This window comes from Microtus pennsylvanicus, chromosome 21, assembly GCF_037038515.1.
Source record: "Microtus pennsylvanicus isolate mMicPen1 chromosome 21, mMicPen1.hap1, whole genome shotgun sequence".
Lineage (NCBI taxonomy): Eukaryota > Metazoa > Chordata > Mammalia > Rodentia > Cricetidae > Microtus > Microtus pennsylvanicus.
The window spans coordinates 7,830,859-7,902,947 of NC_134599.1; the positions used below are offsets into that span (position 1 = coordinate 7,830,859).

The 72,089-nt window shown below is 44.4% G+C and overlaps 1 protein-coding gene across 1 annotated transcript; it reads left to right on the forward strand.

Moving 5' to 3' along the window:
* The first annotated feature begins 29,377 nt into the window (after positions 1-29,377).
* Npy (neuropeptide Y) lies at positions 29,378-35,639 on the forward strand. The gene is made up of 4 exons (XM_075955119.1): positions 29,378-29,510; positions 30,297-30,484; positions 33,563-33,643; positions 35,446-35,639. The coding sequence occupies exons 2-4, from the start codon at positions 30,297-30,299 to the stop codon at positions 35,468-35,470; spliced, it is 294 nt and encodes a 97-aa protein (XP_075811234.1). The 5' UTR covers positions 29,378-29,510; the 3' UTR covers positions 35,471-35,639.
* Positions 35,640-72,089: the final 36,450 nt, after the last annotated feature.

The following is a 72,089-nucleotide window of genomic DNA, read 5'->3' on the forward strand; positions in this document are numbered from 1 at the left end:
GTGCGGTGGCAGGTAGAAGCGGGGTGCCAAGCTGAAGGGAATGAGAGTTAATGAGGACAAAAGGCAGGAAAAAGAATCCTGGGAAATTGGGTTTCCGAGAAAGCTCCCCAGTAGTTAGGACCCAATTTTGAGGCCCGGAACACATTTCCTGGAAATCTCGGGAGATGATAGGTCAGCGGCTTTCCGTTGGGCTTTAAAGTCAGTGACTTTCGCAAGCCGCCTGGATTGTCACCAAGCACCCCCCAAGGTTGTAGTTATAGATTTTTGTTGCTTTAAGGAATAGGTCCTTGATTCTTAATATCAGTCCTCTTTATTCATCACTGGGATTTTCCGCTTGTTTGTTTCATGTGTTTGCTCCCTGGGGAAGTCCAAGAGCTGATGACAATTTCTGCTTTTTATGTGTTCATTCCTTCCTTCCCTGAGCAAATGGGGGGAGGAAAAGTTCCAAGGCCATCTGGAGGGAGGGTCAAGAGCCAAAGGGATCTGTTCATAGGTGCAGGCGCGTCTTGTCCAGAAGTTGCCATTTTGGAGGGACAGCAAGAGATAGGACAATGGGTCAATCTTAAGTCACCGTAAGACGACATTGGGTCTTGTCCCCCACATATAGCTAAGTCAACCTTCTAGCACTTCATGACTGCACTCAGCAGACTCTAATGGTGTCTACTCTGCCCAAGTCTTCCCCCCTGAATCTCTCCTGTTACGACTTTACGACACTGTGACAACATTGCAGCCCTTGGTACCGTTATGTCCTTTGGCCTCCATAGTGCAGAAGCTTTCTCCCACACTTTCTAAGCTCCCCGCAACTGGCTCCCATCCCAAGTAGTTCTTCTTCTGGTAGAGCCTGAAGCATCTTTGAGAGCACCTGCTTGCATTCCTGTGGTAGCAAGCTACAGAAACAGATACTGGGAAGCTGAAGTAAAAAAATAATATTTAGTTTAAAACCTCTGAGGTACCAGGGAGTTAACAGAGACACAAGCTATGCAGATCTCAGAAGAGCAGTTTCAGAGTTGAGGTAGCAGAACTCAGAAACCCCACTCTCCAGGACCCTGATGGGTGTCTGACTTCATTCTTACAAATGCGGGCTGTATACCCTTTAGTTTCCTGATTCAGGATCCTGGGAAGAAGGCTATCAATCCACCTTAGGCCAGATGGACTGTCCATCATTATTGCAGGACAGTTGAGCGATGCAGTGAGGCTGGGAGAACCTCTATGCATGCAAGGATGCAGCCAGGGGGAGTGCAAGAGCTGCCCCTCCAGGATATGTCGCTTGGAAAGCATCGGGAAAAGTGAAAGCTGAGAACTAAGGTCCAGCTTGGCCACTCTGCTCTACAAGGAAGTCCTCCTCCTCTTCAGGGAGTGTTGGGTGAGAACTTAAATGAGCCTGTGGTCAGACACATTCATTTGGCGGTCTGTTCCTTTAAAAGGCACTGTCCTTGGAGGATCATGGGAGAAGACAGCTCTGCACCCACCAGCAAGCTCAGATGCCGGTGTTTAAAACACATTGTGCATCAATTCATTCTTCAGGCTGCAACACGGCAGCCTTCTCCATGCCTGAGCTTCGTTTTACGACTTGCAATAAATAAGTCACCTCACTGCCCTGAGCTTTCATTATGCCACTGGGAAACTGTGACTAACGCCGCCTTGCTTGCTGCCAATTCTATAAGGGTAGGAAAAGGTAATGTGTGTGAATTAGTTTTTTTAAAGCCATAAAACTTCACATGTGCATATATTATTAACATACATCGTGACTAAAGGCTGGCGTGATCCTGATCGTATTACCATGTATGCTTTTAGGGGACGGGGTGCTGGAGAGATGGGTCCAGTTCAGGAGCACATATTCTAGAGGAGGACCCAAGTTCAGTTCCCCTAACCCACATCAGGAGGCTGGCACTGGCTGTAATGGCAGCTCAGCTGTGCATGCAGGCAACGCTTTGTAAAAGGAAGTCTTTCTCATGTGTTTCTCCTGGCCAGCAGGGTCAAGCTTCACCCCAACCACAAATGTCTTAGCTAGAAAGCCTCACAGCTCTGGCTTCCTTCCCTCTAGTGACTCATGCAGCAAGGGTGTGCTCCTTGGGAGCAGAGGGGGTCTGAGGCTAGCTCTTTATGAGATGGCCTTGAGCTGCAGAGAGATTCTGATTCCAGCCCCAGATCCACACCGTGTTCTTAGGAACAAGAAAGTGGCTACTTCTGATGAAAACTCCCTGTACTGCTCAAGGATGGCTAAGCCTGAACAGCAGGAATTCGCGGTTCCCTAGACACAGCCTCCTCACATAGGAGCCCGGATTCGGTGAAGAGACACCCAGGTCTCCCATCCACTCTGTGGGAAGAATCCCCAGGCATCCCTGTAGCTCATGAACTGGGCGCCAGCTGCTCAGAGTAAGAGACTCAACACAGTTGGCTTTGTTTCCCTCCCTGTCTCACTTTTCACCTTCTGGTGTGTCCCGGACCCACCTTCCAGGAATAATACTCAACGACACCTTTATCTCAGGATTGCTTTGGTGGGACCAAACTAAGACAAGGCCTGGGTTTGGCTCCCTCAAAACTGCATTATTATTTTTTCTCATAACAATTATCTGTGTTTAGTTTTTCAGATTTAGTCCTGAGCTCAGGGACAAAACCCCAAGGAAGGAAGTTGAAGCTAGTCCTCACTATAGACAACAATGAATTTATAACACACAGCAGATATAAGAGAGGCATGCCCAGCTCCTGCATCACATCCCCAGCCCACACACAGCTCTGACTCCACAGCCCTGATGGCCCTCGGTAGTCCTAAACTTCCAGAAGTTTGAATCTCTGACTTGCAATGGAACCCTCCTTAGAGAAGCTGGTCTTCCTGTCCCCAAAAGCTCCCGTGAGCTCATTCAAACAGTAGCCATTTCTCATGGACAGCTCTTGCAATAAGTTAGACCAGGGTGTGTGTCCTGCTTCCCATTTGGTGGCTTGATGAAAAGAGTAAGATTTTTCTCCTGGTTCTCTCTTCTCTCATGCACACAATACCTGTATTAGCTCCTTTTCTTGTTGTTGTGAGAAAATGCCTGATAAAACTGGCCTAAAGGATGATGAGCTTATCAGGCCTCACAGCTTGAGAGCACACTCCATCACGGTAGGAAAGTCAGGGCAGCTGAGTGAAATGCACCCACAGCCAGGAGTGAAAGATGGTGTTGGTACTCAGCTCACATTCCTCTTTCTTTCACTTTGTTCATCCTGAGTCTTGAGACCCAGGCCTGTAGAATAATGGTGCCCATGTTCAGGATGAGTCTTGAGACTCAAGCCTATCGGATGATGGCATCCATGTTCAGGGTGAGTCTCCTTCCAAGGTTAAACTTCTCCAGAAATTCATAGACTCACTCGGAGGTGTGTCTCCTAGGTGATTCCAAACCAGTCCAGTTGACAATGAAGATTAACCCTCAGAATACTTAAAAGGAAACTATATTCCTAAATGGTATCTCCTCTCATTCAGAGGAAGAATAAACATGCCAGAGAACAGTCACAATGGATCCTTTGGAAAAATTGTTGGCTGCTGCCATCTTGTTGGCTCCTTGTGGATATTAATAACTAGATTTCTTGAGCAGCTATGACTGTTTTACCTACATGTAGAGAAGATGACAAAAGATGCTCAAGACTCAGATCTCCCTCCGATGCCAGGAGTTCTCAACCCCAGCACTACTGGCATTTGGAAGAACATTACTCTTCTTGTGGGGGCTGTACTGTGCCTTGTAGGATGCTGAAAGCATCCCTGTCCTCTACACAGTGCCTTGTAAGATGTTGGGCAGCATCCCTGTCCTCTACACAGTGCCTTGTAGGATGTTGGGCAGCATCGATGTACACTCCAAGGTAGAAGGCAGTAGCCTACCTTTTTAAATTGTGAAAATTATACAAGTCTCTGACATTGTCAAATGTCCAATGGGGGTAAAAACTCCCCTTTTGGAAGCCACTGTCTCAAGGACATCTGATGGTTATTCTGATGTTGAGTGTCCAGATAAACCTTGGGTGCATTCCAGCTTTTGTCTTGTAGGGAGAAACTTCCTAAAGAGATTGTAGCTTATAAGTTAGCAGACAAGAGTCTTCAGCTGCCACAGAATTCCACTGTAAATTAATATACAGATGATCTAGTTTGCACATCTATTAGATGGGTGATTATGATTGAATTATGCATGTAAACTCCAGCACTGGGGAAGCTGAGGCAGGGGGTCAGGTCAGGTATTTGAGGAAATGAATGTATCTTGAGTGATAAACTTTTCTTTTTCTCTCTTTTTTTTTTTCTTGTTTTGTAAAATAGGTCAAAACTCATGCCAAGGAATTTTGGCTGAAAGACACCAAATACCATCAGACTGGATCTTAGGTGTGCTCTTTAAGAAAAGATACCCAGGGAAATATACAAGAAATGACTGCACACACTTCAGCTAAAATGACACACCGTCCTGACTCTCTGTGTGCTTCTATTGATCGTGATGGGTGAGTATATAAAGTTATGGATCGAAAGTAATGACTGAGATGGACGCACTCTTTGCTCCCATGTGGCTTTCTGAAGGCCAGGGAAGCCAGGAGAGAGGCAGAGATGAAGGAAGACAGGAACAGCCCTTGGTCTGATGAGGGGGTGATGGGAACCCACTGAGGTCTGTTCCATCATTAGGTAACAGAAAAGACCACAGTGACAAAGCAGGACTGAGAGAAACACAGGCAGGGAGTGTGGCAGGTGAGCTGGAACAGCGATGTCCCCTCAGACACCTCCCGAGGTGTGCACCTCAGTATACATCAACCTTCCTGCCTCTATTTCCCAGGTCATAGATAAAACCCAAACTCTCTGGCTCTCGGCAATTCTGCTGGATGACAAAGATAAGACAGAACACAGTGCTCTCTGAACAGCTAGCACGGGAAGCAGGAACCAACCACCAAGGTTCTCCAAGGAAGGCAAGTTCCTGGCTTCCAAGTCCACAGAGCTCTAATGCTGACAGCTGCTGTACCACCTCACATCTGCTTCATTGAACATCACGCTTTTCTGTATTGTGACCCAGATGGTGACAGAGTCTGTGTCTAAGATGCTGCTGCTCGCCCACTGCAGGTCCAGTGAAGAAGCACAGGCAGGACAGTGAACACAGTGTTCCACATGACATGACTGTCACCATGTCGATACAGGTAAGAATTCTCCCCAGTGCTCCAGACACTGCCCCAGATGCTCTCTCGATTTGCTGATGTTCTGTTAACCAGATTGCACATCTGCTGCCCAGATGTGACCAATAGTCTTGGGGAAGATGCTGTGCAGCCTCACAGGAGTTCAATTTAATGCACCCGGCAAAGTCCAAATGGGGCTGAGAATTATCTCAAGGCTGAAATCATTTCTTCTGGTTTGGGTCCAGATTCTTTAGCAATTGGACATAAAGGTGTAAAACGTACACAGTGATTTTCTTAAAAACTGCTCCATGTCGGAAAGGACCTGAACAGCAGCTTATCAAACACCTGACACAGGCCCCAAAGGGCTAAGTTAATCATTACAACCCAAAAGGTCACGTGACAGAGCAGTAGGGAAGCAGGAATCTTGATCCTTGCGTCCTGTTTCCTTTTATTCATTATGATAACATCTAAGATTGGGTCTCGTGGTATCCACGCTGACCTCAAACTCACTGTGTCATGGTCAGCGACCTTGAACTTCTGGTCCTCCTGTTTCCTTCTTCCAAGTGCCAGGATGGCAGGCTGAGCCACCACAGTCAGCTTTTAAGGGTTTCCTTGTTCTCCACCTTCACAAAACACAGTCGGGGAAATTTGTTATCATGGAGAGGCTGGAAGCTCCAAGCACACCGTTGGATGAAATTGTGGGGTCTAAGGGACTGATGCGTATGGAGTCTGGGGCTTCATCTATCTCCCTCAGTGACTGGGCATTGTGTTGATTCGGATATGAATTAATAAAGAAATACTTGGCTGTGACCACACACACACAACTTAAGATGCTGCCTTCTTATCAAATGCAGATACTGAATATAAAATGTATATGGTAGGGTAGAGGGTGGGGGTGAGGAACTATGATCTCACTGCTGAAGGAGGCTAAAGGGCAACCGCACGGCCCTGGGGATTTAGGAGGACACTCCTGCCTCAACACTGGAGAATAAATGGGTGCAATAAGATCAGTCATTCGATTCATCTGACTCCACCTGATATTTCTAGGTCTAGCCAATTAGATTAAGGATTAAACAAAGGGCCATTGGAATGTCCACAGGGGATCTATTATTTGCTCTCCTGTGCCATTTGAGCTGAGCCTGCAGACAGCCCAGTCAAAGATATGGGTCTCATGTGGGATCCGGTTCTCTACTGTAATGAGGTGTTAACCATGCCTTCTCTGTGTGTGGAGGCATAAAGAGTACAAATCGCTCAGGAGCTGAGCACTAATTCTGAGTTCACCGTGGTAGGAGTTAGTGAACTAAAGCACACACTTTCAAAAATTCCCAGAGAAGAATCGGACTTCCGTCTCGCAGCTCACAAAACGGAACTTTTATGTGCTTAGATAATATGAAACAGGGATATTTTCTACTCATGAAAAAGCGATGTTTAAAAAGAGTAGCCAGGAGGCAGGGCCTAGTCAGCGGCTCCTGCATGGCACAGCCCCAAAGGCTGGAGAGATGCAGGAAGGAGTGACTCAAGGATGCTGAGAAGAGGAGGCCCGGGGGAGACTCCCCGCTCACCGGAAACGCTCATGTGAGACCAGAGGCGTGAGACCAGAGGCGAATCATTCACCTAACTCTACCTGTAAGAAAGAAAGAAGAAAATGTCAAATTAGTCAGGTGTAGTGGTGCATGCCTTTAATGCCAGCATTGGCACTTGGGAGGTGGAGGCCAGCGCTCTCTGTGAGCATAATGCTAGCCTGAGCTACACAATAAGACTCTGTATTAATAAATGAATAAATAGAGGAAAGGAGTCCCAGGAAGGAGGGAAGGAGGAAGGGAGGAAAAATAACTATTGTGGATTAAAGAGAGAAATTTATTATGTTCCACAGATATTAATAGAAAAATAGTAAATACTATAAATAATGCTATGTAAATTCAGCAGCTTATATTTAATGGAATAATCCCTCTCAAATGATAAACTGCTGGAACTCACTTGTGATAAAAACAGATCAACCATGCTACATATGTGGCAAAATGAATTTGCAGTTTGAAAGCTTCCTGTAAAGAAATCCCTGAGGCCTAGTGATCTGCAGGAGTGAATTCTATCAAACACTTAATGAAGAAATGGCATTACAGCTACGCATCCTACGTCACTTTAGGACGTCAGCATTACATTCATAGCAAATTAATACTAAAACCAGGAAAGAGATAGCAACAAAATTTAGATCAGTATCCTCCACAAACACAGCCACAAATACCTTCAACAAAGTACTCCAGGAATGTTTGTTAACAAGAATCAAATATTGAAATACGATAAAAAACAAAACAAAACAAAATGGCAAGTCCATTTTATCACCAGACTACAAAGCTTGTGCATCATCATCCAACAAATTAGCTGACCAAAGAAGAAAAACACCCACATAATAATGTTAAATAATGGAGAAAAAGCCTTCTTCAACATCTCTTCATTATTAAAACTTGTAGCGAATTGCAATGCCAAGGAAATTCTTTGCTTTGACAAAAGGCACCTGCCAGAAACATGCAGCCACCATGTGGGAACCCGCCAGGAGCACTTCCAGCCTCTCCCACAACTCCAGAGAGACGAGAGTTTCCACACTGTCACCCACACACCCTCAACTATAAGTGAAGTGACAGTCATGGAAATTGACTCAGCAATAAAAAAGGAACATACGTTGAATGACAAGTCTAAGGACATTAGGTTTGTGACAGGCTCAACAGTTCCCATAGGTAGTTTCTTTTGCAGAGATTTCCAGACACTATACTTGAGAAAAAGGCTAGACATGATAGAATGGGGGAGTTCATGGAGGTGATTAGATGACTGTGTGCCTTGACTGTGACAACAGCCACACAAAGCTCTTAGGAGAATATACACAAAAAAGGAAAAGAAGGGGAAGGGAAAGAGGTGGGAGAGGGGAGGAAGAAAGGAACAGGGAAAGAAGAGGAAGAGGAGGGAAAGGGAGAGAGGAAGAAATGGTGGGGGAGTAGGAAGAATGGGGGAGGAGAAAGAGGGGGAATAGGGGAGGAGAGGAAGGGAGGAGAAAAGAAAAATTTAAAGTGTTCAACAAATTCCTTTAAGGGGCATGTCTGCCACCTCAGCCGCCCTTGCTGGAGGAGAATGGTCTATTCATCTTGGGCCGTGTCCTTGGACCATCTGTCCCCGACTCCTGCTGCAGCATCACTTCCCACCCTCCTTCGGACGCTTGTTTATCCTCCATCTTTGTTGTGTTTGCCTCTATATCTGCTCCCAGTAACTTCTCTTATATCACCCCTGACTTTGTCTCCAGCCCTGTGTTTTAAGCCTTCATTCAAACACAGAGTCACAGACCCTTTCTCCTTTGAGGGAATTGAGGCACCCAGGAGCAAGAACAGGGTATTTGGGGGAACCTTCTAGTACCCTTACAATCATTTATGTATGTACCAGTGGCCTTGCCTGTGGATAATGCTAGATGTCTGGGCACCAACAGATGTTCTGCAGGGGATACTCTAGAGAGAACTATCTTATTATGACCATAACTAATTCTTTTCAGGAAGCCCTATACCCATACTTCCCTCCAAACCAATACTGCCTGCCAAAGGGAATCCTGAGACGAACGTTGAACCAACAGTCTAAGGAAAGACACCCCTATAATATCTTTCTTGAAAACATGGTGGTGATTTCAGAGCCTTCCAGATGGGTTTTCTAATTTTGGCTCTCTGCCTACTGTTTCAAAGGTGATGCTTCTGTTTAAAACAAATTCTTAGAAGTTATGCCTGCGGGATTCGGCGGCTAGGCAGCACCCAGTAAATCATGCTGCCAGAACTGTTCCAGGGCCGTCTCGGTTAGCTGCTGCCCTGGTCAGAAAGCATGTGAGAAGAAGCGACGTGACCCAGGCCTTGAAATCTGAATGACAGAAATAACATATTTCTAATTAATTCATCGCTCAAGTGAAACAAGCCAAGAACCATATTTTTAGCTCATCCGTCACTGACATTTTAGACAATTCCTGGAGTACAAAACAGCTTAGACATATTTCTCTTGCCTACTAATAATATATTGAAATGTGCTAATAAGCATATTTGAAAGAATAGTGAGTCATAGAAATTTTCGCAATTAGGCCAGACTTTTATTTCTTGGCTCTTCGGGGGGAATAAAACTCAAGAGTGCAGATTTCCAGCCACGGCTTCCCATCAGAATCAACAGATCAGCTTTTACAAGGTCCCATATGTCATTCCATGCTCTAGAGCAGAGACATTCAAGTATCTCCAAGGAGCAGGCTTGCCAGGGTACAGTCAGGCCTGAGGCTAGTGCCACCCCCACCATCACACACACACACACACACACACACACACACACACACACACACACACACACACACCACGTACACACTCACAAACAGAGAGAGGGGGCTGAAGATGGATCAAGAGGAATTACACAGGAATGTTCCACAGGATTAAGGAGGTGCTGCTGAAGTCCACAGCCTGGTAAGGTGCTGCTGTCTCCCCGCTGACGTCAGCCTGGTGAGGTGCTGCTGTCTCCCTGTTGCCAACGCTATGACGAGTCCTACTGGGAGCCCCAGAGCAACAGACAGGCGTTAGGTGACTTGTGAGAGCTAAGCTAATCTCTTTCTGGTCTGGGTGAGCAATTTCATATTTTCTGCCCAGCAGGAGATCCATCTTCTCCAGCTCCTCTCTGCTCTTCACTCAGGAAAGAATTTTACATTACCCAAGTTAAAAGCAGGGAGGGGACAAGACAAGGCATGGAGAGATCATTCCGAATAAACCCCGAAGGCTTTATGAAGTAAGAATTTGAAAAACAAAGAGTGCTTCACTGGAGTGACTTGAAGGGGGCAGAGGGCAAAGAGTCATTATTTAATTTCAAATTGAGAGCCGTCTTCTTGCGGGAGGAAATGTGTTTCTTCACATAGAAGTGCGTCTTAAATATACCAGGATAGTTAGATCTGCCTTCTGGTGTGAGTTTAAATAACCACAGTATTAGTGTGTGTTCTGCCCTGACTTCCTCATCTCCACTCTTCCCCAGAAGCCCACGCCGAGACTTACTGAACGTGTGTTCCCATGGGGTCACCGTCAGTACAGGCATTAGAACTGTCTGCCGGAAGTCTTCACATAGAAGAACGGAGAGCTGAAAAGTTCTCAATCAAATTCTTAAAATGCATTGATGGATAGAGTGATCATAATAAAAACACATCTTTCTAGAACTGCCCAAACAATCACAAAATATTTTACAGAAAGGAAGGTTATTGTCAGCTGAACTTGAAAAGGTACTGTAAGAACTGGAGATGGGAAAGAGCGATCAGGGGATGTTAAGAATAGAAGTACACCAAGGCACTGGGTACCTCAGTCTCAACGGAAGTTATTAATGAGTTACTTAGTAATTCTGAAGTGGTTCAAAGGCATCAGCTACTCTGTGGGGAGATTGGGCAAACCAACTAAAGCAACCAGTTGTTAAGGTGCCCAGAAATGGACAAACCATGGCACACTCCCCTGGCTCCAATGCCTGAGAAGGATGCAGCACCCTCCTTCACTGTGTTCCTACAAACAGTGTGTAACCCAAGTCTAGTAGTTTCTGAGACCTCCCTATGGTCCTCCTTCAACACCCCTGAAACTTCCCTGTGGTCCTGCTTCAACACCCCCATCTTTGTGATCTCTGTGGAAAGAATCCAGACAAAACCCAGAGAGCACAGGGTATACAATAACATTGATTACATAGAAAAACAGGGCACCGTCAAGGGATGGGAGAGACCTATGACCAGAGGGACCACTATGAAGGAAGAGACCCTCATGGGGTGAGGGTGGACCATTGTGCTGAGGGGCTTTTCCTGTTCAGGTGGTTGACAGGCTTACTTGGATTAACTACTATGGGAGGGAGCAAATCTATGCCTTTGTTCTTTTGCCAGAAAGCCTCTGCTGTGCAGAAATCTCTACTTGAGCCAGAAATGCAATATTGATCCTACCCTTTTCACACATGTATGTACATGTGCAAATGCATGTGTGCGTGGAAGCCAGAGGTCCACATCAATGTATTTTTTGAGGCAAGGTCTCTCACTGAACCCGAAGCTCGCCAATAGAGGTCGGCCGACTGGTGCATCCTCAATTGTTTCAACCTCCCTCTGGGGTTCCAGACCTACACCTCCACTTTTGTTTTATACGTGGGTGGGTGCTGAGGATCTGAACTCAGCTTTCCACGCTGTGTAACAGTCACATTGTCAGCTGTCACCTCCCCTGTCCCCCCTCAGATGCCATTCTTTTGACCAAAACCAGAAAAAAATTAAAAGGAACTAAAGAAAGAAGGAGAGTCTATAGACACAGTCCGACTTCACGGTCAGAACATTGCCTTCCCTTAGCAAGTCAGCAGACCTTCTGTCCCCACCTTCATTCCTTCTGACTCATCTGTGACCGTCCTTGCAGACAGTAGTTCAATTTTAAGAATTCTGTCATTTCCCCTCCTTTACTCTCATTTTTTTTCACTTGCAAAATTACTTTGATAGGCAGGGGGAGGGTCATCCCAAAGACTTCACACTGCTGATACTGACCTAGCACAATCTTGAGAAAACATGGGGAACTCAAGTTGAAGCATTCTACAGAGTAATTACCCTATACTAGGCCAAAACGTTGAGTTTGTGAAGGAATGAAGAAGTCTAAAGAAACAGGATGCAATGCATTTGTAAAAACTAGAGTTTATAGGGTAGAAGCTGGGCTCTAGGAATTCCTCAAAGCCACCATCTGTCACTGGTCCTCAAATTGCCAACAAAAGACACACAGTGGTGAAAAGAAGAGAGTAAATGTATTCCTTGTAGCCACATCGAGAAGAGGAACAAATAAAGAGATTCGGTGACCCTAACTCAGTCTTCAGGCTACTGAAGCAAGCTTTAGACTTTGCTAGAGGAACATTTGGAGCAGGAGACAAGAGATGAGATTAGTGATGAAGCAACCTTGGTCTAGGTGTCTCCTCAGTTGCTGGCTCAGCTTTGTTCCTGCAGAGTGGAAAGATGTCCTATGGCTTGTGGGGTGAGTCGGTTCTCAAAAGAAGGTTCTGGTTCCAACTTCACACTCATGGGTAACCGTCCTCCTCTGGGCTGGGATGCTCTCTGTGTCCTGTGAAATTTTACAGTTCTGGAATCCAAAGTGATGCAAGAGGAAAGGTGAAGGACAATGACTTCTTACGGTGACTTCAGACAAAGCAGAGAAGATAAGTACAAAATGAAGACGACTTGCCAAGCTCTCACCCGGCTTCTAGCTTTGGACTTTGAGCAACAGCAGTTTCTAAAGCCCCGTTGCCCAGTATCTGATCCTAGACCAGACTCCCCACTTCCCATTTGCTATAAAGAGTGGGAAAAATGGCCAAATTTAAGTGAATTGTAGGTTGAAGCATGGTGTGTCATGATAATCCTGTGAGCTGATCACTTTCACTGGGATTCTGCAAAAGAATAGCTTTGTTTTAGGTAAAGAACGTATGGATTAGGAATAAATAGGAAGCATGCTTGCAGCTCACTTCCATTGGCCATTAAGGAGTTATATATCTACATAATATACATATGGATGTATACATGTGTGTATTCACAATTACTCATTCAGTTTTATATTCATAATTTAACATGTGCACCATACATAGATGTACACAAAAGGTCAATGACAAACACAAAACTGTGGTCCATGAGATTATAGAGTTTAGGGACTTTGTAAACATCTTACTGTCTAAGTGCACACTATGTTCACACATTAACAGGAAATGTCTGATGGCCTACTTATTCCTGTATTCCCATCATCAAGCAACACACAACATGACAAGTATGTGAATATATATGCAAATTATTTCTTTATCTATCTATATATCTATCAAAGGAAAGGAAAACTTGGGAAATTATCAATATATGGATAATATGGATATTATAATACTTTTGTAATATTTAAAATTTTTTATTATAATTATTTATTTAAAATGAAGAAATAAAAGACCTTTAAAAAAGAGAAAATTAGAAGCCTTCACATTTCAAAGCCAGAAAGATGAGAAGCACTAGACACAGCTCTCTTACCATCTGGGGACAAGGAGGCTGTTTATTGGAAATGATGTTAAAAGGACAATTCAGCCGGTGCCTGGGGGAAGCTCATAGGTATAAACCTTGTCTTGAGTTAGTTATCAGGACTCAGAGAGTTTGTTCAATTCCCTGGGCATGTTGGAATTTTGAGCTCAAAACTTTGAACGTCAACTATTTTTATTTTGACTTAAATGAAAATATTAGATTCTGTTGCAACACATTTTGAATAAATAGTGTCAGTTAAAATGATGTGATTTGGGATCCGAATTGTCTCAGGGTCTTACTGCTTGCAAGCGTGGATTTGAATAGTTACAAGGTTCCATCAGCAAAAACATTTTAGCATTTAGCCATAGCCTGTAGACGTAGAATGAATGCATGTTCTGTTTCTTCTTATATGTCGGCAGTATATTTTTATCCGGTCCTAGAGGTGAGCGTCATTATTGGGCCCAGCTTGCTTGCTAGATACTCAGATATGTTTTTGTCAGTGTTCTCAATCGAAAGGAGAGACATAAAGGAGTCTTTCAGTTTCCTTGGCTGGAAACCTTCAGGAAGAGTTTCCTTACAGAATGAGTCTGTCCAATAGGAAGGCAATTCAGGTGCTGATGCATTGCCCAGGGACACCTTGCTCCCTTTGTCCTTTTCTGTCTGAGCAGCTACTGGCAGCCCAAGCCTGTAACTGTGAGGTGCATTCAGGGTTGAGAAATTTGTGCCTAGCAAATATTGTCCACTAATTACTTGGCATTGCACTAATCTGTTTTTATTTTTTTTAAAAAAGGGATTGTGCTTATAATAATAAACATCACTTAAAAAAGAAAAGAAGAAATATTTATTCCTGGAATGGTAGTCTCTTGGGCTATGGAATGCTTAGCGGTGTCGGCCATGGATTTTCAAAGCCCCAGAGAGATTCCCAATCAGTACCTGGGAGGCAGGAGAGACTCGGATGGAGCAGAAGTGGGAACACGAGCACACTCACCCTTCATAAAGAAAAAAGAGCTGGGGGTGGCGGGAGCCAGGAGTCTGTGGACACCAGAAAAAATCCCCCCCCCCAATTTTTCCTTTTTTTTTTCTTTGTTGGAAGATAAAACTCATTTGGCTAAGGATAGTCTTTAAGTTGAAAAATTAGATTTGATTGGGAAAGGCCCCAAGGTCACTGATATTACAGTCCTTGCGCCCTCAAATGAAACTTTAAACTTCTCAGGGTCAACATCAACAGGGATCATCCCGCAACCCGCCCAGCAGGAGCTGGTGGTAACTGGGCTCCTCAAACACCCGGCCTAAAAGCCAAGTCGTGCGATTGTATGACATAGGGCTGTTTCTTCCCTCCCAGTGCCACTGAGATCCCAGAAAGATAAACGAGAAATAGGTTCGGGGAAATAGGAGAATTATTAGCGTTCTTGTTCCTATATCATTAGGCTTGCCGCAAAGTGTACTTTCTAGATAATGCTCAGACCTTAAAAACAACAACAAATGGCTGGGAGCTATTGTGCTTGTGGAAAATTATATTGAAGTCACGTAATAGGCGATTGCTCCCGTGGCCATGAGCAGAACTCGAGTTTGTTACTGTGGGTTTAAGAAGAATATTTTTTGTTTGTCACAAATTACTCTCATACAGAAATGTATTTTTGATAAGCGTAAACAGTCTGTTTTGTCCACAGGAAGGCTTTATCAGTAGAGCTAGAATTGCTGAGTGGAACTCAAAAATTACTCATACATAGAACTATTGCATTAGCGGAGCCAGGATGCAAACCCACTCACCCGGAAATTACTTCGGGTGCTGCAAGGCAGGGATGGACTTTTTCTCATTTCAGCTTTCTCTTCCATTTGGCTTTAGTGCCCATAGCTTTGTAAAGCTTTGTTAATTTACTTTCAAATCCCCCACATGCAGCCACTCCAGGTTCTTTCTGGCCTTGTCTTTCTGCACCCACTTAAGTCTCTCCAGGTGGGTTTTATGGTAAATTACAATTGCAAACAGGTTGTAGGGCCTCACCGAAGCTCTGAGGTGAACTTTCTCTCCCAGCATCTAACTTTTTGAGCCTGAGAACTTTTTGAAAAAAAAAAATGCTTTCTGTTTTTATTTATTTGTTTTCCTAGCATTTCCCCCATTGAGACATGCATAAGAAGAAAGAGGAACCCAGACAGAGCTCCTCCTCTGGTCCCAGGAGAAGATCAGTGGCCCCTGCAATGCCTCACAGTGGGGGACTGGGTTGCTCTAGTCCCAGGATACTGTTTAGAAGCTGCCCAGGAAAGCCCTGGTTAATTCTCTCCCTAAAATATCTATATTTTATTTTACTGATTATCTATTTAAAAAGAAAAAAAACTTTTAAGTCAAATTTTGGGTTTTGGTTCATGTTATTTCTTTTTTTATGTTTCCTTTATTTTTAATAAAAAATATAGATGTATATATGTCTCTATACACCGCCTCCATGTGTGTGTGTCTCTCTCTCCATACACACCTCTACATGCTGAAGGAAATCAAAAAGGTTTCATTAATCCTCTTTCCCTTTAGTTCATAGCATGTCAAAATTCTTTCTTCATGGCAAATTTAAATACAAATATCTGGAGAGTTTATTTCCATGTTAGGCCACGCTGTGTGCCCCACCCTGCTTCGTGTGTCTTTTGCTTCTCAGTTTTTCATGACCGTGTTGAAGCTCCAGTTGTCATTCATTTCTCTAGCAATGATGCTCTGCTCTCCCCTCTGGCTGTTGCCTGGCTGGGTCCTGCTTCCCTTTGGTTTCCACTCTCAAGCCAACACCATCAATGCTGCAATAAACACCCTGTGAGGCTATGCCACAGTCTCCGGATTTTTTTGTTAGAGCCCCAGTAACGGAATGACTGGGTCAATGCATATGAATTACTTATATATTAGTAATCACGCTAACATTACATCCCTAAAACATTCTAGACAATCATCTCCAGCCAGTAAGCTATGAAAGGGTCTGACTTGTGACATCTGTTGAAATTTTTATTCAGGATCAAGACAAGGAATATATTAAACCAGTCTCGGAAATGTTTGTGTGCCAAGGCCCCAGAGCACTTTCAGAACAAATGGTGGAGAACGTAAGCACCCATCAGACAAGGGAACTATATGAGATTGGTACACATATATTTATATGTGAGTATAGAGGCATGCAAACATACATATTTCATATAGAAGTTGAAGGTGCATATCTATATGTATCATCAATTATTATATTGATATGCATAGTAATTGCATAAATCCTCAAACTTGATTTCAATTCTTTCTTACAAAACCCAGCAAGTATATTATATGTCTATAATTGGACAACCTGGATTTCTTTTTCTTGCTCCCTGCCACCATGGGGATTTGGAACAGGGGCAGGGCAGCAGAGGAATAAGGGAGGGGGAAAAAGTGCCTCCTCAGGGAATCAGAGGAACCTGTACTTGGCTTCACTGGGGAGTTTGAAAGGCCCTAGGGAGGCAGAGGTTGACTCTAGACTGGATCTCGTTAAAAAGCAGAGCGAGTCTGTGATGGATCATTTCAATAAAGCTTATCTACAGGGAGGCAGAGCAGAGTGAGGATCAAGCTGGAATTGGTAAGGAAACAGTAGTCATTCATAATAGCCTAGAGGAGACAGTTGGAATTCTGTGGGCTGCGTGGTAACTGCCTGGAGTGGATGCTTTATGAGATTGTTTATGTCGGATAGGAAGGGAACACAGCTTAGAGCTGGAGTATTAGATAGCTGGAAAAGTAATAGCATGGAACTAGCTAGGGGTATCTGGGGCTGTTTCTTTACAGATCAATCAATAGATAGGCAGGTAAGTAGGTAGATAGGCAGGTAAGTAGGTAGATAGGCAGGTAAGTAGGTAGATAGGCAGGTGGGTAGACAGATGGGTGGAAGATGGATGCCCCCAAAGAAAGTCAAATTTAAAAAAGGAAAAAGAAGTGAAAAAAAATTTTAAGGTTGCCAATAAGACAACTCCGTAAAGGATAGCTCTTTACAGAGAAGAATGGCTGATGATGGATGTAGAGGGGATTTTCATTTTTTTTTTAGTATATGTCTTTTTTTAGAAAATATTTTTTCATACAAGATATTCTGATCACAATTTCCCTCCCCCAGCTCTACTGAGGTACTCCCCATCTCACCACCCACCCACCCAACTGCATGCCATCTTTCTGTAGAAAACAGAAAGAAAACAAACCAGGATTTGAAAATGAAAACAAAGAGAAAGCACAAGAGACACAACCACACAAGGAAAATTCATAAAAATGCATATTATACAAGCCAAGGACCAGCAAAACAAAACAAAACAAAATGTCCAAACAAAGTAACATGAGGCAAAAGTTTACTAAAATGTCATTAAGTTAGTTTTGAGTTGACCATCTACTTCTGGAATGGGGCCTTCCTTAAGTGTGGTTAATACACCCAGTAATAGTCCATCGGGAGAGAACTAATTTTTCCATTGCAAGCGAGTGCCAACTGGAGACAGCTCCTTGGTTATGGATGGGGGCTTCTGTCCACTCTTCCCTCTCATCGCCGGGACCCCGTCTGGCTTGAACCTGTGCAACCCCTGTGCATCCTCCCACGGTCTCTGTGAGCTCACGTGTGCATTGGTCCTGCTGTGTCTGAAACACATGGTTTCCTTGGAGTCTCCCATCTTTCTGCCTCCTCTTCCACGTAGCTCCCTGATCTCTGAGGGGAGAGGTTCGATGAAGACAAATCACGTATGACTGACTGTTCCGAAGTCTCTCACTCTCTGCACATTGCCCAGTTGTGGGTCTCTGTATTAGCTCCCATCTTCTGAAAGAGGAAGCTAGGGTTGCAGATCCATGCCACAGAACCCGGCTTTTCCATGGGTTTGGGGAAGCTGAAGCCAAATGCTCCTGCTTGTACAACAGGTACTTTACCCACTGAGCAATGTCCTCTGCCCGCTATGTCATATATGAATATGAAGATCATGCTAGCTTCCTTTCCTGTGGTCCAGCATGATTTAAAGCTCACATTGAAATGACTCGTCCTTTGAATATGAGGTAAAGCACCTGAGTAAAAGCTTCGGGGAGTCTGGCTCCTTCTCAACTAAAGGACTGTTAATCTTGTTCCAGTCTTTGTTTGTGCTTTGTGTTGTTTTTTTTTCTCCAAAGTCATTTTAGTAGGTTTTAACCAATAAATGTCACATTTCCCAAAGTTTTACAGTTATGACTATGGGCTGCATACATTCTTTTCCTTTAATTATCTAATATCTCCAGGATTTGTGGTTCAGCCAGGTTCCTGTTTCCTCACATTCTCTAATCTTGCAGCTCATCTTTAGCCAGGTTCGACAGATCCTTTTGTTAGTCTTTTTGAAAAATAAACTTTGTTTTCTCTTCTGTAATCGTGTTTTCTATTTCGTTTATCTGTTTTGCTTTTGAGACCTGGTCTTGTTATGTAGTTCACGTAGGTCTTCAACTTGAGTTCTTCCTGTCTAGGTTCCTGAGTAGCCAGGGTTATAGGTGTGACCCTCCACACTTGCTTTTCTTTCCTTCCCTTCTAAGTATAGCTTCCTATAATTGGTTACATTTATCTTAGCTTCCCCTTTTAAAAATCATAGGCCTGAATTTTTCTTTAATTAGAAATTTATCAGCTGTCAAAGCCTTTCTAATAAACCTTCTCCATTTCAGTTCTTTCTACATAATATATAGCTCAGTTCTTTGTAGATAATATATAATTTTTATTTTAACTTTCTCTTTACTTCTCTTTGTTACTTCTTCCCAAGTTAATTTGGAAACTCGTGTGTGTGTGTGTGTTTGTGTGTGTGTGTGCGCGCGCGCGTGTGCATACTCTTCTAGTGGACATTTTTTCATTCTTGCTATCAGACTCCAATTTTTAATCTTCTGTAAAAATATATCAAGAGTACTGTACTCTCTCTCCAAGATGGTTTACTCCCTGGCAACTCTGTATCCTGCTCCAAATCAAGACAGGTCATTCTCCTTTACTACATAATGCCCAGACATCAGCCCAGTGAATGTCTTCCTTTGTTAGTGCTCCCAGGGGCAGAGGTGAGGAAGGGCTACTTAAGATGTAGATCTGCTCTTCCCAGGGCCTTCCTTTCTCCTTGCCATCTCTCTCCCTTCCTTCTTCATTGTGCTTCTGTGGTTTGAGGACTTGGAAATTTTATTAGCTATTTTCCCTTTTCCTTTATAAAATAGTATGGTGTTTATGGGCACTGATGGGAAAATACACTGTCTGCATTCATACTCAGGATCTGCCTCTTAGCAACTCTGAGGAACTTGCATGACAGTTGTGTGAAGAGTTTACTCAGTTCCCCGATCTCTGTCTCTCCCTTTGCCCCCCTCTTTATGTGTGACCTGCTTGTCCATTCTACTCCTGTTACCCTTAGGGGGCAGATATTCAGAACACGTATACAGCAGCCCCTTTGTTTGGAAGCGCTTGTGGAGCACCTAATAGTATATACGTGCTGAAAATACAGCTGTTAGCAGACCTGAGTGCTTGCTCTCATGCCGTGATGCCCTAGTGTGGATAAAACTGAAGAACTATGTCTAACAAATAAATCAAAATGTGATGATGGAAAATACTCTAGTTATCTACAATTGAATAAAAACACACCCAAAATTTAGTGGCTTAAAATAAAGACCATGCTCGATTTCTCAGAAAATTAGGAAACACCTTCCCCAACACCCAGTAATACCTCTTTTGGCTATATATCCAAAGGATGCTCAATCATGCCACAAGGACATGTGCTCAACTATGTTCATAGCAGCTTTGTTTGTCATAGCCAGAACCTGGAAACAACCTAAATGCCCCCTGACTGAAGAATGGATAAGGAAAATGTGGTACATTTACACAGTGGAGTACTACACAGCAGAAAAAAAATAATGACATCTTGAATTTTGCAGGCAAATAGATGGAGCTAGAAAACATTATTTTGAGTGGGGTAACCCAGACACAGAAAGACAATTATCACATGTACTCACTCATAAGTGGTTTTTAAACATAAAGCCAAGAAAACCAGCCTACAAATCACAATCCCAGAGAACTTAGACAACAGTGAGGACACTAAGAAAGACTTACATAGATCTAGTCTACATGGGAAGTAGAAAAAGGCCCAACTAGGCAAATCTGGAACTTAAATCTCACACCCCTTGTGACTGTCTCAGAAATACACACTCTCTCTTTCGGCCTTTCCCTTTCCTCCCCTTCTCTTTTCCTTTACCCTTCTGCTCCTTTTCCCCACCTTTGTTTCTTACTCCCCTCTGGCTCTCCCTCCTTACACCCATTTTCCTTATTACGTGTTTGGACATTGGGCATGCTTGCCATGTTCACACTGATACTTTGTCTTTGCTGTCTAGGTGGGTGTGCTCAGTCCTGCCCGTGAATCACAGCCAGTGGGTCTGAGCAGCCACTTCAGCTTCGGGCTCCTACTTTGAGTTCCTGCCCCTCCCTTGTTATATGAATTTGGATAACTCCTAGAGTCGCTCCCGGTTTCTGTGACCTTTTCAGTAAAATGAGGATAATAACATCTACCCAATGCTATAGTTAGAAGCAGATAAGTTCAAGTGCAATGCTTTATGACCAGTGGGCCCCAATTAGTTGTTACTAATCCTATATGTAGTGCCCACAGTGCCATTCACAGGTGACAGAAGTGTTTGCAAGACAAAGAGATGTCTGCAGCTAGCATTGCACCAGAGCTAGCCACATTGCATGTTTCATGGTCAATATTGCTTTAAGACAATGTTTATTCCTAAGGATCTAACCATTGCTTTCACTTGACAAAGAAACAGTCTGGGAAGCCCTAAGCTCCTGCTAAAGGCCCCCTCCTGTGCACTGTATTTCCCACAATAGGAATGTCTTACATGTCATTAGCACCCAGACTGAGTGATCACATCTGTAATCAGATCTCTAGAAGGTAGAAGACTCTACTACCTTGCCAGACTGAGTCCGTCCCACATATAATAATCCAAGCCTGGAAGATCTGTTCCTCACTGCCTTCGGGAAGGAACTCTTTGTGGTAATGCCAGAGGGGTGTAATCTGTGTAGTGAGGAAATGAGAAGGAAATGAGAAGATCCTAGGAGCATTTCAGCTCCAGGCTTCTCCTGAAGTTACCGCCGGGAAGAACTTGTCTCACAGCATACAAAAAAATAAAATTTTCCCAAAATTAGCTACGAATTTTTTTTAGTGCAAATAGACCTTGAATCTGATAAAATACTTTAAAATCTTTACTGAAAAGATTATGTGGTTTTCTTTTTAATTTTGTTCTGTTGACATGTCTAATTACATTGCTAAGTTTACAAGCTCTAAGCCAGTCATAGTCTTGAAATAAATGTCACTGGACAGGGATGACCATTTTATACTCCACATGACCATTTGATACACCATCGGACTTATATCACTGTTTTTACAAATACTGTTCTATACATTTCATGAATGATGTCAGTGTCTGGACTTCTGTTTTATAGTTTCCTTGTTGAATTTTGATCTCCATTTTTTTTTCTGGCACCATAAAATATGTTGGGAATTCTTCTATCCACTTTCCTTTTTCCCTTGAAGACTGTTAGGAAGGGTCCACTGGCGAAGTCATGTGAACACAGGAAACTTTGATGGAAAACGATTTAAATTATTGGCTCAATTACTTCACTGGATATGGAACTATCCATGTTTTCTATTTTTTGTGTTAATTTTGATTTTTTTTAAAAAAGCTGTTTCTCTGCATTGCCAGGTTTATTGTCATGCATTTTGAGGGGACCTTTAGGATGGTTCACACGTGAGCATCTCCACACATTTCTCGCTCACACATTTCCTCTCACGCTCATAACTTTAAATTTTTCTCTTCGCTGTATTTCGTAATTCCCATGTAAGTTATGACACAAGGACAGACAGTGTGGCTTTTTGCTGTAAGCATCCAAGTGTTGGCTGTGTCCATGCTTGGGGTGGGGTGTGCACAAGCAAGACACTTTGTGTGAACATCAGAGACAACTTTGTGGTCTGCTCTGTCACTGTTAAAATTAAGTTAAATTAAGTTAAAATGAAGTTCCAGGCCTTGAACTCAGACAGCCAGGCTTACAGCGTCCCCCTTACCACCAGCTTTCCCCTTTCACTGACTACTTTTTATAGCAATGATTGATTTTTATCTGGATGGTCCCTCTCAGCAAGAGCTAGCTTCTCCAGACTCAGAAAATTCTTATTGGCTTGAGTAATTCAGAGGATGGCTTGGTTAGAACCATACAAACCAGCATGCTGGAAGCATTTGCACAGAGTTTCTCTGTTCGCTCAAAGAGACATGAACAAAAATAAAAGATATTGGTGTATCTGAGGGAAGCATCAAATTCCTGGGGCACTACCTAACAATTCTGCAGGGAGAACTCTTGCAACTTAGGGCTAAAGGACAGAGCCCTGGCCAGCGCCTGGAGTTGGAAGCCATCAACAGTCATCAGCTGCTGAACTCACTCTGGTAGCCAGATCTGTCTTCTAGCTTCTTATTTTGTGAACTTGTGACTCTTCTTTAGGATCTTAGCTAGCAGGATCCCAGCCTTCCCATCAAGTGTACCTGATGCTTATTCACTCTCACCAAGAAGTAAGACCCAACAGTGGCCAGCCTTCTCAGGTTGGAGGCCCTACAGCTCTCCCAGCTGCAGACACCAGCTGAGCGTCCTTCCTTAGACCTCTGAAAATGGTGTCCCATAGCACCCTTGCCCATTTTTCTTACCCTGTTGGTTGGGCCCCTCGTGTGTGAGGGGACACCTCAGAGAGCCTGTCTTACCTGTCCTGAGACTCAAGAGAAGCAATTTATGGGCAAATACTCCAGGCAAACAGCCCCTCCTCCATGCCCCTGCTGCTGGCCAGAGCTGGGATACAGACCCAGAGTCTGCTCTATTGGCTTCAGGAAGAAAAGATTTATTGAAGGGTGGACTCCCTGGGAAGGAGAGAAGAGCAGCATGGTCTAGCCTGGGCTGCCTGAGCTTCACACTCTTCAGGGAGCTATGAGCATGACTACTTTTCCTTAGGTCCTGAGGACTCTGGGATCTTCTGCAGGACTATCTACTTCATAACACATGTTCTATGTCTCCCTTAGGCTAAACCCTCTTTTAATGCATAGGAATATATGGGGGAAATGGGCATCTAGGCGTTTAAATTGAGTTTCAAGAAATATAACCTGACAGAAGTCACATACAAACTAATCACAGGCAAGACTTGGAAACCAAGAGCCACCTCCCCACCCCTGGGGTCCAACCCCTGGGAGGCTGAAGCTCCTGCAGTAGGTCTACAGAGTTATAAATCCCCAAATTTCACAACAGTACCTAGAAGAGAAATAACATATCCTCTCCATGGACACTGGATTTTCTCCATCCAGCCTCGTGAGAGGGGAATACAAAACTCTTCAATGTCTCCAAGAGCGTGGCAGAGGGCCCTGTGTGGTATGTCAGCCACCCACACAGGCAAACTGAAGCTTCCTATTGTGGAAAGCCCACATCCCATGTGGGAGAATTAACTACTTGTCATCTTTTCCTCAGCAAAGCAAACGTTCTGTTCTGCCGTTGCGTGACCGAGAGCATGGGACATGAGCTAGAATAAAGTGGAGCTGGCCAGAAGAACAGAGAGCCTGTCTGAGGTTCCGCATTCTGTTCTATTTCAGAGGCATCCTTTTGTGCCTGTGCAGGCAAAGAGGAGGAGAGAATTGCCGCTATTCCCAGAATACTTCCAGATTTTAAAAAAAATATATATTTTTTTCCTGTAATTATCTGGATGTTTCAGATAAATTTGGGGGGTAATTTTGGTTCAAATAGTCCTCATAATTATCCCAATTCTTTTAGACACGAATTCCCAGACACTGCTAAAAATACAAAGCAAGAGAAAGTGCTGTCAGCAAGCTGGCTGCATTGTACAGAGCGCTGGGAAATGACATGCAGGATCAGGAAGTTTCCCTGTTCCCCAGTTTAGCAAGGTGCGCAAAGGAAATCAGAATGGCCCGAAGAAAAAAGAAAGGAAGAAACTAGAAGTTTCTAGACCAAGGGGGCATACCCCATGAGCACAACAGGCCTGAATTAATTCTTACATTTGAACAGAAATGAGCCCAGATAGCATGAGAGGGAGAGAAAAAACTGGCAACTGCACAACATGCTTTTTTTTTAAAAAAAAAAAGTAATCTGAAAGTAACAAAAAGGAAAAAAAAAAGTAAAGAAACTCGAGAGTAAGAATTTTAGTTGCTTGCAAGTAAGAATTCCTTTGGTGGGCTGAAGCGGCGGCTCAGAGGTTAAGAGCACTGACTACTCTTTAAGGTCCTGAGTTCAATTCCCAGCAACCACGCGGTGGCTCACAACCATCTGTAATGAGATCTGGTGCCCTCTACTGGCCTATAGGACATAAGTAGGCAGAATACTGTATACATATATACATAATAAATAAATAAATCTAAAAAAAAAAGAATTCCTTTGGCTATACCTATCTGTAATCCAGTTGACAAAGGATTAAAATGTATGTGTTTGCTGCATCATTTGCTGGCATTCCGTAGTGACTAGTCTTTTAAACTCGTTTGAGGCAAACAGTTTAAAGAAAATATTTATATATGAGTGCAGTGGTTTAAAAAAGCATGATTCCATTGACTCATATGTTCAATACTTGGTCCTTAGTTGGTAGGACTACTTGGGAAGGATTGGGAGGTGTGGCTTTGTTGGAGGAACTGTGTATAATTTTGCTAAGAGAAAATGATCCCCAGATGATTTAAAAAATCATTTTAGAGTATTAAATTATCTTGCTGAATCTTTCACAAATTTTACTTAAATTTGATAAAAATAAAAGCATATTATCTTTTAGCTCATACTGCAATCTTCCTCCCTCAGCCTGTGTATTTCTGGGATTTCAGGCATGGACAATCATACCAGATTATTTAAAACTCATATTAGACAATGACTTATCAATCAATGTCCTTGCAAAATTAGTCATAGAACAAGCAGATAACTAGCCTCTGGGGTCTAAGAGAAGCTGAGTGGCTTTTAAAGCTGTGTTATCGTTTTTGTTCCCTGGACTGTAGAGGTGAAGGAACATATAATACTGCTGTATTAGACTGGTGAGAATGTAAATGAAAAGACCAGTGTTCGTTTCTTGGGGGTGGGAGAAGAAAGCAGAGCTCTAGGTCTCTCCCACCACCTGAAGTCTATTGCCCATCAGTCAGACTGCTTACCCATCTCTATGTGTGACTTCTGGTTCTTCCATGGGTTCCTTTGAGAACTTGTTTGTTGGGCCTATGAAATCCTAACAAACTTTGGCTATTACGTAGGTAGGTAGATGGATGGATAGATAGATAGATAGATAGATAGATAGATAGATAGATAGATGATAGATAAATGATAGATAGATAGATGATAGATAGATAGATGATAGATAGATGATAGATAGATAGGTAGGTAGGTAGGTAGATAGATAGATGATAGATAGATGATAGATAGATTAGATAGATGATAGATAGATAGGTAGATAGATAGATAGATAGATAGATAGACAGATAGACGGACGATGGACGGACAGTGACACACTGATCCCAGTTTTATTTAGATGAACACCTACTAAAAGAAGGGCATTTCTCTGTATTATGGAGCTTACAATTACAAAACGTTAAAGACATGAAACTATTTAGAAACAGCACAGATGTGTACACTTGAATAGACAGCTACAGCTGTGAGACAGTCTTTAAAGGAATGCTTTAGGGTACTTTAGGGTACAGGAAGGTAGGACAGACTTTCAATAGCTTGAACACGGAGTAGTGCGGTTTGTGACCAAGCCCAGGGTAAAGAAGCAGAGACTATAGTGAGGAGGTCATGTTGGAAGCTTCTGAAAACAATGGCGACCTTAAACGAAAATAAATAAAATGACTCTGAGAATATAGACATCAGCTGCTAACAGATAATGATCTCCTGGTAATAGAAACCAAACGAGAGGAGACAGGCAAGGGCATCAGCACCATTCAGGTTGCCATCCAGAGGGGAAGTCCCCAGGCTGTCTTGAGAAGAGCTGGGGCTGGATATGGGCGAGCCAGGCAGTGAGAATTCAGAATGGGGAGAGTGTCTGGAGATCTGCTGTGCCTCCCTTCGAAACTAAGTTGAGTATCGATTAAATCCTACTTTCAAAGAAACCACTGCTGATCAAACAAAGAACCATACAAGGGCATGGGGTAAGGAGGGCCTGAGGCTCACAAGGGACTGGGCATAGCAGAGTAGCCAGCCCCACAGCCAGAGGGGAAATCTTGCCTTTCTCGGCTGTCAGCTATCAGTTAAAGCAAGAGAGATCTTACTCTGAAAGTGGAAAAAATTAACCTTAAACTGAAGCCAGCTTGAAGCCACCAAACACAGCTGAAGTATAGGATGCAACCCAGCAAAACTATGGCAAAGTTTTCACTCTTCCAGAACAAAGCTCCAGAGTTGAGAGGATCACACACACACACACACACACACACACACACACACACACACACACCTGACAGACAACAAGGTAACACCCACAGTATCTGGCATTCTAATGATTATGAGGCGTACAGAGAAGCGGGAAATTGCAGGTCATCATGTGCGGGGAAGTCAACTCAAATACAGCAATTTCATGGAAGATAGAAGTTATTAGCTATGCATATTCAGCTGGGTCTGACAGGACTTGCCTGCAATCCTGGGATTTAGAAGACAGAAGCCCTTATTCGGGAGTTCAAGTACAGCTTAGACTATATAGTGAGAGCCTATTTCACAAGACCAAAATAGTAGTAATCATAACAACAATGTGTTAAAAGCCTAGAATAAAGATTGGATATGATTATGATGGGTATTAAAGAGATCCACACTGAAATTCTATAGATGAAAGTTAACATTGTCTAAGGTGTGAAATTACTGGATAATACTCACAAGGATCACATACTGGAACCGAAGAGATGCAGTAATTAAAGATACAAATTAAAGATACAACAATAGAAACTGAGAGAGAGAGAGAGAGAGAGAGAGAGAGAGAAAGCAAAAAATAGCCTGGCAGTGAACTGTGAGACAGAGCTCACATCACTTGGTCATTTAGCATTTGTTTTCCTAGGAGAAATGATGGCTTACATCAACACAGTGACTTCCCAATCAGTCCGCTTGCAGACTTAGTCACAGCACAAGCTGGAAGCAACCTGGGGTCTAGGAGAAGCAGAGTTGGTTTTTGAAAGCTGAGGTACGTCATGAAATGAAAATGGACCCACAGAAAACAGTGTGTGCTACTGATATTCGGGTGTGTCTCAGCCTAAGGGTTTGGATAAAACACAGAAAAAGCAGAGAGGAGAAGCTGTTTTGGAACTGGGCTTATGTGCAGGTCTAGAAACGCAAGCCATTCCGTGTGCAGGAAAACAGATCTATAGAGGAGGGCAGCAGGGAGGAGCAGGGGGAGGATCGACTGTTAGAGAGCGTTCACGAAGGTTCGGGGGTCATGTTCCTATGTTCTTTATGGCTTCGTGGATGCATTTGTGCATCCACGGGAATATTTCCAACCTTCAAAGCTTTTTAGTATAGTTTAATGGTATTTCAGAAAAGCTATTTTTATAAATAATCATGTACATAAATAAATCATAAATAAATAAAACAATAATAAATAAATTGACTTTGGAACTAAGGAAAGAGCCTGCAGCCAGGAGACTTTATTTGGAATGGAGGCTGGTTTTGTTTGTTGCGGTGGGGGAGGGGCTGTTTCTATGAGCTGAGGGTAGTTCCCGGAAACTGCAGAAGGGAGGGGTTAATTGACAGACTGACGGGAGGGACTGACAGCACCTTAAGAGCTCAAGGCCAAATGATGCAGCTCGGGGGAGAAGAGAAGGACAGAAAGAGGTATACTTACTGGACACACCCTGCCTGGACTTTATTTTGCAAACGCTAAAGGGGAAAGTTCTTGTTCTCAAACACCAGCCTTATAAAGTAAGTTAATCAGTTTACCAGAGTTCCCTGCTCAAAAGAGGAGCCCCCTTAGGGTACTTTCTCCCAGATCCAGTGACTCCAGCTAAATCTGGGTTTTAACCGATGTGAATCTCTGATTCACTACAAAAATAAGATTACTTTATTGAACAGCGTCGTGTGCCTTCCTCCTTATCAGAAGGACCGAGTTAGATGTTTTGCTCTTTTATCAAACATCCTCACGTGGACACTTGAGCAGTCCTGACAGCCCTGTGTTTATGGCCCTGGTGCAGGTTTCCGAAATAAGGAAAGTGCAGCCGTCTAACAGCGAGGGATGTTGGTGTTCAAAATTATCATTAGATCATACAGTCTCTCTCTCTGTCTCTGTCTCTCCCTCCACCCCTGTGTGTAAATGATAGCATGTTTAAACAACACACGAAGTGACACTTGAACTAAATCATTTATTTTAGCTTTAAACTAACTCATAAACTCCACATCAGCAACGTTCCATTTTACTTAGATGCAAACTTCCAGGGGGCACTAAGTCAAGCGTACCATGTAGAACGCCCATCCTGTAAAAAGAATTTCAACATCGTTCATATGTAATCAACAGGTTTAACGCGATGAGCACATTGATGATGTTGGTCTTTTAATCTGGTTCATTTCAATACGAAAGCATGTACTCATTCAGGAGTTAACAAAGCACACAGGACTTCACAAAGACTTGCCCACAGGGGCGCGGGTTGGGGGACTGAGTAGGGGATGCCCCTGGAACCCGCCACTTTCCGTGGTAGCTGTGGAACGGCCCGCAGCCCCGGAATCGCGGGCTTTCAGTGGTGGCCTCGGGGGAGTTTCTGGCGGCAACCCAGCCTGGCTCTCAGCGTAGGGGCGAGTGCTGGGGGGAGAAGGACCACCTTTTGGAGAGACAGGGTCAGTAAGTGCATGGAAGTCCCTGGAGACCCTGAAGCACGGTACTCCGGGCTCGGCTGCCTCTTGCTCCGGGAGCGGGAAAAACCTCAGCTGCCTCCCTCTCAGAGCGCACAGTTGTCGCGCGGACCCCAGCGATGCTCCCCAAGTACAGGATGGTGGTCCCTATAGACCCGCTCTCAGAGGGCTGGCAATTCCCGGGACAGGCGACCGAGAACGGTCCCCGCTGTGCCTGTCTCTGGCGGGACTCGACGGGGAGAAGAGCGGCTCCAAGGGATACTCGCCAAGCCTTGGCTGCTTCCTTTTCCCCGCGGAGCGGGCCGCCGTGAGTTGGAGTGTGGGTGGCTACAGACGCCAGCCACTTGAGCGGCTGTGGCTCCAGCCTCCTCCCCCGCTGGTGGGGGCGGGAAGTGGCGGTGGGAGTCACCCGGGCGTGACTGCCCCGAGGCCCCTCCCGCCGCGGCAAGGGCGCTCCATAAAAGCCTGCTGGCGACCCGCTCTCCGCATCCCACCGGTGGCTCTCATCCCTCACGGAGGCGCCCACAGCAGAGCACCCGCCGCGCAGAGACGCCAACCCGCCAGCCACGGTGAGTGCCAGGACCCACTGGGACAGGAGCGTGGGCTCTCAGATGCCCCTGAACTTGCCCAGCAGCCGGTCCACTGAGCCGGCTCTGCCAGCTTCACACCCAACCTTTCTTGGCGGCTAAATTCCACTTGCCAACTCTGATCCAACTGTCCACCTGCCCTTCCCCGGGCCTCTCCTGGCTGGGCGTCCCACCTCCGTCCCTGTTATCTTTTGAGGGTATGGAAAATAACATGGGGGTCCCTATCTCAGGGCAGGAGCGTTTCTTTTGGGGGGTCCAAGTTGCGTGCGCCCAGAGGGAGGTTTCACGAGTACTGTCCCATGGTGTCAGGAGCCCTATTCCCTGTCACCTCCAGGATTTCAGCTGAGCCTGTGAGCCCCCTTTCCGGGTCCTGTTGCCACACCCTGGGGAATCTGACTGTCACAGCAGCGCCTGTAGCCAAACAGATCAAAAGTGACCGCCAAGAAAGTTTCGTCCTCCAAGGATGATTTGGGGGCTAGAGGAGAAAAGTGGCCATTCTTTAAGGGCAGCTTTGTCCTAAACTAGAAGACCTCCATCCGCCACCTCTCACCAGGCGACTTGGAGGGACATTTCATGGAATACGGGGGCAGAGCAGAGGGGCCGGGTCAGGGCAGGTGGTCCACTAAAGCTCTGGAAGAGGCGCGTGCCAAATCCGGGCTTCTTTCTGGAGTATGGAATGGAAACAGATGAGGGTCTGGGGTGGTAACGGGAACTGGGACATGGCGAGCATCCTGGGCATCCCCAAGTCTGAGCCTTTTGTATCCACAGATGCTAGGTAGCAAGCGAATGGGGCTGTGTGGACTGACCCTCGCTCTGTCCCTGCTCGTGTGCTTGGGCGTGCTGGCTGAGGGATACCCCTCCAAGCCCGACAATCCAGGCGAGGATGCTCCAGCTGAGGACATGGCCAGATACTACTCGGCTCTACGGCACTACATCAATCTGATCACCAGGCAGAGGTGGGTGCATCCCCCGACTGGTGCCTGGAGCTCCAGGCCAGAACACCTGCGCATCTGGGAGCCTTGGACAGCAGGGATGATTTCTTTTTTTCCCTTGTTTGGTCCCAGGGTTGGGCAGGATCAGTCATAAATTCCGCTCTAGATAAATGCGTGAGCGGGGAATACACTACACAAACTGGATCCTTTCTCCCCATCACTACAGTTGGTCTCCAAGTCCCAAGCCCAAGATTCAGTGCCTCTGGGCTGTGTGTGTGTCTCCCACCCACCTCTCCTGGCAGCGATGGGAGCAGGGAAGCAGCTGGGCTACGGTGTAGGGGGAAGAGGGAATCCGACCTAGAGTAAATAACCATCACCCAAAACACCAAAGACACAGTACAGTTGTCTAAAAGGTTGCTGAGATCTTCCAACTTGCCCAGGGTAAGCTGAGTGGCAGCATTCGTGGGGGAGAGGGGACCACAGAACCATGGGTTTCTTTCTCCTGAACCATCTCAGCCTCACACTTGAGAATTACTAGACGCTCCTAAAAAGCTGACTTTTCCACTTTAGAGCAACCGAGTTCTGGAAAGAAGGTGCTTGGGTTTTTCCTAACTAAGAAGAAGCCAAACAAAGCCAAAGCTTGCATATTACTCTGGTTACGCCCCGACTGCCTGGGACCCGAGAGATGGCGAACTTTATTTTTAATGCCCAGAAGTCAAAGAGAAGAGCCTTGCTTTTTCTCTCAGCATTAAAGTCAAGCAAAACAAATTAAATCCAAGCTAATTTAAAAGCAATACAGGACTTGGTTTGCAAAATCGATGACCCTTAGTTCTAAACATTTAACAACACATTTTAATTACTGAGAACCTTGAAGAACTGTAGGGGCAAGGCCTTCGGAAGCATTAATGTTCTTTACTTAGCGTGTTTCAATTATGCATGGTAAATTACCAGAGGGAGGTGAAACTGCTCACGATGCAGGGGATGGTTAGATAGGATCCAAAAGGGGGTTATACTTCGGAAACAGTTGTCTACTCTTAATTTCACCAGAAAGGTGTGTGCCAATCTGAAAGCCTTCTGGGGAAAACAATCCCAGTGTGTGCAGAATCACTTGAGTAATACTGGCTCATAATCTTTTGAAATGGATCATTTTGGTTAGCAAAAAGGAATTGTGTTTTTGAGTCCAATAGACTTCCTAGAAAGTCAATGCCTTCAATTTTTTATTTCATACAGCTCAGAAAAAAAAATTACACCGTTGAAATGATACCATGTTTTTAAAGGGAACTTTATTTAGATACAACCTATAGAACTAATCTTTTTTGTAAACATTGCTGCTATACAGCCGCCACCGTGTACAGAATGATTCCATGTACAGAATGATTCCGTGTATAGAATGATTCCATTCCGTGGTTTTCCAGTCACCTCAGTCAGCCTTTTCCTCACAACTTTGAAGTGGATTTAACTGTCTCCACTGTGCAGATCATAAAACCAAGGACATTTCAAGAAAGCTGTTTTAGGGGTATGGAATTGGAACCTTGAACTGAGTTTCTTTGGCTAGAATCACACTATCACATTCAATGTAATTTCTACTGTCTTTAGGAGAAGTGAGGAAAGGGGCTTTCCTGTCACGGGAAGAGAATCAGGAGGGAACTGGTCCCTAAGGCAGTTCCCTCTGTCATCTTGGTGATGAGCCTAGAAACCACTAGAAGCTCTTTTGTGTACTTGTTGACTCCCAGGCAGAAGTCCACGCCTTTGAAATCTACCATGTCATTTGTGACTGTTTTTTCTGTAATTATTCTCTTTCTTCCTCCTGCCAGCCAGTCCTGGTTGTAGCTGTTTTCCCATTGTGGTACAGGCTGCTGATTCAATGCTTCTGCAGGCCGGATTTTCTTAATCTAGTCTATGGATCTATCACAGCTTGCTTATATGACTCCTTAGAACAGTGGTTTTCAGCTGGTGGCTGGGGGCAGGTGGGGAGAATGTTATCCTCTCTAGGATATGGGGCAGCATTGGGAGAGCTGTTTGGTTGACAAAACCAGAAGTGAGTGCTGCTGGTATCAGGTATGGAGCTGACAGGGATGCTGGTAATATCCTAGGATGCCCAGCCCAGCTCTCCACCCCTACCCTGCCCCCCAGTAAAGAATCCTCTTCTCCCAAGTGTTAGTACTGCACAGGTTGAGAAGTAAATCTCTAGAACAGTGTTTCTTCATCCTGGCTTTGCGTCACAATCACATGGAGAACTTTTTAAATAGAATGACTTGGCCTCCGCTCTCACCAATTAAATCGAGATGGGATCTGGGCTTTCTAAGTGTCTTTAAAGGCGTCCCAGGGGAGTTTAATGTGAAGCCAGGTTCGAGAATCTTTGTCTTAGAAACTCCATCTTTAGAAGCTTGCTTATTACAGAGAAAACTAATCATCCAGAATTAATTAGAGAAAGAAGAACTCCAAGCCTGTCCATCCTGTAGGTGTATGACCGGGCAGAAGCTATCACGACACTGGTAGATTTGTGACTGGGAAAAGGGTTCCAGCCCTTTCGCTATCCTACTACAGGCAGGGTAGAAGGACCCACAGAAAGATTTCTGTGGGCCAGTAGGACTTCTTCATACCTGGGGGAAGCCATGAGTGCCTCCAGCAGATGGGGAGTAAGTGCTGTAATTATAGTATAATCTCAAAAATAAAATATTTATGAAGCACTTCAGAAAATTAAATACATATAACCTTTAAATTGTATTTGCTTATTGTTTGGGATGAGAGAGAGAAAATTTGTGTTGGTGTATGCCTGCAGACACCTGCATGCGGAAGTCAGAAGGTAATTCTCCAGAGCTGGATCTCTAGTTCCTGTTTGGGTTCTGGGGCTTGAACTCGGGTCATCAGGCTAACATGCCAACCCCTTCTCCATTTCAGCGGCTTGCATACGAGTGTGTGTATGTATATATGTGTATGCATATTGTGTTACTACAAAGTTGCTGATGGCATGTGCTTCACACTCTGAGAATACTTAGTAGCAGATGGACAACTGGAAGTAATGTCTGAGTCTGGTGATACACTCTCCTCCTCTCTCCTAAGCTTATTTGATAAATCTCTGATTATGCTTCCTTGTTTCAGATATGGCAAGAGATCTAGCCCCGAGACACTGATTTCAGACCTCCTGATGAGAGAAAGCACAGAAAATGTCCCCAGAACAAGGTACGACAAGATTTGGGCTGGAGACCTTGCTACAGAGATTAAGATGCCAGGGGAGGTGAGCTGGGGAAAGCTGGGAGTCCACGTGAACATTAGGATGGAAGAATCTAGAGAAGAGGGATTAGGGCAGAAGTGGGGATGAAAAACCATAGAGAAAAAGACCTTTTTTATAGTGCATTCACCGGCTAACCTCAACTTGCAGGGCATATGATTTTTAACTAATATTATTTGGTGCTTTTTTCTAAATGTGAGTGATTTTTAGCTCAAAATCATACTCTGTAGAATATCTTGCCTTATTAGAAATAAGGGAGCATAGAACAAGCCCACAGCTCTAAATTGAAATGACCAGTCATCCATTTGGGGTGATCAATCTAGTTTTTATACACTAAATAACACACCCAAATGTCTTAGAGCCTGTGTCCTTCGTATGTTTGACTCTGTCTTTCCTGGATTTACCCCAGACTACAGATAAGTCAAGTGCTCCTGGATACCTTTTGATGTATTTTGGTTCAATATAGTGATTTATTTTATTCAAAGATTCACTGTTGGGCAATATATTATCGTTAGGTGCTTATCTGTAGCCTGGAGCCTTTCTTGGCATACGAACAGGTCTTGACACAGGTGTTTGCCCAAATCAAAGGGCTCCCCAGTGGGCTAAGCGGGTGCCTCCTGGACAGGAAAGGGCTGCTGCTAAAAGGGGCAGAATCTGCCTCCACTTTCATAACCCCTAACCTGCTCTGTTGACCTTGCCTCCTGCACGATCTCAGCACACCATTCTTAAGCATCCCCGTAGACAGAACTCCACACTGTCAGAAACCGTGTTCCCCAGAAGAGGTCACTAGCATGCTTGCTTAATGAGTGTGACTAGTGTGTCACCCTACATGGAAGTTCTCCACGGAGAACCCACGGGTGACAGCAGGATCACCCACCCTCCCTCAATGCTCTCTCAGCTCTCTTATGAAACAACCAGCCAGATGGTTTCTCTGAGGTAAACAACCATCTGAACTGGGATAAAGTTCCCTGCTTCTCTCCCTGGACGCATCAACCTAGACTTCACCAGTGAACGCAAGGAAATGGGAAATTCATAAGCATTGTTTTCGATGTTGGTCAATAAGCATCTTTTTAATGTCTCATTGATATGCATGGGATATTTGCCACAGTAAACGTTTAGGCCAGGCTATGAATACTTAGGATTTGGAAATAACGAGCCAGGCCTACTTAGAACTTCATTGCCTGCTTTGTTTTGTCGACTAAAATAACACAGTTAGTGCAGGGAATAAAGTTAACAGCACCCTGACTGACAGACTCAATCATGTGCAATTAGGAGGAGACAAAAGTTGATAGCCCTGGAGCTGCCTGTGAATGCTGTCTTATTAAAAGGGGCCCTTTAGAGTCTAATAAATGGCATCTCTCTACATAGCAAAAGCTTCCTGGAAAACAACGGAAGCGTATTCAGAGCGGAACAACACTAACTTTCTTGTTATAGTTTCATGTGATTCCTATAGTTTTGATCTTCAGAAATCCGCTGGAGTCCCTCAGCTCCTTTGATATGTACAGAGCCTTCTGCGGACTCTCTTAGAGACTCCAGTTCCCATGGGGCAAAAGCTGATGAACTGGGGCTTCATTATGCCGCCGTTCGTTCCCCTGTGGCTTCTTATTTGCAGCGCCAACTGGAGGCTTCACAATAGCTTCTGATCACTGTGCAGCTCAGGACTGATGTCTTGTCTCACTCTTGTAAGACGCCCCCCCCCCCCTCCCGGAGCTGGGCAGTCATTCTTCTCTGCTTTGCTTCTTGTGTTTTCCAGGCTTGAAGATCCTTCCATGTGGTGATGGGAAATGAAGCTCCCTCTCCCGGTCCTTCCTGTTCTCCACGCACATCTCATCTCATCCTGTGACACCTGTCCCACCAATGCATGCAGCCACCGGGCTGGACTCAGCACCATTTCCCTTCTTGTCGTTGTATATATGTGTGTTTAAATAAAGTATCATGCATCCAAAAGTGTATTCTCTTCGGTGAATTATCTCTGATCAGAGCAGAAAGAACTGGGTTAGGCATTAAATGGTCATCAGTCTCAAGGAACAAACTCAGAGTTTGTCCCACCAACATTAGAGCAACGGCCATGAAAAGTAAATCGCTATGCTGCCCTTGGAAGCACTGGTCTCAGAGCTTTGGGGAAAGGTCTCATATCCTCGTATCTAATATAGCAGTCACGAGTGACTGACTGAACACCTGATGTGACCCATGTGAATAAGGAGTGGAGTTTTCCATCCCATGCAATTGAAATTCATGTTGATAGGCATGTGTTGCTGGTGGCTACCACATCATATCAAGCGGCTGACTCGAGGTCACTCCTGGAATATGAGCAAGAATCACACCGGGCAGGATGGTCCCCTCACACAGCCTGGGCATGGTAATTAGTTTAGCTAAAACATCACCCAATTTCCTCCTTCAAGTCCCGATTTGCATGGACTTAGTTAAAAATTAACAGTATTCAATTCTTACATATACTCCCCCCTTCCCCCAGACAGGGTTTCTCTGTAGCTTTGGAGCCTGCCCTGGAGCTCACTCTATAGACCAGGCTGGCCTCGAACTTACAGAGATGCACCTTTCTCTGCCTCCTGAGAGCTGGGATTAAAGGAGCGTGCCACCACATTCTGGCACCCTTAAATATACTCTGAATCAGAGAAATGGACCTTCCTCATCGCACAGTGGCGTTTGTTCTACACTGTAAATCATATGTGATATCTTTAAATTGCTCGCCAATACCCAATAATAACATTTAATGACAGAGACAGATGTAAAGAAAACAAACAGATTTTTAGGTGATTTTTGTCATTTTTGCCAATATCATAGAAGGTACTTATAAAAACTAAATTGACCATGGCGTCCCTATAGAATCACTGTCCCTCTGGTCTATCACTGACTGTAACATGTGACTGTCTATTATTTTCTATGCATAAGTAATTTTCACATTTTTCTCAGCCGGTGAAGCCAGGGATGCTATTTACAAGTCCCCTGACAAAAACTGTTCTGTAATTTCCAAAACGTCCCCATTATTTTTCTTTGTTCGTTTAAATACTGATGTGCAAGGAAGGTGTTTTTAATCATCTTCAAAGGTTGACGGAGTCACGACTTACCATCGCATGATATGAGTGTTCAGTCCTACCCAATTACATTTGGAAACTTTGTTTACTAAAGTCAGTATTATGTAAAGAAAGTTGACTCAGAGCCATCTGGCAGCACAGATAGGCTGAGAATGTGTCACTATAGTATATAAAGACTCTTGGTTACACACAGTAAATAAAATAGGAGTAATATGCATGAGTCATTGAAAGATAATCCCGGAACTTCATTTTCATGGAAAATTCCAGCTTCTCGTACCACCAGATCTAATACCCAACCTTGGGCTCCTTCACCACACCTTACTAGAAAAAGACTGGAATCTTTCCACCCCGTAACCTCTGTGGTCCAGGCCCAATGGCTTGTCTGACTCACGACTTTCAAAGCCATAGGACCTTTCAGTTCTCACTCATGAGATAGAGATAATAATACCCAGGGACCAAGGTAAATTAGAAGTAAGTAATAGAAATGGAATAGGTAGGGATGGTGTTTTGATGAGTTGGGGTACCAATCCCTAGTAAACAATTGATTTTATGATATATAATGATGATAAACTCTAATAGTTGGAAAACTACATTTCAAAAGATCTCTGCAGTGTGGTAAGGAGGCCCCTTGTTCATTTCCCGCCACCCAAACTCCCGAAATAATCACACAGAAACTATATTATTTAAATCACTGCTTGGCTCATTAGCTCTAGCTTCTTATTGGCTAACTCTTAGATATTAATTTAATCCATTTCTATTAATCTGTGTATTTCCATGAGGTTGTGGCTTACGGAATAAAGTTCCAGCGTCCATCTCCAGTGGGGCTACATGGCCTCTCTCTGACTCTGCCCTTCTCCCAGCATTCAGTTTAGTTTTCCCCGCTACCTCTAGACCCTGCATGGGCCCAAGACAGTTTCTTTATTAAGCAACGGTGTTTTCAGCATACAGAGGGGTATCCCACATCACTGCAGTAATATTTCTCAAACATTTTCAGGCTGCTGACCATCTTCAGAGTAGGCTTAAAGGTACTGGATCATCTCCCTGACACTCCACAGATAAATCAGGGGCAGAGATAGCTCCTCCCTCCTATTAGGTATTAGGTGCCTGGCTTTATTAGAGTAGGGAAGGACACCTGCCTTGGGTTGGGGAGAGCACAGAAGGCAAGACAGACTTCTTGGGTCAGCTGAAGTGTGAGCTGAGGCTTCTAAGACAGCAGCGACGCCACACAGAATAAAAAGAGGGCTTAGTTTTTTCTCTGGTTGCCGTGATAAAAGACACCTTCAGAAGCAGCTACCAGAACAAAGAGTTATTTTAGCTTACAACTCAAGGTACAGTCCATCATGGTGGGGAAGACAAGGCTGCAGCTGGTCACATCGAGTCTACAGTCAGGAAGAGGAGAAAGACGAACGTTTTGTGCTACCCAGTTGTTTTCTCTGTTTGTATAGGTCAGGACTCCAACCAGAGAATGACACCAGCCACAGTGGACATAATCAAGATAATCTCCATGGGCATGGTCAGAGGTGATTCTAGAACCTTCTACCAAGTTAACAGTACTACCTATCACAGAGGACTTGAAGATAAAAGGCACAAAGTTCTGATTGTGTTTTAGCCATCCCTGATTTCTGAGGGGTAAAACCCATTTGAGATGAAAACAGGACCCACATCATATCCTAATTATTTTCTTCAGGCATTGCCTCACCCACTCCACCTCCAGACTTTCCAAAACCAGGACCCTCTGCCAATATTCTTCCTTCAGTCAATCCAGGGCTGGGCTTCTCATTCAGAAATGATCTTATGAACAAACTGAGAAGTTCGGAGAATAAATGAAGCTCCATTGCCTAATCCAGGAAGGTAGGGACTCTTTATTTCTTTTGCGATGCTTTAGAGACCTTACTGTCTTCTAGCTTCTTTCCCCCTGCCTTAGATCAGGACCAAGGAACATATAAAAAGAAAAAAAAAATGAAAATCAGCCCTGGTTTGGGACCAGTGCTTTATCAGTGAAATAAAGATATTGGTGTACCTGCTCCAAGATGCAGCCATGCACAACTTCTATATGGACCATTGGTGCCAGGAAAGTGATGAGAATGGCAGCTAATTGTCCCTCCTCTTTCTTTTTAATGCACGAACATTAAGCATGCATAGTTTCTTAGTCCCATATACACAATAGAAAAAGAGGTCCTTGCTCCTGGAATCAGCTACCAGGCCATCACAACCAAAACCCATTATCATACAAGGAAACGGTGCTTTAAGTGAAGCATTTCAGGGGAATATTCCTCTATCATAGTTCTGGCCAGGAGGATTATGATATTGTCACAACTGAAATTATTGCCTTTTCTTCTGCTCATTAGAACAATTAGCACACTGAGATATCACACAGAAACCTTTTCTTTTAAAAATTTAAGTGGAATAACTTATAATTAATCCTGTGTGTCATCCAGACTCATTTTTTACTGCGCTAAGCAATAGCTATTAAGTTAAACTCATTTTCATGCCGCGACGCTGAAATGCTGTGCATTGTGGGAATGGCATTCTGCATGTGCCGACACTTGTCTTCTTCCCTGACACAGGAGACCATCAGTGAGGGCTTGTTCAGCCTGGAATCAGCTAGGAAGACTGGAAACGATCACAGTGAGGCCAGAACGCTTGCCAGGCGCGGCTGACCACCCCACAGAGGTTCTCTCTGAGAGAATGGCATCATTCAAATGATTTTTCAATTAAAGGTCACCTGGGATGATTGGATTTTTATTTATTCTAATACACAAATCCTTTCTATCACTGCCAAGTCTTCTAAGCCAGAGCTCCCCACTAAACGAGCTGGTCTATGTAATTTAATACAAGAGTAAACAATGCCAGCAGAACGGAGACCATGTAGTCTTCTATGTGACAGAGTGGACTAACTCTCTGATCGCTGCATTTCTTGAGTCCCAAGGATGCTATCAGTTTTGGAAACATGCATTGAATATTCTCCGTTGCCAGAGCTCTCACAGTTTCTAGGAGTGATACAAATGTAAGGGAGATGGTCCCCCTGAACTTAAATACCTATCAATCAATAAAGGAGATAGCTGCATATTTAAGTGACATGCGCAAGACAGATCACAGCAGACGTTTAAATAGAAGCACTAAGCAAGAGGCCATGGGTGTGAGGAGTGGGGAGTGTCATCAGAATTGGATTTGGTGGTTGGCAGCTGTTCATGTTAATCTTTAATTCAAGGACTGTCAAGATCATTATTAACTACACTAACTCATAGAGACAAGCTTTATAGGTGTCTCAGCAAGTCCTAGCCAGGACTCTAACCTCACAACTTAGGGAGGTGAGGACTGGCCATCCATCTCAGCATGAGCGTCTATTGTCTGAGCCAATGTAGATGTGAACTGGGATGGGAGAAGAAGGACGGCAGAAGGGAGAGAATGGTACCCGACCCTCTCTTGCTGCTGGTAATCCCACCCACGCTCTAAAACCGAGGGTTTTGTTTTGGACAACAAAGTGAGAAGAATAAGTAATTAAAATATCATCTTTGTGTGTATATACACACACAGGTATGCTCACACACTCATGTATATACACACACAGACACGCACACACACTCATGTATATACACACACAGGTATGCTCACACACTCATGTATATACACACACAGACACGCACACACACTCATGTATATACACACACAGGTATGCTCACACACACTCATGTATATACACACACAGACAGGCACACACACTCCTGTATATACACACACAGACACGCACACACACTCATGTATGTACACACACAGACACGCACACACACTCATGTATATACACACACAGACACGCACACACACTCATGTATATACACACACAGACACGCACACACACTCATGTATGTGGAAGTCAGAGGACGAATTGCAGGAGTCAGTTCTCTCTTTCTCCTATGTGAGTTCCAGGATTGCGTCAAGTCAGTGTACTTGGCAGCAAGTACCCTTGGCTTTTACTTCCTGAGCCGTCCCAGTGGTTCATGTCACGCTTTTGAAAGGTCTGCTGTTGTGATAGGGTATTCTGCCCAGGGCGTAGGTGGTGAAGTGTGAGAGAGGAGTCATTTCTCTTCTCTTCCCCACACAGACTTGGGAAGCTGCTTCACAAGTAAAGCCCTGGGGGACCATCAAACCCCAACTGTGCCTCGCAGCAGGGCAGCAAGAGAAACTGGTGCTTGGCAGAGCAGGGTTTTCACCAATGGCCCCAGTAGCTGTGGCCGATGCTGGCCGATCATTTCTGGGGTATTGGTGTGTGGGATCCCCAACCACTCTGTTTTGTCCAGTGAAAGTCTGAAGTTTAGCACCACAGTTGGGCTGCTTGGGACACTCCCAAGTTCCAAGCAAGCAGAGAGTTGGTCCCTTCCAGTGGGAATAGAGCAGAACTAAGAATCTCAAAGCAAGGAAGAGACGCTCCGAGGATCAGGGCCCCCACAAGCCAGCCTCTCACCCAGCAGCCAGCCTCTACACCTGAATATGAAACCCAACCACGTGGGATTTCCCTGATGGACCCTGAGGCCCACTCGTCCCTTTAAATCATTGCCAACTGTACTTTTAAGATGTTCCCAGCTGAGAAACATCAGCGGGAAAGGCAGTAAGAATGTGTTGAATTTCCAGACTAGACCCTTCCACATTCTAACATTCTCAATGCCTTGGTTGTGTGAAATCATAAATATTTAATTTCATGGCCAATTAACTCTTTATCAGAAAAAAAGGATTTCAGCTTGAAAGTCTAAATAGGTATTTGCTTTCTGGAGTTATAAATTTTGTGATTTTTTTTTCTGGGAAGGAATAAAACATGGGGAAGCAAACATCTGCTGAAAAACTAGTCCAGATGGTCCTTTATGTACTGTTTAATCTTCACTCAAGCCACGAGGGTCAGCTATTTATGGATGTAGTTAATAGATTAGGAAACTGAGGCACCAAGACACTAAACGAAACAAGACACAGTCAGTGTCTAGTTCCCTTCTATTGCCGCGATGAAAAACAGTGTTTGGGAGGAAAGGGTTTATTTGTGCTTAGAGTTGGGGTCTATCATTGAGGGAACTCAGGGCAGGCATTCAAGTAGGAACCTGAACTTGGAACTGGAGAGGAATGCTGCTTCCTGCCTCTCTCAGGCTCATGATGACTTAGCTTACTCTTGCAGGGCAGGATCTCTGAGCAGGTGCTCAGAGAACAGTGCTGCCCACGGAGGACTGGGCTCTCCTAGGTCAATGAACAGTTCTGACAGTTCCCCGCAGGTCAATCCGATTTGGGCCATCCCTCTGTGGAGACTCCCTTCTCAGGTGGTCTCTAGGTCAGTGGTTCTCAGTCTGTGGGTTGCAACCCCTTTGAGGGTCAACTATCAGACAGCCTGAATATCAGATATTTACATTACGATCCGTAACAGTAGCAAAGTTACCATGGTGAGGTCGCAGTGAGATAATGTTATGGCTGGGAGTCAGCACAACGTGAGGAACTGTATGTAAGGGAACATAGGAACCTTGAGGACCACGCTCTAGGGAGACTGTTGTGTCAACAGTTAAAGCCAACTAGGACAGTCATGACTGAAGCCAGAACCGTAGACCAGGCCAGTAGGCCTGCCTACACACCAATATTCCTCGAGTCACACTTTTAAAAAATTCCTTATTTGAAATTTTCATAAACGGGATTTCGACTGCACTCACCACAACTCCCCTAAGAGCCACCCCCTTTCCTCCCACCCAACGTTGTCTCTTCTTCTTTTTCCCACCCATGAAGTCCAGTTCGTGCTGCCGGTATATTCATGGTCGTCTGGCTTTACATTGGGGTGTGGTCAGTCTATCAGCGGCAAGGCTCTTAAAGAAAACCGGCTCCCCTCCCCCAGCAGCACAGTTGCTAGTAGCTCCTTGGTTAGAGGTGGGAGTTCGTGTGCCCCTCCTTCTCCGTGCCGGGATTTGGTCTGGCTTGAGTTTGCAGGGCGCTTGTGCATGCTGGCACAGCTGCTGTGAGTTCCTCTGTGCAGCTGCCCTGCTGTGTCCTGGAGACACTTTCTCTAGTCATCCACCGACTCTGGCCCCTACAGTCTCCCTCTGCCCTCTGCGGCAAGGATGCTAAAGAAGATCCCTGAGGGAGGAGGGCTGCAGCGTCGATATTCCATCTAGGGCTGAGCGTTCCCCAGGCTTAGTCTGTGGTGTGCTACCCCTTTGACCTAGGGGGATTTTCGACCAAGTCGCTTCATGCATTGCGTTAAGGGAGGGCAGCACGGAGTGTTGGGGAGATGGAGGCCTTAGTATTAGAAAGCTCTGATCTCATCGGCATGCATAAGTGCCTCGTGCCCTGGGAAGAGCTCCTTGCCTAAAAGGCTAACGTACAGACACTCATGCACAGCTTTGAAAAATGCTACCAAATACCTACTTATTCCATTCATTTACTTCTAGCCTTCACGAGCTCTAGCTGTATCTCTTGTAACACAAGATTACTATTTCAGATCTGTAAATTAAAAGCACTATGAACCGGGAAGTCTAGAGTATATATAATTGGTATGGTTACAGAGATAAATTTACACCACCTGACTTTATTCTGTTTACTCTGTTTTAATTGACTTCCCCTTTTTTCCCTAGCTTCCATTAATAAATCAAGTTCTATTATTATTTTCTCTCCTAATTCAGATAGTACATTTTCTATCTTCTGGATAAAGTAAGGATATTTGAATATGGATACATCAATGATTCTCTCTAGACATTTTGCTTGTCCTCCCAATTAAGATGTCAGCATCCTTATATTTCAAAAACCATTACAGTCAAAGCTCCTTTCTATTTCCCATGATCACCGTTTCCCTTATTGACTCTTCTTCCAGTGCATCCCTTCTGCCTGGCCTCAGCTTCCTTCTCCCTCGTTCATCCTCCAGTAGTGCCGTGGAGGGGCTTGCCACGACCATCTCTTTCGATCCTCTTCTGAAAATGTCTGTATTTCACCACGACTCTTCAATGACACGTTAGCCGGCACAATGTTCTACGCCTGCAGTTATTTTTCCTCAATCGTCTGAAGCCAGTTTTCCATTCACTTGCAGCTTCCACCATGGACTTTGAGAAATCTGTAGTCCTCTAAATCGGTTTTCCATTTTTTAAATCTCCCCACCACCATTGACCTTCTTTGCCTCTGCTGTTATTTTTTTTAGGATTTATCTCGGTGGTCTGCGGCTTCTTGAGGATGTGTTCAGATGTAGTATTTCCTTTCACTTATTCTGGGGAGGACTTGCTGGGATTTTAACCCGTCTTTTATCCATCCTCAGTTACCATGTCTTTACACTTTCCCCTTCCTTTCTTTCTTGGTTCTTTAGTTCCTGAAATGCTGCCGAATCAACCTCTTCTGGTATATTTCAAATCTTCCAACCTCTAATTTTCCACATATTTATTTATTCTATATTCTGAATAATTTATTCAAATACCTCATCCAGTCTTCCCTTTACGTTAGTCCTTAAAGCTCTGCAACCCCCCTGTGTGGCATTTTCTTCTACATATTTTTTGTGTTTCTCTTTCCCTGGAAATTCTATGTAACTTTGTTAGAGTTGGTACTTACCCTTGTTAAGTGCACCAGGGGAATCACCAACCATTTTAGGTTAATTTCTTGGATGAATAGTTCCTGGATGATACAATATAAATCTAATTCTCAAACTTCCAAGGTGTACAACTCAGAATTTTAATTCTCAGTAGAGACTCTTTTATCTAGTGCCTAGGCACAGAAAGAGTCTATAGGTTTGGGGTTTGTTGTGGTTGTCGTTGTTTGTTTTTAACCCACTCTTGAATCATGTGCTATACAGCAAACATCCTTTTTGTATCTTGTATTTATGCCAAACTCTTGGTCTCACTCCCTTACTTCATGTTTGCCGAAGGCCTTGTATCCACCGGCACTGAAGCTCAAGCCCCTCATTACTTGAAGCACACGGCCCCAACCCGCCCACATCATCCCCTCCCCACCCTAGTGCTGTATTAAAGAGCATTGAGGCAGGAGCATAGCTCCTACCAAAAACAAAAAACAAAAACATGAGACAGAAGAAATAGGGTGCTTTACAGTTTCACCAAAGCTTTATTCCTTCCCAGTAGTGTCTGAGATAAACACACAGTTTTTCTCCCTAAGTTTCATATCCTGAGAAATCAACTCATAATATTAACCTTGCACAATCATTGCAAGTTAGGAAACAAATAAAATAACTTGCAAAATACCTAGTGCGTAGAGGGTGCTCAATCGTTTTAGCCTTCCCCCTCCAAATGGGCGTGTGTGTGTGTGTGTGTGTGTGTGTGTGTGTGTGGTCACGCTGACGACTAGAGGAAACATTAAGGTGGAATTGCAGCAGCTAATGGACGCACATAATTAACTTGGCCTTTAGAAATCTGGATTCCTTAAGGACCCAGTTGAGAAAAGTCGATAAAGATTTAGAGGCTGACTTGCCCCTCCCTTGCTGCACCCAGCTCTGGGTGCTACAGCCTTTGAGTGTCTGGTTATGGCTGTTTCTGACGTAGGTGGCTACCACCGTCTTCGGAGGATACGAATGAAGACATTCGGGGTCTGATCTTAGCAAGGAGAAATGACTTCTGCATAGAAGTCCATGCATGGCCGTGCGGTGTCTGCAGAGTTACTCTCTATTCTCTCGGCTGTTAATCTGTGAAGGGAGCCAGCAGGAAGAGAGACAACCCTTTCCCAGACCATTCCTTTATGTTGTTATTCTGCTCAGATCAAGAATCATAGGTGACTTTGAAAACCATTGAGTTATCAATTTTAGATACTGTTCCTGGTAGCAGTCTCTAGCACGGAGGGTTGGCGGTCTCACCCGACAGTAATGACAATACACTGAAGGGGAGAATGGGGCTGCTCTGGAGGACGTGCTGTACTAGCGAGGGGAAGGTCATCTTCCAGAGTGTCAACATTGCACTTTCTCTTGGTATGTGTGTTGTATGAGCACGGTCATATGGGTACATGTACATGTATGTGCGGGTGCATGTGAACCCGTGGACAACTGTATGGAATCCAAAGGTTGTCTTCAGTTGCCTTCCTCAAGCACACTCTGCCTTGTTTTGTAAGATAGAGTCCCCACTGATCCTGATCTGTGATTGTGCCATCATGCCCACTGTTTCACATGGATGCTGGGATCCAAGTTCAGGTCCTCGTGCTTGCCCAGCACCCTGCTCACTGAACATCTCCCTGCCCTGATACTGGGTTATTAAGACTCAGATCCATTAGGATGATGGAGGGGATGTCCTGGCTGGGCTTATGTCAACTTGACACACACACTAGAGTTATCTGAAAGCAGAGAAACTTAACTGAGAAAATGCCAGAATGAGATCCAGGTGTACGGCATTTTCTTAACTAGTTATTGATGGGAGAGGACCCATCCCATGGTGGGTGGTTCCATCCCTGGTGGTCTTGGGTTATAAGAGAGCAGGCTGAGCAATGGGAAGCAGACCGGTACCCCTCTATGGCTACTGTATCAGCTCCTATCTCCAAGTTCCAGCCCTGTTGGATGTCCTGTCCTGGCTTTCTTCAGTGATGGACTGTAATGTGGAAGTGTAAGCCAAATAAACTCTTTGCTCCCCAACTTGCTGGTCATGATGTTTCATCATGGCAATAGAAACCCTAACTAAGACAGATGAGCTGCTTTCCTCCTCTGTAGCAGAGAAATTTATTTTTATGACATACCGTCTCATTTTCCCCCAAATCATTTTCCTTATTCTGCTCTAATGGGATCAAGTTTCCATTGATGTCAAGGAGAGTTAAACTTTCTCGTCCAATGTGGTGCCATCTCTGACTCATTTCAGGTAGGTTACCCGTTTAAATTTAGAAAGTCTAACTGGAATATGTCTTTGCTCCAAAGGTCTCTTTTACTGTTCCTGATTAATGACAGCTTGGTGTCAGGGTACAAAGCCCGACTTCCATGTTAATCTTCTCCAGGAACGTTTCGTCCCCAGTGAAGCTGGAATTTATTTCCACTGGTGCCTGCGCAGTAGCCTGCCCTCATTCTGTCCACTATGAAATGGTTCTTGTCAACAGGAACCAAGGTCTCTCTTTTGGGCTAGCCTTAACCTGGTGGGCCCCATCTAAGGAGCCTTCAGCGTGGCTATCTGCCTGCCCTCCAACTCCTGGCTAAGAACCGTGCATCTGGCAGCCCTCACAGCCCTGGCTGACACAGACGGCAAATAAGAGTGAGGACTCATGTGAGCTCTCTTCCCGCTCACACACTCGACAGTGCCTCTTCCCTTTCAGACTCTTTGAGAAGAACGTGCTTCGGACTCCTTCTCTGTCCACTTTGCTTTTCTTTCCCTTCCCCGCACATCCAGCGCGGCCTTCAGAGCCACAGCCTGTGACCCACAGCCTGACCTCATCCGCATCTCACTCTCATTTTTGGAGAAGGGCCTCACTTCTCTTTGATGCCCCTTTGTCAATGGCCCCTTTTCCTACCTGCCTGGTGCTAGTCACTGCTCATGCCCAACCCCTTCCCCTGAACCATCAAACACCAGTGGCAAAGGGCACTGTATTGAGGGGAGCAATGCCTTGGGAGGTATCTCAGTGATGTTTTCCCTTTTATATATTTTATATATCCCAGGGCAATTCAAAGTAAAAACAGCTATGAGTTCAGAGCAGAGCAAGTGGCCGGCGTCAGCTAACTGCAGAGCTCAGCCTGGCTTATAGCTCACAGGTCTTAGGAGGGCTCCTCAGACTCTAATGGCCTTCACTGTGAAGCCCACGAGACAGTGAGTTCATGGCATCACCCTTGGGTGACCCCCAACTACAAATTTTGTCTCGTCATAGGCTTTTGACCAAACTGCTATTTTCAGTAACACTGAGTGTGTTTGCATCATCGGCCCTTCCAGTCACTTCATGAATTGAAACATCCATCTAATCTTCACACGAAGGAGGTCAGGAAGCCCAGCCAGCAAAATGTAGGCTTCCCTAGGAAAAAGAGGATCAGATTTGTTTAAGTCCAAGTCTAGTGCTAGGAATGAAAGATTCGTTATCTATCTCTGTAGCAGGGAAATATCATGACTAGCACAGCAAGGGACAGCAAGTGAGCAAACCCTTTCTCCCCAAACTTTCTTCATTAAAGCCCTTCCACAGTCCAACAAAGATGACCTGCTAAACGCAAATAATATAAATTTGAGGATGTGGGGGGATCAGTGTTTCATTATCAACGAGTACTATAATAGCTAGCTAGATATGGCATTATAATAGCTGGATAGGTATGACTTTCCCTACGGAAAGCCAGCTGAGAGAGGTTTTATAAAAATAGAGGGATATGAACTGAGTCTGTCTCAGGTGGGTGGAGATTTTACCTATAAAAGGGTTTAATTTGGCTTATAGTTCCACATGGTTATAGTTTGGGTCAGTGGGGTGAAGGTATGGTGCCTGGAACAGCTGCGAGCTCACATCTGGAATATCAGGCTGAAGGCAGAAAGAGCTTCAGAAGGGCATGAGTCTTCTGAAACTTCAAAGCTTGGCCCCAGTGGCCTCTTTCAACAATGCCTTACCTCTGAATCCTTTCTAAAAAATCTACCAAGCGGGGGTATTCCAACATGTGAGTCTACAGGGACAGTTCTCATTCAAATGACCATATCCCACTCCCCAGTCTCGATAAGCTTGTAGTCATATCATAAGGCAAATGCATTTTGTTCAACTTCAAAAGTCCCTATAGCCTTTCACATTTTCAAAACCACTAAAGTCCAATCTTTTCTGAGACTCTATTCAATATCTTAATTGTAGCCTCCATCAAATAAAAGAGAAATTACATCCTTCCAACATACAATGGCACAGAATATACATAACTATTCCAAAAGGGAGGAAATATGGGGTCAAAGAAAGACCAGAACTAAGCAGAACAAGCTCCGAATCCTGTAGCTCCGTGTCTAAGATCAGAGGGCTGAGGCAGTTCTACATTTTTGACTTTCCTGTCTACAGCACACGTTCCTCTCTTGGGCTGGTTCCACTCCCTGTTTGCAGCTCTCCTTAGCAGATGTTCCAGGGCTTCGGCATGTTGATATCTTGGGGTTTCCAACACAACCCACGTTTTCCACAGCCTCATGCAATTGTCTCTCAAGTCCTCCATGCAGGAACACCCCTGACACACTCCTGGTCTCAGCAGATCTCTGTAACCACTGAGGAAGGTTCTAGAACCCCCTTTACTCATGTATCCACCATGATTCTCAAGCCAGAACTATTTGACCAACACTCCCAAGTTTGTTTACCAACTTGGGGTGACCTCTGGCCCCCTTGAGTCTCATCTGCAGCAGCTTTGATTTGTTGATGCATTTTAGGATCAGACAATTCTTAGGCACATTTCTGTCACAAGTTGGAAATTTAGCTGGGTGAGGCCTTACACTAATGGCACTGTCCCCTTTATTCCAGTGTGTATCAGGCTTCTCCTTAATGTCCTTATCTCTTTCAGCATAAGCCTTGGCTCCAGCATTGCATTTTTCTGGACTTATTTTCTTCTTTAAACTGTGTATCTTGCATTTTTAACCTCGCTTGCATTTTCACTTTAGACCTGCACAAGAATGATTATAGTAAACACACAGTAGAGTCAATATTAGGGTGTCTTGAAATCTTCTCTGACAAAGAAATTATTTTGTTCCTTTCAAGTTTAGCCTCAGGCAAGTTCTTAGGACAAGAGCTGAAGGCAGTTATATTCTTTTCTAAAATATTGTGAGAATACTCTCTAGCCCAGTTGCTGATATTGTCCCCCTTTGAAACCTCTGGAGCGAGGCTTCCACAGTTTGCAAAGCTCTCAGCTTTACTGTCTTCCAAGCTCCTACTTATACCTCCCCACTAAGCTCTGCTTGCATTCAACTGCTTCCCTACTTCAAAGTCCTCCACATTCCTTCAGGAAATAATGCGGTCAGTTTCTTCACAGCAATATTCCACCTCCTGGTACCAAATTCTATATTAGTTACTTTTCTATTGCCGCGATAAAGCATCACAACCAAAGCAAGCCAATGGGAGTCATTCTCATTCAAAGCAACATGAGGTGGATGTGTGTAGCATACTCAGAATAACATGGAACCTTGACTGTATGAAGGGATGGATAGCAGGAGAGGTGAAGATGGGAGGACTCTCCAACCTCAGAGTGGTTTTGTATCAATGAAGCAGACTAAGTTAAATTCCTGCCTCACCTAAACAAAAGAAGCAATAAGACACCATGAAAACCACACTTCCGCGTGCTCTCTCTGCTGAGGTTGGCGGCAGCTCAACAGAGGGCAGACAGGATTGGGAACTGCAGAAGTTCCACGCTGTGTCCTCTGTGGGGCTCGCCTGTGTACACAGAGGACTGCTTCTTGTGCACTCAGCATGTAGCTGATGGAAAAACAATTTAACAACAGGAAATGATAGAGCAGCAATATGCAGGGATGGACATGGACTGGGAACACAGGAAAGAGAAGACAGCCACGACTACAGACACATGGGAAATAGTTGTATGGCCCAAACCAGTAGGAGAGAGGCGTGCCGTCTATTGAATAGTTTTTATATCAATTAAGCAAATGAAGTTAAATTCTTACCTCACCTAAACAAACCATCAATGAAATAAGCTCTACCCATTAGCTGTGCAACATCTGCTAGAAGGGACCAAGGCAATTCTTGTCATTTTCTAGCTCTGCAAGTACAGCATAAAAGTGATCTTTGAGAGTACGTGCACAAACATGTCTAGTTGTGTTCTGACAGGCAACTTATTGATTCCAATTTATAAATATAACAAAAGAAAGAAAAATTCTATAACAGAAAACAGGGATTTTTTTTTTTTACCATTGATATGTGGAAGTCTGTCCTCTAAGCAAGGCACAAAAGGATAAACTTATTCCCTGGGGGCATTAATTCCATTACAATGAATTTACCCTATAGAATGGATTGCATCTGGACATGTGGATGTGTCTATGTCTTCAAAAGCCTATAGAAATAAAAACCTGATAATAAACTGCATGCCCATGAAGAAAGAACTGGTCAATAATGGTACATCTATATATGCTCACAGCTGGAAAGAAAAAGGCAGTGTCGAGGACCACATCACTGATACATTAAGATGTAAGCAAAGGAATCCTCCATAGAACAGAGAGCCGACTCCTATTTTTATTATCACTACTCTGCCAAATGAAATCTTTCTCCCCGAAGTGTCAGACTTTTGTCACAGCAAGGCAAAATGGCTAATATAATATACACTTGGCGCTATTATGATATCCAATTGGTAGATTCAGCTTAGGGAGGAGACAGAGTGGGTGATACATGCTTCAAATAATGTAAACCCTGCTATATAGATGCTATAGTCAGGTGATATTAACTAACTCTAAGAAAGATCTAAGAAGAACCACATATAGATAGAGAAGTCAATAGTCATTTTAGAGAAAGAGGTGCAAGAGGGAAGAACTGTAATCACCCTGTCGGCTGCTGGAGACGGTGCACTGCAAACCCACGGTGTGGGCTGCTGTGGAGATGGTGTACTGTAAATCCACCCTGTGCATTGCTGTGGAGACGGTGCACTGCAAACCCACGGCGTGGGCTGCTGGAGACGATGCACTGCAAACCCACGGTGTGGGCCGCTGTGGAGATGGTGCACTGCATACCCACCCTGTGCATTGCTGTGGAGACGGTGCACTGTACCCCTATGCGTGGGCTCCTGTGGATACAGTGCACTGCCCATCCACCCTGTGGTACAGTGATGCATCGTGATGAGGCCAAGTTCCTCCGCAGCAAAGGATAAGATGTAAGATGTTCTCTTCTAGATGGGAGACAGTGAAGAGGACATGGAAGGATTATAGCATGAACTTCATGTGCAGCCTTTCTCATATCAATTACTTAATAATGGACTCACAGTGGTCCATTGAGATATCACCTCTCTTTTGTGACATCACAAATACTCCATTTTTACATAGCAATGTACGTTAGTGTCCACAGATATATTGTAACATCACAAGGTTCCACTGTGACATCATTGTAACTGGAAGTGTCATCCCTCCCACCAGTTGCCAAATAACTACTCTGAGGCTTAATATTAATTACAAACTGTTTGGCCTATCAGCTCAGGCTTACTATCAACTAGCTCTTACATCTTAAATTAACCCATTTCTATTAGTCTATGTTTTACCGCAAGACTTGTGACTTGTTACCTCACATCTTGTTTATCCGGCGGTTGCTAGCATCTACCACACTCCACCTTCCGTCTGCCTGTACACAGTTTGGCTTTTCCACTTACCTATATTCTGCCTTGCCATAGGCCAATACAGCTTTATTCATCAACCAATAAAAGCAACACATATTCGCAGCATACAGAAGGACATCCCACATCATAACACAATGCCTTGTGCATCACAATGCAGAATTGTGACATCACAATTGTACACCGTGCTGCCACTTTGTGATATCACAGTTCCTGCTATTACATTGCAGATCTGCACTGAACTAACACAATGCTTCCTTCTGATGTCGCGGCATCAAAATACCGCCTTGTGACATCAAAATGCCCCGCCTTTGCATTAACGACCTGCATTCTACTCCACCATTACAGTGATTTATTGCGTCCTTGTGAAGATCCAGTGTTCCCACAATGCTCTAATATAAAGTCACAATGCTCAAATGTGACATCAACATTCTCTGTGATGCTGTCATGGTACACCGTTGTGTCTTGTGTCTTCCGGCCCTGAGATAGGCACTGAAGACACTTGTGCTCAAGATAAGTAAGAGGAACTAGAGAGATGGTTCATTGTTTAAGGACATGTACTGTTCTTTCAGAGACATGGAGTTCAATTCCCACTTCCCACTCACAACCCCCTGCAATTCCAGCTCCAGAGGAATCTGATCCCTCTAGCCTCAGCGGATACCTGCATTAATGTGCACATACTGCCCTTCTCCGACCCGTACACACACATTATCAAAAATAATAAAAAACAAATTTAAAGATTTATGTAAGATCTACATGTGTAATCAGATAAAATTTCAATCTCATGGACCATGCTCAGTGAGCTCTCTCATTCAAACAATGGCCCCTAGAGATGGTGTGAGAAACACCAGACACCTCTTGCTGTCCTTATCATGTGATAGACGGGGTGGGGAAGTAGTGTTGTGCTTTTCTCGGGAATCCTCTTTCAACATTCCCTCATCTCTCATTCACAGCCACTGCTAACACTTCATTTCCTGTTCTCATTCATGTGGTACTGTCAAGTACACAGTTTCCAGATTTTGCCTTTCCGGAAACAACTGGGCTTACCGGGGATAACCTCACCTAGACATGTGATCTCTCCTTGGCTAAATCCTTTCCATGGGACAATCAGATCCAAGTAGGATATGGTGGATAAAGAAAAATGGAACTTTCAAGCACAGTAAGCCTCATGACAAAGGTCCTGCTCATTCCCCAGCTTTCTCCCCACTTCCCTCGTGCTAGGTGTTTCAAGCCGTCCAAACTCCCACACTGGGCACCCTATTCCCAACACTGGATCCTCTTCACCTAACTAGTCCCTGATCAGTTATTAGCACACCTGACATCTCCAGAAAGCTTCCCAGGACATTGCTGGCAACTCTGCCACCATGGATCACACTGATTAACGAACGCCTTTTGTGCCTCTGCTGTCACTTGGACAGTGGATCCCCTGAGAGTCAGAACATCGCCTGTCTAGTCCACCTTAGCATCTCCAGCAGCTAGCATGCCGCCTGGTCTCCAGAGTGTAGCTGACAACTGCTTGTTGAATGCTTGAAGATACTCATGCCTACCTTGAGTATCTCAGGGACGCTTCAGGTCCTTTTTTATGCACAAGGATGCTCCATACATTTGCCTTCTCAGCTTTAAATTCAGTCTACGAAGCAGATCCAAGGCCAGACATTATTTTCACAGTGGGAACTCTCTAGTTCCATCTTTGTGGAAACCTGAAGAGACACTGAGAGTCAATCAATAGAAAACGATTGGCTAAGATATGCAGCATTCATTTTTAGAATATCTTTTAAATCCTAAGGGGGAAAAAGTTATAACTATTTGTCCAGGCATGAAGGGATATCCATGATACATTACAAATCATAAAGTGCTGTTTATGTGAGAAAGGATTTCTGGAAAACAATAACAACATTTCCTTGTAAAAAACAACAACAAGAACTGAAAAGAAAAAAAAAGGCACAGACCTCACACAGGACTGTATGCGATTGTAGACTTGTGACTAAGAAACAACTGGTGTGAGTGGATGGCTGCTGTATTGTCAAATGTGGTTATCTCTGAAGACTGGGGTTGGAGAAGAGGAAACAATGAACCTTAAACACATTGCGGCATTTACTATAAAAAAATGAATTTGTAGCCTAAGTACAATAATTAAATTAAGCATTTATACTGACATCACCATAGATCCAGGGATGGGGCGGGGGATCCTGTACTGGCATGCTCCATAAACTTGATGGTAAGAGTCACCGGGAGGTTTGTTAGAACCCTGTCGCCGGGCCCTTGGGTCTCTAAATCAACAGGGCAAGGACAGGGCTTGGGAATGTGCCTTTAAACACATTTCTGGGAGAGAGGTTCTGCTGGGCTGTGGACCTGAGTTTGAAAAACAATGCTGTGTCTCTAATTTCCCTGAAGAAATATCAAAGGAAGCTTCAAGGGCGTCTGGGATGGGCAGAGACAAGCGCAGTGTTCAAGGGATGCCATCAGTAACGCTGAGAAAACCTTCATTCCAGTAGGTGGCCCCCACCGCCTCCTCAGCGTCTGTGCTCTGACTCCCACAGCGTAAGCCTTCCTGTGAGCTCAGAGTATCACCAGTGTGGTGCTGATGTGGTCACTGGGATTCTGAGCCTCCTTGTTTGTTCCTTTCCTCCCACATTCTCACACTTGCAGTGTGTGGATGCTTGAAAGGAGGCTGTGCCTTGATCAGGACAGGAAGTTCTGAAAGCACATAGTCGGCCACCACTGAGATCCTTTTGGCTAGAGGGACAGCAGTCACTCCGGCTGAAGGACTCTTGGAGCTAAGCCTGACGGGAGCAGTACTCAGACACACCAGTAGCTCTTACCCTCATCAGTGGCTTACTCTGTGGGCACCTGATAGAGTCATTAGTACTGAAGGCCCAGAATTGAGGGAGGAACTATTGGGATTTCACAGAAGGAACCCAGGGGTCAACTGGATCAGGAAGGATGCATGGAACAGACCCTGATCTCTCAGCATCTTGATGTGGCTGCACAGATGGGATGCATATGGCTCTGACTGAAGGTTCGTCAGCAAAGGTGATTTTGAATCACAGCTCTGCCACTGTCTAAGTGTGTGGTCTACGACCCACGTGATCCTAAGTAAAGCATTTAACAAAAGCCTCGATTTCCCGTCTGTTAAGAACAAGGATAGTGTCTGTCTCAGGGGATGGAATCAACATTAAAGGATGTGGAAAAGGACACAGGGTAAGGCCAGCAAGGTAGCTCAGTGGTTAAGGCCCTTGCTTCCAATCCTGACAACTTAAGTTCACTCTCAGGACCCACACAGTGGAAGGAAAAAAAAAACCAACTAAACCAAGTCCTCTGACCTCCACGTGTGCATCATGACTTATGTGCCCACATACATGTGTATACACACAAAAAAAAGGGATGAAATTTTTCAAAAAATATTGTGTGTAAATAACGTGGTACTTTGGTGACCACTGTCATCATTATGATAATATTTCACAATTGCAAAATGCACAATTTTAAAAATATAACACATAAAACCATGTTTACCTCTGCTGCTGACCAGGAAGCTATTGTGATGTGAGGGCTGTGGTCTGAGGGTCAACACTTGGAAAAGCAGCAATGTAAAAGAAAGTTCTGGACATGCCAGTGAAGACCTTCCCTCCAAACCCAGCCTCACTGATGCTGATGGCAGCCTAGACTCAACGTTGCTATCACGATGGTAAACATGGAGGCTGTGGATAATGAGTTGAAAAATGGTTCAAGAGGGGAAAGACTTGTGAAGCATGTTATTTCTTGGGGCTAAGAGATAGCATTTACTGCTCTTTTAGAGGACCTGAGTTCAGTTCCCGGTACCCATATCAGGAGGCTTACAATCACCTGCAACTCTAGCCTCAGGGAATCCAATCAGCTGTGGCCTCTCTATATGCCTGCACACGCATGGTACACAGAAAGGTACACAGGCACACATACAAACAGATAGTTCAAGTTGTATGACCAAAGACCCCAGGAGGGGTTAGAAAGACATGGAAACTGGAGAACCGAGGACAGTTTAATAAATGTGTGGTTTGTGAAGCCACGGGCCGGGCTCAGAACAACTGGCAAGGAATCATGTGTCTTGTCGTCACAGAGAAAATAGTGACAACCCCTCCCCACTTTCCTCTAAGGGGCAAGGAACAGAGGTTATGAGAACTCTGCAAAAGTCACTTCAGGGAAGGGTGGCTGGCAGGAGCAGGAGCCTCTGCTGGGGGCACTGGGAAGGAAAGAGCGTGGAAATAATACCAAACCCTTGTAGCCTCCTGCCCACTGGTCTCCCTTGGGCACACCCCTTTTGGTTGATGAATCTTTCCCCATAGTCCACGCAGGCCAGCCTTCTAGGCAGAAAGCAAGAGAGGGCTTCCCAGAGTCGGAAAGAGAGGACTGAGCAGAGTCTGTGCGCAAACCTTACTGCTTACATACTTTTCATTTCATGGGCACATGTGAGTATCACATGATTTTAAGTATTTCCCACTGGGCTTGATAGCAGACATTTGTAATCTCAGGATCATTAAGTTCAAGGCCAGCGTAGGGTGTATGAGTTGGAGACCTAAGTGGCTATATAGCAAAACCCTGTCTCAGTCAAATGAGAGGAGGGGGGGGGAGGATGCTTTAAATCTACCTCTAATATCTCTTCTCATAAGCAACAGGAAGTAAGTTTCCACCTCACTGTGGCACCTCCAAACCCTGATAGATCTTGCAAAATCCTCTCTCAAAGCACCCTACCGGGTGAGTTCCCGGTAGCGGCGTGAATGGTACAGCAGAGCTGGTGCTGGCTGACCCTGGAAAGGATTTCCTGAGACTTCGAATAGCCAAAGATTTGAAAGGCACAGAAGCACAGAAGAGAAAATCCTGAGAAAATGAGCTTCAGGAGTACTAGTTTATCCTGAAAGACAACGAAGAGAGCGCTGAGTGTGGGGTGTGAGGGAGATCCCAGGCAACACGTGATTTATCTAAAGCATAAAGATTCCTCTAGCACTGGGGCTGGCAAAGGATTCAATAGTAAGATGGTGAAAGGCCCCAGTGCCTGCAAATTAACAGTCAATGGTGCTAGATTTCAAAGCTACCGAAGCAAATGAAACTAATTTCCCCCCAAATACTAGAATGAACTTAACCCAAATAGCTTAGACAAAATCCCACCTTAACAAAAATGTGACAGTCTGGGGCTGCGGTATGCTTCCAATAAAGCGTGAAAACCTTTTTGTAACATTGCTTGACATCATGTAGTGACATTGGACACACACACACACACACACACACACACACACACACACTGTGACCCAGTCATTTCACTCCAAATGCACGGCCAACAGAAGAGTGTGCAAAGGAAACCTGAGACATGGAAGTTTTCACAGCAGAGGACCCATGACGATCCCAAGGGAGGGGACGACCTGCATGGATAAACATGACCCCATGGATAAACAGAATCATGCTCAAAGTCAAGGAAAATATTCCTTGGCACTACAAGTCAATATGGTGGCTATCTGTGGGCACGGGAGAGGCAGATGCCATTGGGAGCAGGTGAAAGGAGTCTCCTTGGTTCTGTTTTGATGTGGACAGTGGGGACACGGGTGGGTTTATTTGGGGCTAGTTAGCCGAGGGTGTGCTTATTATATATATCTGCATATATAGTTTCTTCTATTTGCAGCTTACCAATGAACTCACTGCTTTTGTCACAGGTTTTATAAGAGCTGGGCAGAATTAGAAGATGAGGAAATGAGGTGAAAACTAGCGAGCGGGCCTGAGGATGTCGATGGCAAGGTTCTATTTTAGCCCCCGAGCACTCGTCTATTATAATAGATTGTCATGTGTTGCTTCCCAGCCCAAATCTGGAAAATCATGTCCTAAAAAGAAATTGCTAAGGACTTTGAATTTCATCCTATCATCCCGTTCCAACTTGGCTGAAATTAAAGCTCTATTAAAAAGTGACTTCATTCAATATAACTTAAATTGCCTGGCTTATCTGTCCAAGCCAGAAGTGCATTTCATAGCCTTCACATACGGGCACAAGGATGCTTAGCGCTTTGTTCTTTATGACTTCCCAAGGTCTGAAAAGCTTGCACATGAACAAAACAAATGCATAATACAAATTATGGAACAGCTAATATAATCAAGGGCCCCAAATTATGGATTTTAACAATTTCTAAATAATGTTCCATACCTAATAGCATCATTTGAGGAGCTCAACAAAGGGGTGGATTGCGCTAGCAGCTGCCTTTCTGTTTCTCCGTCTACTCACACCTCCCAGCAGGCTTGAATAGCTGCAGCAGAGAGAAGGGCACAGCTTTTGATGTTCTGGCTGCACCCGGTGTCACATCAAGGAGGAGACCCTTTTCTCATCGTACGGGATCCGATGGTGGCTCTAACCAGCATGCTCAAACAAACCAGAGAGAGAAAGATGGTGGCATGATTCCGGCCACATGGCCACCAGGAACCTGTCTTGGGAGCCTGCTGTCATTGGGAATTACAAGTCATTCTCTGTATCAGCAACTACCTCCGCAGCTGCTGTAGAATGTTATTCCACATTTGTTACATTATTATATAATATTTGCATTGTTACATTATTATGTTACCATTGTTTGTGCTGTAGAACGTTTGTCTAATGATGTAAACATGTGTTGCTTTTGTTTATGTATGAAGCTGTGCTACTTTGCCTGTTTAAAACACCTAATGGTCTAATAGAGAGCTGAACGGCCAATAGTGAGGCAGGAGAAAGGAAAGGTGGGGCTGGCCGGCAGAGAGAATAAATAGGAGAAATCTGGGAGGAAGGAAAAACAAAATATCAAGGAGCGAGGGATTAGCCACACGGGCAGGGCAGCCATGGAGTAAGAGGAAAAGTAAGAAATACAGAAGGAAAGGAAAAGGCCCAGAGGCAAAAGGTAGATGGGATAATTTAAGAAAGCTGGCTAAAAACAAGCCAAGCTAAGGCTAGGCGTTTATAAGTAAGAATATGCCTCTGTGATTTATGCTGGGGACCGGGTGGTGGAACAAAAGAGTCAAACGAGTAAAATACCCAACACCACCAGCGTCCACTTATCCCTGGCTCCAGTCAGGATGCTACAGTTGTCAAGCAGAGTGTAGAGCTCGAGGGCAGTGGTTTACCCAGCAAGAGTTATATATCACCTTTAAACAAACCAAGAAAGGCTAAAATCTATATCTGTTCCCTTTTTTTTTTTTGCCACCCAGACAGTCTGAATAAATACTCTCCCAGTCACAAGCACACGCAGCCTTTTCGTTTTTAATCCCACCATCTCCTGTACTGAAACCCGTTCTCACTCCCTTACAAGCCCCAGTGGTGGCCAATCCTCAACCGGCAGCACCTAGGAGTCCCCCGGTCCGTGGTAGTCCTGCCAATCTCTCTCTCTTTGTTTTTTCATTTTTATTTTTACAAATAATTTTTTAAAAAAAAAATAGGAGAGACAGAGCATTTCAGTTGAATTGCAAGAGGAAAACTACAGTTTCCTTAGAAGCTTTGTTCTGGCTGGCGACCTCTAGTCCTGACTTTTCATTTACATGCAAAAGTACATTTCCTATCCTCCTCCTCCTCCTCTCTTTGTAAAACAGGATCTCAGCATCCCTGGCTGAACCTTGAACTTCTGTTTCTCTGGCTTTCACCTCCCAAGAGCTGGGATGGCAAGCCTTGCCCATTTGTGCTGTGGTGGGGGTAGAACCCTGGGCTGCCCATGTGCTAAGCAAGCACTTGAATAATGGATCAGCTCACTGTTTCTTTAACACACACACACCATATACCTATATGAGCATTTGAACTGAGGCCTATACCTTTCTTCATCTGAATGGAACAACAGCAACGCTCTCTTCATCCGACTGTGGCCATATTAAGGGAACTTCCTTAACGCACACGAAAGGTCCTGGTACAGATTAGTGCCTACAGGTTCCAACTGTGCTCTTCTAGGCTGTTGCCACCACAGCTGCAACCATTTCTGCACTGAAGCTGATTTCATACGAAAGAGCTTTGCTCTAGCCCCTCCCGTCTGAGCTATCTCCGTATTGGAATGATTCGCGGAGCTAGGGAGCTAACTGTATGTAGGGAAAGCTTTTGGCATTCTCTGGGGACTCACTTCACACCAAGCAGATCCCAGAATGCATTGCCCACTCAGGGAGCCTGGCAGGACTCCTGGGGCTTCTCATGCACTCACTCACCCCTGGAGATTTGGGCTCTGGGTCAGCGGCAAGCAGGAAGGATGGGTGCAGTCACATGGTTCAACATGGGAAAACACTGACCTGAGTCTGTCTGGGTCATCCCATTCCTCTCACAAAATTAAATGTTTATTAAAAAATAAATATATCAAATGTGTAGAAAAAGGCTTGCAAGACCCTTTCTAAGATTTCCTCCCCCTTTGATCCTTTCTGTCTGTAAAGCTGAGCCCTGCTGGCTGGAGGAACGAAACTTCAGTGTGGCCTTCAATATTCCAAGCATCCACAGTGAACAAACGGACTCGGGAAGAAGCAGAGGAGATGCCTCCTCTCCTCTCTTTCCTCCCAGAGAACTAGTTCCAATAGTCTCATTTAACTGAAATATGAAATTGAAGATGGTCAGAAAAATACCAACCTCGCTTTTGTGTGTGAATAACCACTAACAGCTTGTTTTCTTCCTTTATCAAATAGGTCCTCGACAACAATGCCCACAAAAGGGTCTGGCGAGAGCCCTCGCTCGGGCAGAGATTGCTGCCCTGACCCGGGAAGACAACAGTGCTGTTATTCCCTATTACTCCTGCAGGCCCTGGAGGCAAGTCCCCTTCCTCCTGAGTGCAGCTCATTTCTGTGCCTCTCAGGAGTCAAGTGCCAGCACGCCTTCCTCAGCCAGCGCGGTGCCCTATCTTGACACCCTCCAGTGGTGAGAGCTGGGATTTGATTGAAAGAAAACAACTCATTCACAGAAAAATAGAAGGCCTTCCTTTTCCCATGAGAGCCTGCACTGCAGGACTTGAGTGTGACTGTCTCATATGCCTCACCCAGGGCATGGGGGGAAGGATGCTACTTGTCTGTCTTTCTGATAATAGCTCTAGGACGTTAGGGGAGCCTCCTCCAGGGTCCAGCCTCCCTGGGCTGCCCTGGCCTTCCAAACCTAGGGAGAGAAGGTTTCCCACTGCTGCTGACCTCCAGGTATTGCAGCTTCCGTTGGTGGTTCACCTCGCCTAGGCACACCTACAGAACTAATCCCTAGGTGAAGTCTCTTGAACTAATTCAATTGGAAACTGATCAGAATCTGGCTAAGCCAATACTCTATTATTGTTTTTTAATGAAGCCAATTCTGATTGTTTTATAAACAAACTCATATGGCAATGTTGATGGATGTGTGTGTGTGTGTGTGTGTGTGTGTGTGTGTGTGTGTGTGTTACTGAGGATCAAACCTGAGGCATCATGCAGGCTAAGCAAGGGCTCTCTACCTCCCTAGTCCCTCTATTTTAAACATTACAAATAACTAAAATACTACTCTCAAGCCAGAAAAGAACTTGAAAAGAACTTAAAGTCCACCTATCTACCTAATTTCTTATTTTATTGTTAAAAAATGATAATTCTATCCCATTCGAGTGAACCTACGATAGCAAACACTTCTAAAGGAAAGCCTTTGACAAGCACAGACCACACAGAAATGTACCGTGAATGGACATTGGAGAGTTTTTCCTCGAGTCTCTGGCTTTCTTTTCTGATTCTGCAGAATTCTTGATGCTTTGTTTCCACACCAAAGGGGCAGAGAGCCATTATGACCCAATAAATTCAGGTGCATGTCAGCTGGTGCTGTACAAGGCATATCTGGGAGATGCCTAGGAACTCTTGTGGGTAACTCAGCAATTCCTTTACTGACAAAATCCCCTTCTCTAAAAATTACAAACCACCTCATCATGTGGCCTCTGGGGATGCTTCTGGATGAGTCCAGCAGACTCTCTGTCAGCAAAGTCTTGCAACATCCAACCTGGTGGCATGACCCTCAAAGAGTCCTAGAAGTTAGAGGGGACAGAAGTAAGGGAAGAAGCCATTGTCTGGTGCTGGAGTGCATGCTGCCACCCTGATCCTCCGTTGCTCTGTCCTCCAGGCTTGTCCATGTTCTACTGACCTGTCCTCATGCAGAAAGCTGAGCAGGCTCCAGAGGCCACCGTTGCCACACTGCTCTCTTCTGTTTTGATAGCAACATAATCAATTTTCCGGTGTGACATTCCGGCAGCTGCAGAGACACTGATGTCTTGATTTACACGTGTTCAGAAATGGACTAGCTGGTGATATGAAAACGTTAATTAGTATGATAGCTGCTCTTTAATTTGCATATTCTGTTAATTAACTTTCTCTTCAAGAGTGACCAGATTTGAAAAATGAAAGCAAGGAAACGATGAAGCCTTAGAGATAAAAACAGGATTTAAAGACATTTTCCTCTTACCTACTCTCCTGACACCAAATCACCTGTCTCTCTGCTTAGACTCATGTACCTCTGAGACAGACCGAGGACCCAATCTCTCCCTGAAGTGCTTTCTCCTGGAGGAAAGGCAGAGAGCCTAAAAAATGCTCAAATGTTCATTCGTGGTGCATTTTCTGCAAGGTTTGTACTTGTTAAAAATGTTTTTATTTGAAGCTTTTTCTTATCATGTGTTTATTTAAATTACTCTCAGGAATAAGCATTATTAAATACTGTTAAATCACTTGATGTTAATGTTAAGCCTTTGTTGCAAGAACTCTTTTTTCCCTTTTTTTTTTAAAAAAAAAACAGGCTATATTCACTTTAATACATATATTTTTATAAAATACACACACACACACTTATGTGGCGGCCACAGTTGGAGTAGAACCTGGGCCCTCTGAACAGAGACTGGTTTTTCTCAGATAGCCAGTGAATTCCTGAGACTTAGTAAACACAGTCTGTTTCCAGAGGCCCAGGGTTAGGTAGCTACAGGTCTTGAAGATGGCATCAAAGGTGACCTTGACAGAGTTGCCCAGGGTGACAAGGCAACCCCTGGCTGATGTGTAGCAGTCACCAATACCAGTCATTATCAGTAACTTCTTGGGCATAGGAGCAGAGACAATGCCAGTGCCTCTGGGGGCAGGGATAAGACACACCAACACAGAGCCACAGTGGCCTGTCACCTTGCATGAACAATGGGAGCTTGCCAATCTTGTTCCCCAGTAGCCAGCCTTTCCAACAGAGATGACAGAAAGCTTGGCCAGGACGATAGCCCCATGGATGGCAGTGGCTACCTCCTTGGAGCATTTCACAAAGCCACCAAAATCATTTTAGTTCCCTATAGTGACAAACACGGTGTTTCGGGTGGCCAGCCCAAGTCTGCTTCCACACTGGCAGGATCTTTAGGGATGTCCTTTAGGGATGCAGACAGGAAAAAGCCAATAATCTCAGACTCCTTAACAAGCAGGGAGAACAGGTACATCTTCATGTTCTTGACCAGGCAGCCCAGCTTCGTGATAGGGATCTACTCCTTACCTTCAGCTTTATCCCCCAAGAGCCCTGCAACCTGTACCACAACCATGGCCCCTAAGACTGCTGCTGAATCCTCTACGGAAGACTCCATTTAAAAAGAGGGGCTAGGGTGACTTGACTCCCTAGTTGATGACTATTTGACCCTCTCCTGGTGCCCTGATTGTCTTGAACACAGGACTATCAGTCAAGCAGCAGTTTGGACTGCCTTCAAGCCCTTCCAACTTCTATGGACATTTTAAGGTGTTCAGTCTTGGACACATCTACATATGAACAAAGCTAAATGGGCTTGGTAGTGTGTGTGTGTGTGTTCATTAACAATTGTAGGATATAACAATAATAAAGAGGAAATCATGAATTTGGGAGGAGACAAATGGGATGAGTTGGAAGGTGGGAGTGATGGAAATGTGGTATTTATGTGAGAAGTTCTTTAAATAAATTATTAAACAAACAAACAAAAAAGAGTGTAATTGGGCTTCTCAACAGTAATTACAGCACACAGAGAAACAACGACCACCTTGCCATCCAGCTCTAAAGGAAAATGCTTCTGATGCAGAAGAAGCCACGGCCTCCTCTTAGATTTCTTAGTCTGGTTAATAAAATAATTTAGGAATGGACTCAAGTGAAAGGGAAATTTTATTGGAGTTTTAAAGAAAACCTCCAAGGCAGGTAATCTATAAATCTCAGCAGATGCCTGGAGGAGGGGAATGCAGGAAAGCTGGAAAGGGCCCTCTGCTAGGGTGTACATGAGACCCGCATGTGATGGAGAGAGAGGCCTTGGGAAAAGAGCAAGGAAATTCAAGGACCAGAAGGAGCACATTTAGGTTCTGACCAGCGTCTGAAACAACAGCACACTGAAAGAGCGAGAGGGAGAGGGAGAGAGAGAGACCCAGTGAAACACCAGGTTTGCCGAGCCTCTGGAGACTGTATCCCGCTGGAGCAGGTATCCTGGGACTGAAGAGAACCAATGCTTTATTAAGTTCCGCCTATTTCTTAAGTATTGCTAAGATCAATGCACGTTCCTGAGAGTGGTTTTGCCTTTCCTATGGGAGCTCCCTTAGCCAGGTCAGTGACTCTATCCAACAGGAGTGGTGGGCATCCACTCAAGCCAGAGAATCTATTCCCTTGCCGACGGGTTTTCCCTTAATGGCCCTTTAATGTTACTCCAATGCTCCTATGCTAAAATCTCCGGCTTAGCCTACCAAATGCATGCGAATATATTTTTTAAAAAGTGTTGCCAGACAGCAGATGTCTCAGAGTTTTCTCGCAGCTCAGGAAGGTGCTGGAGGCCATGCTGAGTTAAATGAGGGGGAAACTCCCTAGGATGGACTTGAGTTTTGACCTCTTCCTTCCTGGCTCCTCCCACCTTCACCACCACCACCAAGGTAACTGAGTGCAGTTTTTACCCTATTTCTGTAACCCAGGGCCCTTTGCCGATTAGTTTCTGTCAACTTGACAAAAGCTAAGGTCATCTTGGGAGGGCGAACCCACATTTGAGAAAGTGCCTCTATCAGTTCGGCCTAGAAAGGAGTCTGTGGGGGCGTTTTCTTGATAAATGATTGATGTGGGAGGGCCTAGCACACGGTGCGTGGTGACACTGCAGGACAGATAGTCCTAGGTGGTGTAGAAAAAAGCAAGGAGGTCAAGCCATGCAGAGCAAGCCAGCGAGCAGCCCTTCCCTGTGACTCTGGCCCCTGCTCATGTTTCATTATCCTCCAGGTTCCTGCCTTGAATTCCTGCCCTGGCTTCCTTCAAAGGTGGACTGCATCGTGGATGTGTAGGCCAAATAAACCCTTTCATCCCCAGGTTGCTTTCTGTTGGAACTTTTTATCACAGTAAGAGCTAGGGTTAGGGTTAAACTAAGTTAATCCCACGGGGGTTCGTGTCCTCCTAAGACTCACTAAATCAGCTTTCACTCAAACTCCTAGAATCTTCTACAGATCTGTTGCTGCTCAACCATAGCAGATCACCCCTAGAGGCACCCAAGTACTTGCATGGATATACTAGGAGTCTCTGCTTTGTATAAATGGATGCATAATAATTGTGCACATATATGGATATAACTTTATCTCCATATACATACAGGATATATATGATCAAACCATGGAAATTCACATTTCCATCCCTTTAAACGTTTATGAATTCTTTGTATTGGGATTTTTTGTTTGTTTGTTTTTTGAGACAGAGTTTCTCTGTAGCTTTGGAGCCTGTCCTAGAACTTGCTTTATTGTCCAGGCTGGCCTCGAACTCACAGAGATCTGCCTGTCTCTACTTCCCGAGTGCTGGGATTAATGGCATGTGCCACCACTGCCTGGCTGTATTGGGAAAATTTTAATTCTTCTTCTACTTCTTTATAGCAAATATATAATATCTGACTGTGAACTATTCCATACGGTACTGTGTATTATGCTATAAGAGACTAGACTTTATTCCTCCTAGTAACTATTTTTGGTATCTGAGTCCTCTTTCCACTATCTCTCTCAACCCTTCTGACCCTGCCTCTGTTGGCCATTATTTTAGGTTCTATTTTTCTGAAGTCCACTTTCCAGAATAAAAGTGTATGCTGTTTTTCCATGCATAGATTTTGCTTAACACAGTATCCTTTAATTTATCCATATTATGGCAGATGGCAGAATTTCATGTTCTTTGTCATGGAACAATATTCAGTGTGTGTGTGTGTGTGTGTGTGTGTGTTCCTGTGTGTGTGTAATTGTGTGTGTTCTTACACTTTTCTTTATGCAGTCATCTGTCCACGGACACTTTGGTTGTTTGTGTATTTCTGCTACTGTGAACAGAGGAATATTATGTACAGGACAGCAGGTGTCTCTTTGTTATGCTGATTTCTTTCCCTTAAGGTGGACACCCAGTTGTGGGATAGGCACATAGTCTTCTATCCACTGCTGTTAAATTCCATCGTGTCAGATTGTCCCATAGCTAGAGCCTGTCAAAAGCTTCTCAGAACCTAATTCTATCAGTCAATGCCTTTTCTATCCTTTCCAGACTCCTGTCATCCACAAATTAAATCAATGTGCCCTCTAAACTTTCATTCAAAGGCACGGATGTAAATGACAAGCTAGCCAGGGCTGCGTCCACCCTGGAGTTCATCAATCAATGCCAATAGCTAGTTTACAGTTCTGAATCGCCCCAATCCTCATAGAATATGTTCAGAAGATGAAATTAGATCTGTGAACAAAAATGTTATTAATATGCGGTATTTGGTTCCTCTACCCCGAACACACTGAAGTTTTAAGTACAAAATTAAAAAAAAAAGTTCTTTAAATAAACTGAGCAGTGGATACCTTCTCTAGACTTCATTCACCAAAGCTGTCTACAGAGAAAAGTGTGAGAGACATCTCACATCTGCTCTAAGGAGAACATAAAGAAAACACGGTCTGTCATGATTATTATCTTTTAAAACTCCTTTAGGACCTCAATCTGTTCATAAGGTCACCAACTAGCATTTCGTCCTCCCTTGGGACAGACGAGCCTCTTTTGTTGAGTAGCATGAAGTGGTTGGATTACTGTTAGTGGTCAGGTGAAAGAACACAGTGCATGAACTCAGGTCAGAAGCAGAGGATATTGGGAGATGGTCCTGCTGATAGGGAAGACAGCGGATTCCAGGGAGAGCCGACCACAGCGACTGCCACTGCTGTCGTCATCATGATTGTCCTTCTTGTCCTTCTGTTCTTCCTCACCCCCCCCTCCCCTTACTATCCCATTCCCTGGAGCAGAGCATCCCAGGTTTAAACACTGCCGCCGTTGCTGTTTGGTAATAATTTTTCTTATATGGGTGGGGAGCTCCGAGTCTCCCATTTCAGCATCAGCGTAAGTTCCATTTACCACCCAGGCCAGTTACAAATTAGTCATGTGTTAAACTTGGAGAATTACTGAGTTCCTGGATCTAATGTTTGTAGTTGTATGAATCTTTGCCCCTGTGCATTGAGAGATTCAGAAAAGCGCCTGTCAACAGGAAGCTGGGAGTTTAGAAACCCTGACTATAAAACCAGTACCAAGGGGGAAAGGGTGTGGCTCCCCTGCTTATGTTAACGGCACTTCATCAAACTTCAGTAAGGCTTGGCCTCCATAGCAGGGACTGTGAAACGGGAAAGCAGGTGTCTGAATAAATGGACAGGCAGTGCCATACAGGTGTGCTTGCCTAACACACTCAGTGAAACGTCTTTGAAAAATACATGGAAACTACCACTCCTGAGGGAGCAAGGCTGAAGACCTTGCTACCTCATTGCTTGGGGGAGAAGGTTCCATTATCTTTGATCTCAAGGGAGATAAGATGACTAGCCTCTTGATCTGGTCATCACTACAAAGAGAAAATAGCATTTTCAGCCTAGCCATCACTGAGGCCAGGGCCGGACTCAAATGTAGATGAAATAGTATCCCAGACTCAGATCCCTGTGTAGGGGAGGTACCAGCAGAGAGATGCACAGAATTCAGAAGAGCAATGTCTGTCTCTAATGACATGCCTTGCATTGCACGGCCTTTGGCTCAGGGAGGAGAGCTCTTCTGTTCAGTGATTGACAGAATTAAATGTGTGCTAACATTCAAGAGCTTTTAGTAGGAAAGATACAATTAAACGGCCGGTGTTTCCGCAGCACTTTTCCGAGCCTCGGTCTTAATTTGATTTGACCTTTTAAGAAAAATTATTTCGCAGATAAATTTGTCCTAAGATCATGGAAAAGAATGAGGTGAAACCACACTTACAATTTCTCACTTGCTAATATTAACCTCTTCCATTTATCTTAAGCCATATTGGTAGGCATTGTATTAACGTAGAATTCTACATTTTCATATAGCCATACTTCAGCGGCTTCCACTACTTATTGATCTTATAAAGTCAGAACAAATACCTTCTTTTTTGCCTCAAGGCACTTATTCTAGCATGAGAGGGGATAGGTTACTAAAGCTGAATTCGGGGCTTTAAGGCCGAATTAAAATTGTGTTCCCCAAACAGTTGTGCCATCTATATGTGTTAGAGGGTGGGTACCACCTGGCTTATTCCACTTGGGCTTTAGGGACCCAGAGTTAGAGGGCAATTTTTCTCATGGAAGTTTTTAATCAAACTGCCAGCTCCTGTCTAAGCCATCTTGTTGAAACATGACGTCCCCAAACCTTGGGAGCATCCTGGGAATTTGAATGAGAATATAAATTTGTTTCATTAGGCCTTCTTATTGGTTGACCACAAAGAAAAATTAACTTTACATACGTCCACAGATTAAAATATTAAAAATTTAAAGGATCTCTGCCTCCAGATATAGGAATGAACGATGTAAATTAATTTTAGAAAAATGTCTTGAGACTATCCTACATTGTTTACATCGTTCAGTCAAAGGGCTGTGGCCAATACAACAGAGCCTGAACCACGTATTTCAGGCTTCCTGCTTAGTGGGCTGGGTTATCACTGAGCTTACATGATTACTGGGTGATATGCTTGGAATTTTACATGATACTGGATAGTGCCACTGATTTCCCATACAAATGGGAAAACTGAGGCACAGACTGCCGGGGTAACCGGCCTGAGGATGTGTTGCAAAGTTGGCTTTGAACCAGGCACCATCACGGCAGCTTCTGTGTCCCACTACACTCCCACAGTCCTCTTACGAGCAGAAAAATCTCACCTAACCTTTGACCAAAGACTGTAAATCCCAGACAGTGGGTGAGTGAAAACTATGTATTTTCAAATCCTGATGTCCCCTGTTCTTTCAAAGGTTCTTCCTGATCCTCTCCATGTTTTGCTGTGACTGTGTCCTCACAAGCAGTGTGTGTGTTTGGGAGGGGGGGGTGCTCTGATCTAGAGGAGACATTTTCCCATGAGCACTACATGTAGGAAAATAAAAAGGGAGCCTAAAATGTAGAAAAGCATTTAGTTCACCTTCTCCGCTTTGAACATCGCTCTGAAACAGGCCCTGAGTTTTTTTTCATTTGTGATTACGGCGGTCATACATCGCCTTTTGGTTATTTTGGCTTCAGTAAGCAGAGGATGGTGTGGTCTTTTCAATTGCCTTTTCTCTCTCCTCTTGTTCTACCTAAAAGGACATGATGAGGCATTTTCTCTCTATTCTGTAAAAATCTAAGCTCTGAGAAGAAGCCACGCTCAGCCCGTGCTATTGAGATTGGACAATAGGAACTCACCTGCTCCTTGTGACCGCTGCTTGCTCTCTGTGATGCGGGCCTGAAGCAGGTGTTGGGTGGTTTGCTGAGAAAAGCCCACGTGGAGAGCGGCTGAAAGATGCATGGTTGCAGTGGACACAGTGCAAAGCATTCTAGCTAGCTTGGCCTGAGGATGAATTTAATTAGTGGCATGCAAAACCATCCTCTGGGCTCCAAGTCAGAAAAAAAAAATACCATCTTCTATGCTTGCAGAACATAGGTGGTACCCAGAGCCTTCCAATGTGTCAAACGTGCAGTTGGGAACTACAACAAGGGATATGCACCACAGATTTGATGCTCTGCCTTCTGGCTTTTCTTCAAGATCTTCTAACTTGAATGAGACTTGAGGGTTTGTTTCATCCAACCCCAATTTTTTTTTTTTTTTTGTAGAGAAAGTCAGAGACTTATTTCTTCATTTCCGTTCTGGGATGGGAGTAGTAAGTCTGGCTTGATCATTAGGAACAGGCCTCTGCTGAGTCCATTGAGTCCACTACCATCTCTCGGGTAGCCACGATGTGCTACTGTTTAGCACCTGCAATGCTAAGATGAGCCTGGCAGGCTTTCATTTTGCAAGGAATGAGGGAATCAGGTGTCCAAAGTGGACAAACTTCAACCAGTAAGTCAAGTCTCATGAAAACACAGTATGTTTGTTAGTTCATGTGTTTGCGGCTGTTCGGCCTTGTGATGGTAGCGCTGAGATGTTATCACAAAGATTGTATGACTTGAAGAGTTAAAAATACTTGCAATTTGGCCCTTCAAAGACAAATACTGCTAATACCTGATTCAGTTCCCTTCCCCGTGGGTATTCATTTCTAATGATGTTAGAACTGACTGGCTGGCAGAGGAAGCAGCCCCGGCAAGGACCATGCTTTCCAGTCACAAATCAAAGTCACCAGATGAGGCCTGTAGCCTTCCAAATGTAACAGGCTATTACCGTACAGTTAGGATACTGGGTGTCTTGTGAAGGTTGAGGATGAAGCCCTCATCTAGAGAAAGGTCACTTAAGACAGGAAGAATGATGTATGACTTGGTTCCACTCAGCTTCAGTGCTAAGCCTTGGCCTGGACCATTCTTTTATCTCACCATCAGTGATACCCTCATTACAAAATCTTCAGGCGTTGTGGGAAACATCTAGGTATTGTGCGAACTCTTCCGGTATTGTGGAAGGTACAGAAGTGAGCTGGTGGGTACCTTTAGCACCTCTGCTACAGATATTTATTGGTCATCTGAATCTGCAACAGCACTCAGCATATGACAGAATCTCTGCACGTATTCCACAATACACATTATGTAGGGCCTACTAAGTCCATTGAATGCTGCTCACATATACACAGGTGTGGGGCTGACCACTTGGGATTGGATAACCTATTGCAGACTTGTGCCTGGAGAAAATTGATTCTCCCTCTCTCCTAGTAAAAAGCTTGATATTTGAGCATTGATTTCTATTACTAAATAAAGTGATAACAATCACTTATTTTCTTAATTTTTCAGTGAAAATGTGCTCTCAGCATTGTAGCAGGTACTGCATACGGAAGGAGCTGATAGACAAGGGTCGTGTCACAGTGAAAGCCCTTTCTGCCAGTACCCGAGCAATGAAGGGTCCTCCCTGTCTTCCCTTATTCAGAGCTGCAGAATCTGGACCACACATTCATTTACTATTTTAGAGCTTACTAAAAATAGTAGTGCTAAGTATGTTGTCTGAATTAAGTACAAAAAAAAATAAATAAAGACACCATTCCCTATCAAACAAAAGACAATGCTTCTGAAACATCTTTTCATAAATTACACTCAAATTCAATCTTTATTGCACTGTCTCTGTTTTTCCATGGAAATTGTTCTTTGAAGGAAAAATTAAGAGCTTAGCAGCAGAATTGAGTTTTTTGTTGTTGTTGGGTTTTTTTGTTTGTTTGTTTTTTGTACCAGGAACTTGGGATTCTTTAAGCCTTTTAGATTTCAGGATTCTTTAGGTTTCAATCTGAAGTGAAGCCCTATCTTAAATGACAACACAAGTGCATTTAGCCATAACAGATGACATATCCAGAGATTGTTTTAGCAGCTTGTGAGTCCAGAGATTGAATAAAAGCATCCAAGTTCCATTTCTCCCTCTGCCAGTTGAATTGTCCCTTGCCACATGGTGAAAAATGGCCCCAGACCCTTATCCTGAAAATTAAGCAACACCAGTGGGGAAATTACCTCTGCTGCTCTCCCTTAGAGAGCTCACAGTACTGTGTGGATTGGAGTGGGTTGTGCACACTCAGTTCTAGGTCAGTAACTCCAGTAGCTTTGGCAAGAAGATGTAGTCCCTGTGCCTGCCCTTGTACCTGGGGGAGGCTAGAAGTGGCCCAGCAAAAACAGCATGACCTCTCATAGAACAGAGGGTCCTATGGCCATTACAGAGGGGAATGGTTTCCCGATGGGCTACAACTACAGGTACATGTGACATCTAAGAAACTGTCCGTGAGCCTGACAGCCTGTTTTTGGTTCAATGACAAATGGTCTTTTGGTGTGGGAAATCCTTCTGTCTATGTGTTGCTTTTATTGGTTAACAAAGAAGCTGCTTTCAGCCAATAGCTTAACAG

Bases quoted from the DNA above. Each gene is read 5' to 3' on its own strand.
- Npy (XM_075955119.1), top strand. From the start codon at position 30,297: ATGCTAGGTAGCAAGCGAATGGGGCTGTGTGGACTGACCCTCGCTCTG. The intron at 30,485-33,562 runs GTGGGTGCATCC...TCCTTGTTTCAG, and splicing joins AATCTGATCACCAGGCAGAG to ATATGGCAAGAGATCTAGCC. The intron at 33,644-35,445 runs GTACGACAAGAT...TGTGTTTTCCAG, and splicing joins GAAAATGTCCCCAGAACAAG to GCTTGAAGATCCTTCCATGT.